Source organism: Oncorhynchus mykiss, chromosome 11 (genome assembly GCF_013265735.2).
Source record: "Oncorhynchus mykiss isolate Arlee chromosome 11, USDA_OmykA_1.1, whole genome shotgun sequence".
Taxonomy (NCBI): Eukaryota; Metazoa; Chordata; class Actinopteri; order Salmoniformes; family Salmonidae; genus Oncorhynchus; species Oncorhynchus mykiss.
In genome coordinates, this window is record NC_048575.1 from 31,751,006 (window position 1) to 31,823,094 (window position 72,089).

Below are 72,089 nucleotides of genomic sequence, written 5' to 3' on the forward strand. Positions count from 1 at the left end.
ACCCAACACCTTTCATCACCCCGAGAACATCATCCCCACAGTGAGGCATGATGGTGGCAGCATCATGGTGTGGGAAGTTTTTCATCGGCAGGGACTGGGAAACTGGTCAGAATTGAAGGTATGAGGGATGGTGCCAAATACAGGGACATTTTTGAGGGAAACCTGTTTCAGTCTTCCAGAGATTTGAGACTGGGACGGAGGTTCACATTCCAGCAGGACAATGACCCTAAGCATACTGCTAAAGCAACACTTTAGTAGTTTATGGGAAACATTTACATGTCTTGGAATGGCCTAGTCAAAGCCTAGACCTCCATCCAATTGAGAATCTGTGGTATGACTAAAAGATTGCTGTACACCAGCGGAATCCATCAAACTTGAAGAAGCTGGAGCAGTTTTGCCTTGAAGAATGGGCAAACATCCCAGTGGCTAGATGTGCCAAGCTTATAGAGACCTACCCCAAGAGATTCGCAGCTGTAATTGCAGCAAAAGGTGGTTCTACATAGTATTGACTTTTGGGGAGGGGGGGGTGTGAATAGTTATGCACGTTCCATTTCTGTTTTTTTGTCTTATTTCTTGTTTATTTCACAATAAAAAATGGGAGTTATGTTGTGTAAATCAAATGAAACAAATCCCCCCAAAATCCATTTTAATTCCAGGTTGTAAGGCAACAAAATAGGAAAAATGCCAAGGGGGGTGAATGCATCCGCAAGCCGATGTATATGGCTAGGGTGTCATTTGGGACACAACCAGGTAGTATTTATATCTGGTACATTGGAAATGACCATGCTGTACACAACTCTACTCCACTTTCATAAATAGACACATAAATCTGATCTGCCGTGCTAGGAGTCACCACGTCCTCTTATAATTTCCCTTTGTTTTTATCTACAGTATACGTGGAGGAAGACATGCTAAGCTTTATCTGAGCACCTCAAAGACATGAGGGATCACTTTGTAGTCTACTTTTTGTAGTCTGTGCCACTTTTAATCTTGGGCAGAAAAAAGTGTCTCCTCCTTTCTTTCGTCTCTCATCTCAGTCAGACGACATGGAGGATTTTCTCTCTCTCTACCTCTTATTTTTTTCTGATATCTTTCTCTCTTTCACTTCTACCGTTTCATGACCAATTTGTTAATGTAACTACCAGGTGATGGGAACAAGTTGTTGTTGCTTCCTCCCTTTTGGCCAATCGACAACTCGTTAGAAGGGGTGGATTTTATCCTGGAAGCTTTACAACACACCATGTCTCTATTACATGATGCATATCACACCAGAAAGCGCTGCTCAATGAGGTGGAATGTCACCCTGTCAAACCACGCCCCTCTCCCCCGATTGCACCCCGCCCTGACAAAGCGGGAACGAGAGGGACCGAGAAGGGCCGAGACCCCCTGTCTTTTCTGGGGGCTCAGTCAAGCTTTGTCTGACAGATTGGCTGAAGCACTAACCAGTCAGGTCTTCAGAGAAGAAAAGAGGTCGGGGACACAGGGAAAAGAAGAATGGGCTGGCAAATGAGAAAGAGACATATTGAAAGGGACAAGAGTGGAAAAGAAGGAGGGAAGGAGAAAAAAACATATTGAACTTGATGGAGAGAGTAACCTTTTGTCCATATGTGCTGTGGGGGACGACAACAGCCGTCATCTGTGTTTTCTGTACCATACAACAGACTGAATTACTCTGTCAGGAAGATGAGAGGCTGGAAAGGCTTGGAGAGGAAAAAAGAGCTTTCTGTTCTCAGAGAAAAGATATCACGAGAGAAGGAAAGAAATATGGGGAATATGGGTTATGTTTGGAGTACTGTAGTTATATCACTTTTACAATAACAAAATAGCTTGGAACAGTTGATAAAAAGAGCCACTGGTCACATAATGATAGTCTACTAATGAAATATTAATGATAAAGCATTTTATTTGGTATAGCACATTTCACAAACCCAGAGTGCTTGCAAAATGTAATGAAACAAAACCGACACCATGTCACACTGACTTCCTCTAATATATTTTAATTTACTATCTAAGCATGGTTGAATAATTCCTGCAATGTTCTCTCTCCTAGTTTATTTAGTGGAAAGAAGTAAGGAAGAAAAATCATGCACAAAGATTTTATCCCAAATGGCATCCTATTCCCTATATAGTGCTTTACTTTTGATACACTGTGTAGGGAATAGGATGCCATTTGGGACCTTGTCAAAAACACTCAACTTTACCATATTAATTTCATGATTGCCCTAAATGAAACATTGGTTTTTCCTCCTGCTCCTCCCTGTTTACGGATGATAATTTATCTATTCTAAACAGGGATCAGATTTTCCGTGACCATGTTTAATGCTTTGTGTGTATTGGCATGCATCTAATTTTCTACAGTCTTTACGCAAATTTGGTAAATAAATTGCTTTGTCTCTCGTTGGGCATTGCAGTGATATATAATGTAGTTTTAAGTTTGAACTTTAATGTTATAAATCCCTGTACAGATCCATCCGTCCGTGTACGACATGCTCTCATTAAAATGCATAAGGGTGGAAGAGAAGAAAAAAAATGTCTCCTTCCCCTTCCTTTCCTCTCTCTCCCTCGTTCTCTGTTTTCCACTTCACCGCTCAAGGAAATAAGGGAATGAGTGCACGCCCTTCTCTCGCGCACTCCCCCCGCCACACACACAAGGCACTTCATTCACTTGCAAATACAGAAAGATAAAATAAGTGCCATTTGTGGCACAAGAACCCGCCCCTCACCCCGCCCCTCACCCTGCTCCCCTCTCTCTCTCTCTCTCTCTCTCTTTCTCTCTCTCTCTTTCCTCCCCTCCTCCCTTTCTCTGCTCTTCGCAGAATTCCTGTCCCCTGCTTCAGGTTGCAGATTGCTGGATTACGATGGATCAAGAGGGCTGACCCCTGATTGTGCACAGCAGAAAATTGTCCTTTAGTCTGATTGGCTCCTGGGGGGATGACACTGTGGATGAGAGTGTGGAGATGGAATGAGAGAGCGAGTGGAAAGTAAAAGGGAGAGAGGAAGAAGAGTGCGTAGAGAGCGAGAGAGAGAGAGGGAGAGAGAGAGGGAGAGAGAGAGAAGTAGAAACTTTTCAAAGAATGACAGCCAGTATAGTTGAGAGGGAGCATGGACCCAAGGTGACTCTATAGGGAACTGATGCACTGCAGGCAGTTACTTCCACAACTTTTACAAGGGGAATTTAGTGAGCTTTGAGAGAAAAGAAGAAGAGACAGATAAGAGAAGAAGAGCAAAAACTGTCTGAAAAGGACAGAGAAAAAATAAATAAGGAAAAATAGAAGGTAAGGTGTGGAATTTTAATTGATTCTGACTCCACGCTAGAATGCTTTTCTACATGATCATCAATGAGAGATTTCAATTAAACGCTTGACTGGGTGTTACAGTTTTTCGTTTGACTGAATATTTTGAATATTCAGAAACGGAAAGAGAAACCTGTGAAAAATGTGACTGGCAGAGATGATGCCAGTGTGGGAAAACTAGCTAACTGAAGCTGTAACCTGTTTTTCAGTATAGAGAATCGGTCTGTAAGAATGCTTGTCTTATACAGCAGGATATTTGGCTGTCAAGAGATGACCAGAGTATTACGAGTGAGTTTTGGTCTGTGAGAATGCTTGTGTCAAAGTACAAACTTGTATAACTTCAATATGAATCGGAGTTCAAACTGTATAGGCTCATTCTGTACACGTCCAGCCTTGTCGGCAGTTCAAACACACTGTATTATTAGGTCTGCTTTTAGGGACTTTAGTTTAGCATTCAAACCTCACTCCTCACTCACAGTGAAGGCTTACATTTTTCAACATGAAAAGGAGGTCTTATTTTTTTTAAACTCTTCTCCAAAACCATTAAGCTGTCTCCTGTCTTGTAAATTGAAGCGGGGTAACACGCCAGTGGATTGACAGCTGTGCTCAGACACAGCTAGAGGCACAAAGGATATTGTGATTATTATCTGTGTCAAAAGTGGGGACGATTAATGCTCATTCATGGAACTGAGTGACGCACATCATGCTGATGTGTTGCTGTGTTTTCTCTATAATAACTAACAACTGCTTCCCAGGGATCCTGGATGATCCCAGGCGATGTCCTAAATGACACCGTTTTCCCTATGGTCAGAAGTAGTGCACTATGCAGGGAACTGGATGCCTTTGAGACACAACCCAGCTAGGACTCAACCCAGTTAATTTGTGGTGAAATGACACTGATTGCAAACTTTCCCGATGACACTCATGCTCCATGACATCATTTCCATGCACCAGTGATCGGGATGAATGCCAGTTTGTATGATTTAATATCTCCATAAATGACAAGGTTTTCACCCCACTCTGAATGAATGGACGTGCAGAGAGAGAGAGAGAGAGAGAGAGAGTGCCATAACAAATGAAATAATTTTTATATTGTTGTAGAAAAGCATAGGACAAAGCAGAAAGGTGTGAAACATTCAACAATTTTTTTTACCCCCTCTTATGACACTGAGGTTGCTAGTCCACTGATGCAGCAGACAGACAAAGCCACACAACTGGGTTCAGAGTACAAAAATCCTATAATTGAAGAGGCTCACATGTGGCCCCCAGAACACATAGAGACAGGAAGGAGAGGGATTATGTTTATTCATTTGGTTGACTATCTGTTTTCATGAACCAACCATGTTTATGCCTTGTGTTTTTTTCAGTCTAACATGGGTGGGAATCTGGTCTCCCATACCAGGATTTTACCTTTCAATCCTGCTGCCCTAAAGAACCCACATACATTCATCCTTCTCTGGGGACAAAGATTTGAAGTGCCCCGATAGTGTCTACTTCCTCAACTTTCTCCACCATGCTAAATCAATTGTGGTTAACAAATTAGCCATGACGTATCTTCCTGTGGTTCCCCACAAGGGGTTTTACTATGTTGGGAGCCCAAAATTGGCCTTCTTTCACGGTGACTCCCTCTTTAACTGGTCCATTTATGGACCAAGGGTCCTCCTAGAGAGGGGTGAACGGAGGATACGGACATGCCCACTGTGAAATCAAGCCTTATTGATGAATTGGAGGACCTGGATCTACATGGTATATAGGACCAGACTGTCGCGCCACACACAAAGTTGGGAGAAAGTATAAACGTTATCTCTTCAATAGGTATTTTGTTACGTACAGGTTGTTCCATGAAATTAATGCCCTTTGCCTACCTTTGATATAAAAGCCTGTTATATTAAATGAAGTGCACTTTAATATACACTGAATACACCCCCTTCTTGGCACAAACTGCGGTTTTGCATGTCAGCAATCACATTTTCAAGATATATAACTATCAAAATACAGAAATATTTTGCATTTTGATGCTGCGTTTTGCATTTCTGTTTTTTGAATGTTATATATCTTCAAAATGTGATTGCTGACATGTGAAACATTTTGGGACTATATCAACAATGGACTAAAGAAACAAATACCAGAAGATCATTTTTGGGTGGAATTGTCCTTTAAATAAAATACAAATAAAAACATTTACAAAAACTTAAACCAGGTAGAAAGCGTGTAAAAATTATAATGAAATTATTTGTAAATTATGTCATGTCAGATTTCATTTATTTACAGTATTTTCAATATAGAGCTATTAGCAGCAGAATTTTGGTTGATTTTGTGGTCTCAAACCAGTAAGGTTATTAACATTCTTCATCAAGAATATGGGCAAAATGTTATTATTGATTAATGAAAGAGGTGGGAATGTTTGCCCCTTGTCATATAATTGCTACATTTACTATGAAAAAGCATTCAAAATAGTTTACCAGATTTGTCTCAATGCAAATACTGAGACAACCTGGTTCAATTTGGATCCCTAGGCAAATCCATTTAAGAACCACTGCTACAGACCACATGGAACATTATAAGAATCTGATTTCTAATATGAATAAAGACCTGCTGTGCCAAAATTCTGCATTTTGGCGTGTCCCTCTGTGCACCCTCTATGACTTCTAGGAAGATTTTAACCCTCCATTGTAAGTTTTCACCACCATTGTAAGGCCCTAAATATTGTGTTGCTTTGACAAAGTAATGTCTGCAGATGATTTAATTCATGTGATTAGTGATTGATTTACATTTGTCCCTCATTTTAAGGTCAACCCTGTTATGTGAACTGAACTATTGTTTTAATAAGTTGGAACTGTTCGTTTTTAAATATATATATATATAAAAATTGGAACATCTTATAGTCAAACCCTAGTATAAAAGGTGGTCAGCTTTTTGGCCATTTTCTGGTGTTTTGTAGTGGAAAACTGACCTGGTCGAGGATAACACATCAATTTCATAATTTTTTGTGAAGCTAGCATTCAATTGCCCCCCCGTTGCACTCAACAAGCTTCCATTCCCCCTGTCACAAGGGGATACGTGGCTGATTTAACCCTGTTACGGTCAACACTTAGAACTTAATAGGCACTTACTATAGTAATTTATTTACTATTTTAATTTATTTTACCTCTTAAGATTCAAAAACATGTTGAACAAGTTGAACATGTGCTCTTTATGACAATGTTAAAATTTGATTAAAAAAAATTAAATCACCAAGTTACACTACTCAAAAGGCAAGCAATTGGTAGAATGACCCCATCTCTTCAATTCCACTGTAACGATGACGCCGTGAGTCGAGAAGCAGGTGCAGGTAAAATGTTTAATGAAAACAACAAACATGAAACAAGACAGCGTAACAGAAATGAGGTAACATGAACACATTCATACAAAATAGAGTCAACAGAGATGGTCGCCTTGCTTCAAGTTCTGAGGAAACTATGCAGTGTTTTGTTTTTATGTATTATTTCTTACATTGTTACCCCAGGACAAACTAAGTCTTATTACATACAGCCGGAAAGAACTATTGGACATAAGAGCAACATCAACTTACCAACATTACAACCAGGAATACAACTTTCCCGAAGAGGATCCTCTGTTCGGACCACAACCCAGGACAATGGATCTAATCCCAGTAGCCGACCCAAAACAACAGCACCGCAGAAGGGGCAGACGGAGCGGCCTTCTGGTCAGGCTCCGTAGACGTGCACATTGTATACTACTCGCCAATATCCAGTCCCTTGACAACAAGGTAGACTAAATTCGAGCAAGTTTCCTTCCAGAGAGACATCAGAGATTGCAACATTCTCTGTTTCACGGAAACATGGCTCTCTCGGGATATGATGTCAGAATTGGTTCAGCCTTCGGGCTTCTCCAAGCATCGCGCCGAAAGGAATAAACACCTTTCTGGGAAGAGGAAGGGCGGGGGTGTAGTATGCTTTATGATTAACGACTCATGGTGTAATCATAACAACATACAGGATCTCAAGTCCTTCTGCTCACCCAACCTAGAATTCCTTACAATCAAATGCCGGCCATTTTACCTACCAAGATAATTCTCGGCAGTTATAGTCACAACTGTGTACATTCCCTCTCAAGCAAACACCAAGACGGCCCTCAAGAAACTTCACTGGACTGTTGCTGTGCACTGTTGTAATGTTGCTAAACATGAATCACTAACTCAGAGAGGCTGCTGCCTACATAGAGACCCAATCACTGGACTCTTCAATAAATGGATCACTAGTCCCTTTAAGCCAGTTTAAATAATGGCACTTTAACAATGTTTACAAAATCTTACATTACTCATATCGCATGCATTATTTTATACTATACTATTATACTATTATTTCATACTATCTATTGCACCTTGCCTATTAAACTCAGCCATCGCTCTCCCATGTACTTATATGTACATATTCTCATTCAGCCCTTTATATATGTGTGTATCAGGTAGTTTTTGGGGAATTTGTTAGATTTCTTGTCAGATATTACTGCACGGTCAGAACTAGATGCACAAGGATTTCACTACACTCACATTAACATCTGCTAACCATGTGTATGTGACCAATAAAATGTGATGTGATTTGATGCAGTACCAACTGAGGAATGAACAAAAGGAAGGGACTTAGAAAGGGGAGGTAATGAGGTCCAGGTGTGAATCCTAACAATGAGTCCCAGGTGCGCGTAATGATGAGTTCCAGAACCGGTGATTAGTATTCCAGAGATGTCTTGTGCCGGAGGGTAGGAGCAGGAGTAGACATGACAGTACACCCCCCACCCCTCTGACGCGCAGCTCCTCGTAATGATGAGTTCCAGGACTGGTGGTTAGTATTCCGGCGACGTCGCACGCCGCCGTAGGGGAGGAGCAGAATTAGACATGACAACCACACTGTCGCGCCACACATGAAGTTATTCTGTATCTGTGTGACAGTTCTGTGGTTGACCACACTGTTGTTACCACACACGAAGTTTGGAGAAAGTCTGAATTTATCTCTTCAAAATGTGCATTGTTGATGTGTTGAAAAGTTGTTGAGAGTTCAAAAGCAGAGTGTATAAGTCTGTTTTGGACAAGTACACCCCTGCTCTTGAGATGGAAGTGCTCTATCGATAGGAAGTAGGCCACAATCATACGAGATTGACTTGTAAAATTGTATAAATCCTTTTCATACGATCTGCAGCAGAGCACTTAAGTCAGGCTGCATTCACAGAGTCTGAGTGACTAAAGTCAGAGAGTTTTTGATTGTTAGTTGGGATTCCAACTGGGGTAACTGGGGTAATTTTCTGTAGTTGGCCTAAGGGAAGGGAAAAAGAAAATTGGTGGTCAGCTACAAACATCTTTTAAAGGTATTTTGCCACCAAATAGTAGTTCATGGTCATGCTGACAAGCTAAATCTGCATCCCAAATGGCACACTATTCCTTACAAAGTGAAATACTTTTGACCAGGGTAGTGCACTATACAGGGAATAAGGTGTAATGCTGACAGACTGACTGAGATTTTGATGACTCAACAATATGGTCCTTCAATTGCCAACAGCAGCAACTACTGCTGTTGATTGTTACAACCCCTGCTTGAGTTACACACTTACAAACTTACACGCACACAGGTCGTGCAACATGATTCTACATCTCTCAGTTCTCCTTGAAAGCTTTTACCATTGTCTTTTACCATTTCCGTAGAATATGTAATTGTGGTGGGAAAATACCCGCTCTCTTCTTATGTTTGGTAAAGCTTTCACATCTGATGCCTCCTCGACCCTCCCCCCTCCATCCATCCCTCCCTCCCTTCATTCCTCTGCTCAGGACAGGGGGCAACTTGTGTGGCAGGTCGTAAAGGCAGGAGCAGCAAGAACAGCTGCTTTTTCTTTTTTCTTTAATAAGTGAAAAGCCATCAGATTAGTCTGAGGGAGATGTGTGGAGTGTTGAGCCAGCACAATTATGTAGCATGTCACCTCATTACACACAACAAAATAGAGGCCGATTGTAACGGGTGCAAGTCCTGACCTTTGACGGAGATGGGGGCTGGGGAGGTGAAGGGGTGTGTGGAAATTTTTGCGAGGTGCTAATTTGACTTCATAATGAACAACAGAGCCACTTGAATGGAAATAATGGAGACAGAATACAGACAGAGCAGAGACCAAGAGGGGCCCATGGAGGTCATGGCTCACCCAGCCTGTCAGGGGCCCTCGTGGGGCTTTGGGTCCCAGGTTGGGTGTGTCCCAAATGGCACCCCATTCCATATAAATTACATTACTTTTGACCAGGGCCCGTAGTTAATTGGGGGACATTTGGGACAGATCCCCTGAGTTGAAGGGCCAGGGGGGCTAGGAGCCAGATACCCCGTCCTGTCAGGGCCTTTATAGCAAAAGCACCCCGCCCAGCACCCTTCCCTAGCCACCAGTCTTTTTGTGACTATTCAATAATGATTAACTGTTTGGAGATTCCGAGAGTGTCCACTATGGCACAATGAGCTCTCTCTCTTACACAATATAATAGAGCTCAACACAGTCTCTCTTTCTCTATTCTCTCTTTCTCGCCCCCTACTTTCCATTTCTCTCTCCACGCCCCCTGCTAGCATTCTTTTCTTCCACTTTTCTCTTTTCTCTTTCCCCCCTTTTCACTATAGATCTATCAGTTTTTCCCCCGTGCAGCTTGTTAATTAAAGAGCGGGAATAGATTGTGGTGGAGGCAAACAGATGTGACCAGCTCACTGATAAAAGGAAAGAAAATCAAGCGAGTGTCATAAAGGCACAGTTTGAGTAGAAAAAATACATTGATTAAATGTAAAACAATACTTGCAATCAATAGAAAACTTTTTTTATTTTTTATCTACAGCACCATAAAGTAACAATTTACTTTGTTTTTTCGGGTTAATGTGGGCTGTCCGAGTGCAAAATAAAATGTAAATAATAAAAATAAGTTATCAAGTCTATTCCAAATGGTGGAAACAAAACATCTTGCAGAACTCTACACACCCTCAGTGGAAAGCACCACTAGTTGTTTGTTGTCCTGTTAGGCAGCAGCGTGTAGCTTGTAGTTAGTTACAGGAGGTTGATGGCACCTTAACAAATGAGGAACAGTGCAAAAATCAACTCTTCTACAACAGCCAGGGGAAGCGAGGAAAGAAAGGAAGAGAGGGGAGAGGGGAGAGGAAGCAGGGGAGATTGGGGGAGAGGGAGAGAGAGATGCCGGGAGAAACAGCACCGCCTCCTCTACACTCTCAGAAAAAAAGCAAATGCACACTGAGAGACTGTTAGCAAGAGAGAAATGAGAGAAGTTACCGCTGTTCCTATAGAAACTGAAAAGAGAAGGTGAAGCACCAGCACAGAAAGACAGAAAAGAGAAAGATGGGGGGGGTTGAGGAAAGGAGTTTTGAAGATGGTTTCTGTTGCCTAAGCACAACAGTAAATGGGAGAGTGTGAAAGGGAGAAAGAGCACAGGGGCTTAGGGCTCAAGAAGGTATCATGCGTGGCTCCTCTCAGACTAACCCTCAGCCCCAAGAGGAGTAACCTCTCCCCTGTCTCTCTCCCATAATTTCCCCATCTCTCCCCGTCTCTCCCCTCTCCTCCTCTACATGTATTTAGAACGCAGTGTGAGGCCCCACTCATTGAGTTTTAATGCAGCTATCTATTTCTAACACACACAAACACACATGGACACTCACGCATGCACGTGCACACAAACACACACACAAAAACAGACACACACAGAGGGTTCATTATCATTCAACAAAGGACAGAAGAGAGAAGCAGATTAATCTGTGTTTCTACGCAGTAGACTGGGATCAGTGTCATCTCTACATCCTTCTATCCTTTAATCCAGCCATCCTTTAATCCAGCCATACGTTCCTCAATAGTTTCAGTGAAGGAAAGAAAGAAATAAGGAAACAGAGAAGGAGCTTATAGGCCAAGGACGATAGTGTCAGTGTCCAATAATGACATCTACATTTGGAGGATTTGAAACTCATCTTTCCCTCCTTTCTTTTCTTTTTTCACTTTCCACAAAGCAGGAAAAGGAGAAAGTAGCCATTTGAAGACACAAGAAAGAAACAAGAAACAAACGCCTGTCATCAGTGGGTCATCGTATCACCAAAGAAAACACAAAACCCCATTTTATTTTATTTGCTGTTGAGTATCCATCATGGGAGATCGACATCACCACCATCCTGGGGGTGGTAGGCCTGTCTACACCCTCCTACTCAGCATAGGTCTGGCCTTGCTGGCCCTGCTGTCTAAGGCCCAGGGCCGTATGGATAGAGCCAAGACAGAAGAGGAGAGTGGAGCAGGGCTGCTGACGAGGGTGAAGAGAGGCTGGGTATGGAACCAGTTCTTTGTGCTGGAGGAGTACACTGGACTGGAGCCACTGTACATAGGAAAGGCAAGTCCACACACAAACACACACACACACACACACACAAAGAGAATATGTGTGAACTGCATGTCACTTTCGATTAAAGCATTTGCTAAATGTCCACCATCATTATTATTGAACTGTTCGATGACAGCTCTCAACTTTTCAATCAATATCGTCGCTGTCGGCTGAACGCTACCTCCGACGACCACAGGGTCTATCATCATTGATCAAGTGTTCAAGCCACTTTAACACCTGAGTGGTCAAAGTATCCTTTTTTGCCAATGATCTTTGTGCTTGCATCCCAAATGTCATCCTATTACCTATAAAGTGCACTACTTTTGGCTAAGGCCCATAGGGCTGTGGTCAAAAGTAGAGCACTATGTAGGGAATAGGGTGCCATTTTGGATACAACCTCTTCCCCACTGTGTATTGTATGGAGAGTTAGAGTGTGGATGAGTATCTGGGGCAGTTCTCCTGACAAAGCAGAGGAGACCTTCTCTGTGTGAAAGGTGTATAGCTAGGGGTTAAGTTTAGATGTTGGAACTGTCCATTTTTTTTCTTATTTTTTTTTACAGAATTTTTTGAACCACCACCTTGTAAAGTGAAGTAGTGAAATGTCACTGATTCAGTGAAGTCAGAATGATATTCAGTCTGTCCCAAATTGCACCCTATTCCACATAGTGCACTACTTTTGACCAGGGCCAATAAGGGTAAAGCAGGGTGCTTATTGAGAATCTACACTAACCGTGTGTGTGTGTGTGTGTGTGTGTGTGTGTGTGTGTGTGTGTGTGTGTGTGTGTGTGTGTGTGTGTGTGTGTGTTTGTGTGTTTGTTTGTGTGTGTGTGTGTGTGTGTGTGTGTCGTCTCTTGACCTGGGTTCAAATAGAAGATTGTGGGAGCTGTACTGTTAGATTTCAGTGCAGCCTTTGATATTAGTGACCATAACCTGTTGTTGAAAAAAACATATGTGTTGTGGTTTTTTAACCTCTGCCATATCATGGATTCAGAGTTATCTATCTAATAGAACTCAAAGGGTTTTCTTTAATGGAAGCTTCTTTAATGTCAAACATGTAAAGTGTGGTGTACCACAGGGCAGCTCTCTAGGCCCTCTACTCTTTTCTATTTTTACCAATGACCTGCCACTGGCATTAAACAAAGCATGCGTGTCCATGTATGCTGATGATTCAACCATATATACGCAACAGCAACCACAGCTAATGAAGTCACTGAAATCTTTAACAAAGAGTTGCATTCTGTTTTGGAATTGGTGGCCAAACTGGTCCTGGACATCTCTAAAACTAAGAGCATTGTATTTGGTACAAATCATTCCTTAAAATCTAGACCTCAGCTGAATCTGGTAATGAATGGTGTGGCTTTTGAACAAACAAATGGAGAAGACTAAATTACTTGGGGTTATCTTATATTGTAAACTGTCATGGTCAAAACATATAGATTAAATGGTTGTAAAGATGGGGAGAGGTCTGGTCATAATAAAGAGATGCTCTGCTTTTTTGACACCACACTCCAAAAAGCAAGTTCTGTAGGCTTTAGTTTTGTCTAATCTTGATTATTGTCCAGTCGTGTGGTCCAGTGCTGCAAGGAAAGACCTAGTTAAGATGCAGCTGACCCAGAACAGAGAGGCACATTCTGCTGAGTGCGGATATAAATACTATGCAAGCCATTCTCTCTTTGCTAAGAGTTGAGGAGAGACTGACTGCATCACTTCTTCTTTTATAAGAAACATTAAAGTGTTGAAAATACCAAATTGTTTGCATAGTCAACTTACACACAGCTCTGACACACACACTTATCCCACCAGACATGCCACCAGGGGTCTTTTCGCAGTCCCCAAATCCTGAACAAATTCAGGAAAGCATACAGTTTTATATAGAGCCCTTATATAGAGCCCTTATTGCTCAAATAAACAGCAAACTTTGTTTAGAAAAAACTGATGAAGCAACACCTCACATCACAATTTCTCCCCCCTATTTGACCTAGATAGTTTGTGTGTATGCATCGGTATGTAGGCATGGTGTGCGTTTAAAAAAAAAAATGTAGTTCTGTCCTTGAGCTGTTCTTGTCTATTGATGTTCTGTATTTTGTAATTCTGTATTATGTCATGTTTTGTGTGGACCCCAGTAAGAGTAGCTGCTGCTTTTGCAACAGCTAATGGGGATCCTAATAAAATACCAAATACCAAAATTACATTTTCACATGTGAAAACGTTCACAAGTCAAAATCAAACTCTCATGTGTGGACATGTATTTTTACATTTAATAAATATTCTAATTTGCAGTTTTACAGGTTGGTGTATAGTTTCATGGTATAACATGTAGAATTTTTGCATCCCCATATTGTCACATTAACTTCACATAAGATCACATGATGACATGTGATCACATGAGATGACATGTGAAACGTGATCACATGCCAAATGTATGTGTTTTTTTTGCAAAAGGGTAGTGTAAAACATAATATTAAGTTTGTGATATTTCAGCAGCCGGAGGTAAAAGGATTAACTTTTTATCTTGAAAAGAAAGTGTTATTATAATGTTAGCGGGCGGTAGCCGTTTGTGTGGTGTGCATGCTGAGCTGTGTATGTGGCTGTGTGTGTACAGATTGGGGTTGTGATTGCATCAATAGGCTCAACAGGCTGGTATTTGCACTAAGAGACCAACAATGGTCTTTGGCAATCTATTCCCTATGTAGTGCACTACTTTTGACCAAAGCCCTATGGGTCCATTTGGGATATGTCTGTAGCTCCCATAAGAACCACTAGCACCGCTGATCAGGAGAGCTGGACATGATTACTGTTCTTCTTCTGATGACCAACCAACCGTGATTAAAGCTGTACCTAATAATATTGTTCTATCTCAGATAGCACCCTATTCCATATATAGTGCACTACTTTTGAACAGGGCCCATAGGCACCCTATGTATTTGGGACGCAAATTGTGTAATCAGAAGACTATTGTGGGTCAAATAGCAGCCTGGTGAGCCTGTTGATGCTTGGTGCATTTGGGACGTACACTATACCATTCGTCTCAGGGGAGAGCCCAGAGAAACAGCATTATAATGACCATGTATACAGTGGTCCTTGACCTCTAATGAACCAGACCAGACCTGGGTAGAATTCAGTATCCGGAATACTTTCAAGTACTGTACTTGAGCTGTGCTTGATTTAGTTAGCATGCTACTATAACGCCACTAATCAAATAGTCCCAATAAATGTAAACGCCATGCTAAATCAAGCCCAAACACCTACATTACTATAAAGTACATTCTAACACAGGGGTGGGCAATTCCAGTCCTTGGGGGCCTGATTGGTGTCACAGTTTTACCCCAGCCCCAGCTAACACACCTGACTCCAATAATCACCTAATCATGTTCTTCAGTTCAGAATGCAATTTGATGAATTAGCTGTGTTTGCTAGGGATGGCGAAAAAGTGTGCCCCCAATAACATACAATTACATATAGAACATGAGCATGGTGCATTCAATGCCAGAATTGTGGATTTGATTCTTGCTAGGGCCAACCATGTGTAAAATGTATGCACATATGACTGTACGTTGCGTTGGATAAAAGCGTCTGCTTAATGGCATATATAGTATTACTATTTTAGTATTATTATTATATTATAGGATATCTGGCTCCTAAGCTGTCTTGACTCCTAACCTCTGACCTGTGACCCCCACAGCTCCACTCAGACATGGACCTAGGGGACGGCTCCATCAAGTACATCCTGTCAGGCGATGGTGCGGGCACCACCTTCACCATTGACGACAGTACAGGCGACATCCATGCTATCAAGAGGCTGGACCGTGAGGTGCAGGCCCAGTACCTTCTGCGAGCCCAGGCCTGGAACAGACAGACAGACCGACCCCTGGAGCCTGAGTCTGAGTTTATCGTCAAAATCCAGGATATCAATGATAATGAACCTAAGTTCCTGGAAGGGCCCTACCAGGCCACCATACCTGAGATGTCAACCATTGGTCAGTCAAGGGAGATTGTGGTCAGAGACAAAGCCCTGATTCCCCATTCTTCTCTGAAAGTGTGCACTTGCACTCTGTCTCGCATCAATTTTAAAATAGTAGAAAACTCCTTCAAGCCAATGATTACACCCATTTAAAAAAAAATCCATGACAGGAAGTGTGCAAGTGCACACTTTGGAAGAACTGTGGACAATTGGGATATAGCCATAGTGTGTATCCAAAATGGCACCCAATTCCCTACATTGTGCACAACTTTTGACCAGGGCCATTTCAGACCAAACTGGAGAGTGTGTAGTGTAGCTGGACATTGTGCTGCTGCTTCTGAACTTTCCATTCAACCATTCATTCAGTTAGCAAACTCTGTTTAACATTCTCTCTATAAAAGTTGTTTTGGTTAATCACAGCAGTGTGTTTATGTAGTGTAGGATGGTAAGGAGATGAGGATGTTTCAGTTTGTGAGCATAATAGGAAAGGTATTGATGGCTCTGCAATATCATCACTATGCCATCAAATGATGTCTCTGCTTACACACTGCACTAGTGAGAAACAATATTTATAAATCCAACAGTGAGTGCAGGTACAGACACAGTTACCTTTATAGCCTATACCATTCGCCAACATTGAAGTTTTATGTAGATGGACAGGCCATTTTTTAAACAGGCCTTGTTGAAATAACCATACAAATGGATTGAGTCATTCCAATTGTGTGGAAATAACATTGCTCACCATGTCACTCTCTTCTTCTCCTCCCTCCCTCCTTCCTTTCCTAGGCACTGAGGTGATTCGGATGACAGCCACAGATGCAGATGACCCTACATATGGTAACAGTGCCAGGGTGGTCTACAGCATCCTACAGGGACAGCCATACTTCTCTGTAGAGCCTAAGACTGGTATGTGAGCACAGGGGAAGTTTTAAAAAAAATAATTGGACCTACATTAACAATAGCAATTACAACACTTGTGTTTTAGTTATATTAGTAGATTGCCATGTTTTGGCAAAGAGCTGAGGCACTTACGTTTGCTCCTCCCAGAAGTACACACATACAAACTGAGCGTAAAACAACAGATTTTAAATGTATCAACTTGGTTGAGAATGCCCTCTTGTGGCTACCAATGGTAACAACTGGCAAATCAATGAAGACACCTGTGCATCCCAAATGGCACCCTATTTCCTCCATAGTGCACTTAGGGCTCTGGTCCAAAAAAAGTGCAAAAGGGGGCCATTTGAGTTATACTGTCCAAGACACATCCCTAATCTGCTTGACGACTGCACTGCTGACCCTCCCAATCATACTGTTTCTAATTGAGACCTCTCGTTCCTCTTGTCCCCCCCCCCCCCCCACTCTCTTTCCTCTTGTCCCCCCCCCCCCTCTCTCCCATGTTTCTCTCTGTCCCCCAGGTGTGGTGCAAGTGTCTCTGGCGGGCATGGACCGCGAGGTCAGGGAGAACTACTCTGTCATCATCCAGGCTAAGGACATGGGAGGCCAGCTAGGGGGTCTGGCCGGAACCACAGTGGTTAACATCACCCTCAGTGACGTCAATGATAACCCACCCATGTTTGATCAGAGTAAGATCCAGAGACTCCTCTCCTCATGTGCCGTATTTGTTTATTTTAATTCCCTTCAATTTATGCTCAAGACTGTTGACTTCCTTATCTTCATTCTTGTTAACCCTTTCCTCCTTCCCTCTTACATTTTAGTCATTTAGCAGATGCTCTTATCCAGAGCGACTTACAGTAGTGAGTGCATACATTTTAATTAATTTTTCGTACTCTCCTCTTGCTCTTTCTTTCCTTCCCCCTCCTCTTGCTCTTTCTCTCCTGAACTCTCATCTTCCTCTTATGTCCTCTTATCTTCCTCTCCTTTCCTCTTCTCTTGCTCTTTCTCTCCAGCCCTCTCCTCCACTTCATCCACAGTGTATCTCCTCGCTTGTCCATCTCCTTCAGATTCTGCTCTCTCTCGCCTCCCGCATCCTAATTTTCTTTGGCCACCAGTCAGTCACCAGCACATTAACCCTTCCCCTCTCTGTCATTACTTTTTATGTCATCATCATCCATCCATCCAGTCCCCCAGCCTCTCGCTGATCTCCAACCCTCTCCTCTCTTTCTCCCTCTCCCTCAATTTATTAAGGGCTTTATTGGCATGGGAAACATGTTAACATTGACAAAGAAAGTGAAGTAGATAATAAACAAAAGTGAAATTAACAGTAAAAATTATCAGTAAACATTACACTCACAAAAGTTCCGAAAGAATAAAGACATTTCAAATGTCATATTGTGTGCAAATAGTTAAAGTACAAAAGGGAAGATAAAGAAACATAGACATGGGTTGTATTTACAATGTTCTTCACTGGTTGCCCTTTTCTTGTGGCAAAAGGTCACAAATCTTGCTGCTGTGGCATACCGTGGTATTTCACCCAATAGATATGTGAGATTATCGAAATTGTTTTTTATTTTTTTATTCTTTGTGAGTCTGTGTATTCTGAGGGAAATATGTGTCTCTAATATGGTCAGACATTTGGCAGGAGGTTAAGAAGTCCACTTCATTTTGTGGGCAGTGTGCACATAGCCTGTCTTCTCTTGAGAGCCAGGTCTGCCTACGGCGGCCTTTCTCAATAGCAAGGCTCTGCTCACTAACTCTGTGCATCGTCAAAGCTTTTCTTCAGTTTGGGTCAGTCACAGTGGTCAGGTATTCTGCCACTGTGTACTCTCTGTTTATGGCCAAATAGAATTCTAGTTTGCTCTGTTTGTTTGTTAATTCTTTCCAATGTGTCAAGTAAGTTTCTCTCTCGTTACCCGGCAACCAGTCCGATTCCAGACCCATGCTGTCTCTTTGATTGGCCCCATTCCTGCTCTCCTCATTAACATCCTCATCAGGTCATCTGTCTATCCCTCTCTCAATCTCTTATCTAGCTATCCTCGGCAGCAAGACATCCCCTAGCTGTCTGCCTGACTGGTGGTCTCGTCTCCTCCTTGGAACCCCACCGCCACCCCTTATTTCTCTCTCTCTTCCCTCTCGTCCCCCTTCCCTCTCTTCTCTCCAATTAGTGCCATCACTTAAGTGAGACTATAATACATTGTAAGATAATATGGGGGGGGGGGCACTTGTCTGACAACCATAATGTGTGACCGCTTCAGTTCGGACAGTAAGGAGCACCTCAAATTGGGAACCACTTTCACCCGTTTTTGAAAAGAGATTAAATTGTTTAAATAAAATTCTCGTTGACCCATATGACAATACACCCCAATTTACGAACCGGCTCTGTGTGAACCAATTTGTGCTCCACAGTCTAAGTGCTCTAGGTTCAGGTCCTCTTAATGTCTTGGTGTAATTTAAGAGGTTTGGTGCCCTCTAGAGGAAGAATGGCCAAACACGTTCTAAAACTGCTTTATTGACTAAAACTTGATTTGTCACTGTCTACCTTTTGCTGACATGGTACCCAAACTGACACACAACAATAGATATTCACCAAACAATTCCCTCAAACGCACAGTTGTTATTGATATTCAGGGATAAAAACATTAGAACATCAACCAGCAAACATGAGTATAAATGAAACAACCCATGTTTTGTTATGGAAATTTAAGGCCACACAGCTCTGTGGTTGAATTGGACACCACCTCAAAATAAAACATCTGTTTTTCTAATTACTACATTTATTTGGAATGTGAATCCATTTCTAAATATGGGGAGGATAGAAGACATAAGAGCTGACCAAATATCCGTTGAAATGATTTGAACCTGGATTAACCTGTCGTTCGTTTTCTCTCTCTTTCACCCTTCCTCCCTTCTTCACCTTCTCAGAGCTGTACCAGATGAGTGTTCCAGAGTCGGCTCCGGTGTCATCTGTTGTGGGTCGTATCCGGGCGAAGGACCGTGACATTGGCATCAATGCAGAGATGAGGTACAGCATCATCGACGGAGACGGGAGGGACACCTTCGACATCAACACAGACCCAACCAACCTGTTTGGCATCATCACCATCAAAAAGGTACAGAGGGTAGACATCAATGAAAGGTCATGACAAGCTTCCAGGGCCACTGGCAGGAGTCGACACAGCAGTTATGAGTCACATTGACCTCAGTTTAGTCCAGAGAACAAGTTTAGAATCATTATTTGATTGATAAACAGCAGATTTTCTCTTAATGGATTCTTTCTCAACATACCTGTAAACCTCTGCTTGTTTAGTGAAGGTGTCTTGGGGCCTGATTCAGACTCGAGATAGACTTAAGTCTACATCTTAAATCTTTACTTGAGTATTTATATGATTGATACCTACCTATGATACACCATATCTACTAACGCTGTCAGCATGTCTCTCATCTAGCCTCTGAACTTTGAGACCAAGGCGAGCTACACGCTGAAGATAGAAGGAGCCAACACACACGTTGACCACCGTTTTCCGGATAAGGGCCCGTTCAGCCATGTCACCATCGTCCACGTCAGCATAGAGGATGTGGACGAGCCCCCAGAGTTTAGCTCGGCTGCCTACTACATAGCGGTCCCTGAGGACACAGAGATCAGCACAATGTTTATGACGGTCTCCGCTAGAGACCCTGATGCTGCCAACACCTCCATCAGGTGAGGATGGGGTTAAAACCACAACAAAATAACACCCAATATGTTCTGATTAACCAACACTGTCAATGTAATGCAATCGTGTGGCCAAAAGGGGGCAGTATGATACCAGATGTGGGCAGTATGATATTGGATTCTACAAGGCTGTGTTCAAAAGCCATTGAGCTGATGTGACAGCTCTGAGTGAAAGAGACAGCAGGCTATGTGATTTCAGTTAATTGGATGAGGATGGTGGTAATGATGATGACCTGTCGAGGACCCTAATCAGTCAAAGCTTACTGCCATTGTGTGGTTTTAGGGAACTTTCCCACTATTTTCAATGTGTTTACCTCACTCTCAGAGCAGAGGTTGAGTTGGAGGGGAGCTGTGCACCCCTAATGTTACCCTATTCCCTGTATACTGCATTACTTTTGACCAGAGCCATACGGGCCCAAATAGGGTGCCTTTTGAGACACAGCATCCTCACTCTCCAGACCGTACCTCTAATTGATTAAACGTTCAGCCTGCTGCACAGACCCTATGGATGCTCTACTCTAGAGCATCTGGTTAAATTGTGCTTCGGAGCAGTATTTTAAATCTCTAAATGGTTAAATATATGATTTTTTTTTAAATCTGTGTTTGCTTTATTTATTGTCATCCTAAATTAAGATATTTAATTATTTTGACATATCTAATTAACTTCTTGCGACTAGCAATCCCGGATCCGGGGTCGTAATCATAGCCTCAAACGAATTAGCATAACGCAGCGGACATACATACCCCTAGAAACTTTTCCTGTTCATGAAAATCACAAATGAAATGAATGAAATATATTCAAACACAAGCTTAGCCTTTTGTTAATCACACTGTCATCTCAGATTTTCAAAATATGCGTTACAGCCAACGCTAGACAAGCATTTGTGTAAGTTTATCATGGCATAATGCTATGCTAGGCTCTGCTGGCAGCAGGCAACATTTTCACGAAAATAAGAAAAGCAACCAAATTAAATAATTTACCTTTGAAGAACTTCGGATGCTTTCACTCAGGAGACTCCCAGTTAGATAGCAAATGTTCCTTTTTTCCAAAAATATTATTTTTGTAGGCGAAATAGCTCCCATTTGTTCATCATGCTTGGCTGAGAAATCGACCGGAAAATGCTACCACTACAACGCCAAACTTTTTTCAAAATTAGCTCCATAATATCGATAGAAACACGGCAAACGTTGTTTAGGATCCATCCTCAAGGTGTTTTTAACATATATAGTCGATAATATATCCGTCGAGGCAATTGGTTTCTCATAAGAAGCGATTGGAAAAATGGCTACCTCAGTATTTTACGCAAGATTTTCTGCGGGAGACACCATGTGACCACTTGCTATATATGGTCCCTTACGGCTATTCTTCAATGGAAATGCGTAAAAAGACCTCACAATGCTGTAGACACCTTGGGGAATACGTGGAAAACGTAAGCTCATTCGTAGCTCATTCACAGCCATATAAGGAATCATTGGCATGAGGCGGTTTCAAAAAATGCGGCACTTCCTGGTTGGATTTTTATCTGGGTTTCGCCTGTAACATCAGTTCTGTTGCACAATATCTTTGCAGTTTTGGAAACGTCAGTGTTTTCTATCCAAAGCTGTCAATTGTATGCATAGTCAAGCATCTTTTCGTGACAAAAAATCTTGTTTAAAACGGGAACGTTTTTCATCCAAATTATTTTATAGCGCCCCCTAATGCTTAACAACTTTCCATGATGTGGACAATACAGTGTGTGTTACTACATTACCAAGCTCACATTTTTGACCCCCATTGAAACGGTGGGAATTACACATCCTTTTTTATTTCACATTGGTGATGTTTAGTGTAAAAGTTCAAAGTCAACACGTTGACATAAGAACAATTGCTTAAAATAGATCAATATCTTCAGTTTTGTATTGTTGAGTTTGTCAAACACAGCTATAATTTTTTTTATTTTATCTATCATATCAGCTATCGTAATTCTTGGCGGTCTCTATAAAAGGCACCAGCCATTCACCAATACAACGGATTTGAAAGTCAAACTATCACTTCAAAGTGCTTTTTCCTCTCATGGCTGAATACCAGGAAGTTTGAAAAGACAGGCTGAATGGTCGGGGAGCTTATATTCAAGTGCTCGCCTTGACTGACAGCTCTTTGAAATGCCTTTGTCATGAAAGTTGGATGCAGTGAGCAGTGTTGCAATGAAATCAACAGTAACATTTCTAGTGTTGATTAAGTTGTTAAATTAACAGCCATTGGTATAAAATAACTATTATAACCAGTAAACCAAAATGGCAACCATTATAACCAGTAAACCAAAACGACACCCATCATTATCATATTTCCCAGCATAATCTTTTGCAGTTTGATTTTCAGAATTGGTCGTTTTAATATCTATGTTGTTACATGTCGATTGATGAATTAATATTATGCTTATGTAAATAACATACATTTTTCTAAGCTAATTCAATCTGTTATATGGACTTATTGCACCCCTTACTGAAATAGTTGTGCCAATTTATATGCTTAAGGTAGAATCATACCTTAGTCATGAATAAAAATTCAACATTTTAGATAGCCCCACTCTGGCTGGATTCCAATAGGAATTACACATAATTGTGTGACTTGCAGTCTGTATTTTGCCTGTAAACCATGAGTCTCAGGCCACTTTATTATGGTAAACATAGGCCCTCAAAATAAGGCCTTATGTGTTCTATTGTGTTGTAGAAGATTAAAATGGTAATGATAACATATTCACATAGGAGCTCACTTGGTGAAGGGCACGGGACTGAACCTAGATGAATGCAACAACCATGTCTTTGACACTGACAAGTACAGTCATGGGTTGTAACAATTCACATGACAAGCAAGGCACTCTTGGAAATATGCAAATAAGGCTTTACACTAAGCAGTGTGTTAATTTAACACTGAAAAGTGTGGACATGTACAGAAACTGGACCCGTTTTAAATATAACACTTTCACTGTTCATTTAACACTGGAAAATGTGCTTCAAAGGTATTAGTGAATGCCGTAACAGTGAGTTAGTGTAAAATTGTAATGCCACTGGTGCTGGAAATGATCGGTGTTAAAAGGGTAACACTTAGAAAAGGGTAAATTCAACACTTTCTGGTGATCCTCATAAACACTTCAAAAGTGTGTAATTGAACACCCACAATGTGCCTCTACTAGTTCTCATCTAACCAACCTCTGAATCAGAGAGGTGCGGGGGGCTTCCTTAATTGACATCCACGTCTTCGGTGCCCAGGAAACAGAGGGTTAACTGCCTTACTCAGGGGCAGAACAACATATATTTAGAGAGGGAGAGAGAGAAGAGGTCTCTATGCACAGAAAACATACGTGGTCTTTCAGGTCTTTCCAATGTAGGAAACCTGGATAGACTTTAGACACATAAAGTGACTCCGACAGAGGTGGCTGATGAGAGGAGCTATAGGAGGACAGACACATTTTTATGGCCTTTAATGGAATTAATAGAATGGCATAACAGCCATTACAATGAGCCCGTCCTCCTATAGCTCCTTCCACCAGCCTCCTCTGGTCTCAGAGTAGGATCAGACCCCCTTGTCCTTGTAACGTTATTCATTTTTATATAAAAGGCTAAACTGATCCTAGATGAGCACTCCTTCTTTGAGAAACTATGAATATGGGCTTAAACTGTGTCATGAAGTAGTGCTCCCCTCCATTCAGCTGGCTTCTTCTTCTTCTCTTTCTGTCTGTCTACAAATTATTGCATGGAGTTCTCTGAGGAGCGCTTTTGGAAAGAGATGTTGTGGCAGGAGATGAGTCAGACTGTGCAGCACAGCCAATCCCAGCGCAGGCACACACCCACCCCAGCTCTGTACTGCAGGCCTGTGTGTCTCTACATTAATTTGGCAGAGATATCTCTGATTAGACCTTATCACAACTGGGACGGTTTGAGGGAGTTTGTCATACCTCCAACCTTTGCCACAACACTTTATCACTCTAACACATACGTGTATTAATCCGCACTCGTGTATGCTCACACACACACACACGCACACACACGCACACTAAGCTCAGCAATAGATAAAGATATGTACATAAATACCAGATGAGTGTTACTCAACATTGGTTACCCTTGTTTCCCTCGGTCACCAGGTATTCCATAGAGAGGAACACTGACCTGGGGAAATACTTCTACATTGACATCACTTCCGGGGCATTGATGACAGTGCTTCCTTTGGACAGAGAGGAGTTCTCCTGGCATAACATCACCGTCCTGGCCATGGAGATGAGTAAGTCCAAAAAAAGTGCACTGCATAGTGAACATGGTGCCATTTGGGATGAAGCCACATACAGTACATACACACCTCTGGTTTGTTTTGAATGACATTACCATATTACGTTGTGTGACCATTTAAAATCAGACCTCTACACAGCTGGTGTTCAGAACCCAGGAGAGTCACCTTCAGTCCTCTTGTTTTGTTTGTGTTTATTTGGAACGCACACTAACGATAGGAATTACTTTAATTAATTACTTAATTGAATAAACTACACCTCAATGTTGTATCTTTCCCATTATGGCGTCTGTGAGTGCACAGGCAGCTCCATTGAGGACATCTCCATTTTGAACTAGTCAATTTTCTTTTTCTACTACTTCTATCAGTTGGTAAACAAACTGAAGTTGTGCATGCTGCCACCTGGAGTGTGTTATTTGAACAAGTATAAAGTCAAGGTTACTGCCATCTGCAGCTCTGGAATGTTTGCTCACAAGGATAATTCATTGGCTGATCCCTCCTCATGACCTGGATGGAATTATGTGATTTTTCCTTAACCCATAGTAAGTCCCACCCAGTTGACTGCTTAAAAGTGGTGGAAGTCCTCAATAGTGCTGCCCATGCTAAAACTGGCTTTTGGGCACCATAGTTCTCTATACATCTCTATGATAGAGAACAATGGGTGAGGGAGAAAGAAAATGAGACAAAATTAGAGAGAAGAGGAATGGGAACGAGTGCCTTCTGAGTCTACAGCAAGCGTGCTGGGAGGGCTGCGTTGTAACTAGTAAGGCCACATTGTGAGATGGAGAGAGAGATCATTTTTACTGGGGTCTACACACACACACACAAACACACTGAGAGGCAGCACAGAACCCTTTACCCTTAGCCAGCCAGTGCCAAAGTCAAGCTATTGAGTGATTGATCGTTTGATGAAACCGGAGAAAGTAGTTACTGCCTGCTAATTGCATTTCCATTGCCAATTACAAAGCTGATTAAGGCATGCAAATGGCCATTGGTATAATGGAGAATAACTGAATTGTAATCTTATTCTGAGCCACCTAATGTGCCCCAGGCCCAGTGTACTGTAAGAGGAGGCATGATAAAGAAAGAGGAAATAAGGCAGAGTTGACTGCTCAGCAAGATTCGCTGCAGTGTTCATTTTGCAAGTCTTTTTTATTTCTTATTTAGTCTAGTCTTAGTCTTTTTGACTAAAATATCATGAAATCATATTTGTCGTTAGAATAATGTTTTAGTCTATTGTGAAGAAAAAAAACGTGCCATTTTAGTCACCTAAATGCCCTTTGTATTGCCTCATTAACCTATAGTAAACATAAATCCCTGCCATTTGCACTAATATATACAGACTTGTCCTACCAACATATCATAAAATCCCATTCCCTTCCCAACAGCAGAAATATGACAAACATATATATATATATATATATATATATATATATATATATATATATATAAGAATTGTAATATATATATATATATATATATATATATATATATATATATATATATATATATATATATATATATATATACACTGCTCAAAAAAATAAAGGGAACACTAAAATAACACATCCTAGATCTGAATGACTGAAATATTCTTATTAAATACTTTTTTCTTTACATAGTTGAATGTGCTGACAACAAAATCACACAAAAAAATATGAATGGAAATCAAATGTATCAACCCATGGAGGTCTGGATTTGGAGTGACACTCAAAAATAAAGTGGAAAACCACACTACAGGCTGACCCAACTTTGATGTAATGTCCTTAAAACAAGTCAAAATGAGGCTCAGTGTGTGTGGCCTCCACGTGCCTGTGTGACGTCCCTACAACACCTGGGCATGCTCCTAATGAGGTGGCGGATGGTCTCCTGAGGGATCTCCTCCCAGACCTGGACTAAAGCATCCGCCAACTCCTGGACAGTCTGTGGTGCAACGTGGCGTTGGTGGATGGAGCGAGACATGATGTCCCAGATTTGCTCAATTGGATTCAGGTCTGGGGAACGGGCAGGCCAGTCCATAGCATCAATGCCTTCCTCTTGCAGGAACTGCTGACACACTCCAGCCACATGAGGTCTAGCATTGTCTTGCATTAGGAGGAACCCAGGGCCAACCGCACCAGCACATGGTCTCACAAGGGGTTTGAGGATCTCATCTTGGTACCTAATGGCAGTCAGGCTACCTCTGGCGAGCACATGGAGGTGCGGCCCCCCAAAGAAATGCCACCCCACCCCACACCATGACTGACCCACCGCCAAACCGGTCATGCTGGAGGATGTTGCAGGCAGCAGAAAGTTCTCCACAGCGTCTCCAGACTCCAGTGTGAACCTGCTTTCCTCTGTGAAGAGCACAGGGCGCCAGTGGCGAATTTGCCAATCTTGGTGTTCTCTGGCAAATGCCAAACGTCCTGCAAGGTGTTGGGCTGTAAGCACAACCCCCACCTGTGGACGTCGGGCCCTCATACCACCCTCATAGGAGTTTGTTTCTGACCGTTTGAGCAGACACATGCACATTTGTGGCCTGCTGGAGGTCATTTTTCAGGGCTCTGGCAGTGCTCCTCCTGCGCCTCCTTGCACAAAGGCTTACATTCTTGTTAATCTAACTGCATTGTCTCATTTACAATAGGCTTTACAGCGAAAGCATGCCATACGATTGTTTGAGGATGGCACCCCACAACATTTTTCAACCAGCAAAGGCTTCATAAAATCACAAATAGCGATTAAATAATTACTTCTTTTTGAAAATCTTCCTCTGGTTTGCAATCCAAAGGGTCCCAGCTACAACATGCATGGTCGTTTTGTTAGATAAAATCATTCTTTATTTCCAAAAAGTCTGTTTAGTTGGCGCATTCGACTTGATTTCAACATGCAGACAAAGGAATCCAAAAAGCTACCGCTAAACTTTGTTAAAACAAGTCAAACTACATTTCTATCTAATCCTCAGGTACCCTAAAATGTAATTAAACTATAATATTTCATACGGAAAGAAGTATGTTCAATAGAAAAGTAAAATTAGCAAGTCCTCTTCGTCGCGAGCCCACAGACTGATTTCCAACTGTGACTCCCAGTACCAAAACTCAAAATTCTTCCTCGTTTTGGAAGAAACAAGCCTGAAACCTTGAACAAAGACAGTTGACATCTAGTGGAAGCCATAGGATATGCAATCTGGGAGATGGAATTGCATAGGACCCATAGCTTTCCATTGTAAGGGCATGGGATCTCAAAAAAAAAAAAATTCTGTTTGGTTTTTCTTTGGATTTTCTCCTACCATATCATTTGTGTTATAGTCTCATATATTATTTTAACATGTATTCAATTATATGCATATCCTGGCTTTTGGGCCTGAGTAACAGGCAGTTTACTTTTTGCACGTCAGTCTGGCAGAAATTTTGATAAAAGAACCCTAGCCTTAAGTAATTCCATTGAAGGGAAATGTTAATGGTACAGCATACAATGACATTCTAGATGATTCTGTGCTTCCAGCTTTGTGGCAACAGCTTGGGGAAGGTGTTTCCTGTTTCAGCATGACAATGCCCCGGTTCACAAAGCAAGGTCCATACAGAAATTGTTTGTTGAGATTGGTGTGGAAGAACTTGACTGGCCTGCACAGAGCCCTGTTCTCAACCCCATCGAACAACTTTGGAATGAATTGGAAAGCTGACTGCAAGCCAGGCCTAATCGCCCGACCTCACTAATGCTCTTGTGGCTGAATGGAAGTCCCCACAGCAATGTTCCAACATCTAGTGGAAAGCCTTCCCAGAAGTGGAGGCTGTTATAGCAGCAAAGGGGGTACCAACTCTATATTAATACCCATGATTTTTGAATGAGAAGTTCAACCAGCAGGTGTCCACATACTTTAGGTCACATAGTGTATTTAACAATTCCGAATTCAGCTTCATAAAGTAGATATTACACATTACATGAGCGCGAGATGCACCTCCGTCACTCGGTCGAGCCATTTCCTTTGTTATCAACACTCCACAGACGCAGATACTTCAGCCATGTTGGTGTCCAAAAGTTGAACCGGGGATGATGACTGAACGGGAGCTGAAGACTGTTTTGCCCAGTGATGTAGTCGAGTCACATTGCAGATAGAAATTCCACGAATAGAGCCAACGTTATTCCTTACTCAACATGTCAGAGAGACATGTTTGTTCCACATATCTGAATGTTCCAAAGCATTGTGTCCTGCTGAACACGTTCCAAAACGATGTGTCTTGCTGAACACATCCCAGGTTGTTAGCTATAGCCAGCTAATGAGGTAACATGATTGAACAAGGTTTTTAATTTTTTTTTATTTAACCTAACCAAATGAGTTACGGTCCGGTCCACAAGTAGCCTAGTTTTAGAACAGTTGGTGATATGCTTAATGAATGTAAATCATGGCCCGCCAACACATGATAAAAAGAAGAAAAAAACGTAGCACCGGCATTATGGGTCATATCTTTAGAATGGTAAGGGAAACAATCAAGACGTTTTCGCTGAGAAAAAGATGTAGGCTTGGCTAAATTGGCTCCAGAACCTGGCTATGAAATGCAGTGGGGAAAGTGGGAGGGTTGAGCGAGACTACAAATTCAGGCAACTTTTCTATGCTGAAGGGAGAGAAACAAAGCTAGACTGTTTTTTACTATTAAACTCAATGCTGCTGTTGCTTTTAATTTCGTAAAGCAGCTTGTGTTTCTCAACCAGGCAAGGGGTAGCTAACTAAAATGCTGGTGGTGATTGGTTAGCTACGGGGAAGCAAGAGAGTCGGCTTTCTGCCCACACTCATCGCCCCCTAGCAGCTCACCAGCTGATGTAGGCTGTGTGTACTGGGTGGGTGGGGGAAATATTTTTTTGTCATCTTAACTTTAAATCTATTAGTTGATGTGACTTCTCATTTAGTTTTGAGTCAGAACCACATACACATTTTAAGTAATAATGACTCTTCATTGACTTTGAGTTGAACTTACAGGAAGTATTTGAGCAAAAAACTCAGTGTGTCTTATACAGTAAAGTGTGTGTGTGTGCATGCGTGCGAGTGTGAGTGCATGCTTGTCTTATACAGTATTGTGTGTGCATGTTATATTCCAGATAACCCCAGGATGATCGGGAGTGTGTCTGTAGCCGTGAAGATTCTGGACGTGAATGATAACCCTCCGTTGCTGACACAGTACTTTGAATCCTTTGTCTGTGAGAGTGCCAATGCCGGACAGGTACAGAGGCGCGCACACACACACACACTTTCATACATGCACACACACACGCGTAAATACACAGGTAGAACCTGGACAGAGGCAGACCAGTAACCATTATTTGCAGACCTGTAATATTATCATATGAAGAATTACTCAAAATGATGACATACTGCAGCAAAATATGTGCATAAGCATAAATATTAATTAATAAATGCATAATTTGAATTTCTGTGCTATGTCAGTTTTACTCACATCCTGTCTCAGGGTTACTGACCTGACTGCCTCTCTCGCCCCTCCCCTGGCTGTTGTCTGATTGTCTGGTGACCTCAGCTGATTCAGACAGTGACGGCAGTAGACGCAGATGATCCTCTGGGAGGTCATCACTTCTACTACAGCCTGGCCCTAGAGGCAGCTAACAACCCCAACTTCACCCTTAGAGACAACCAAGGTAAATGAATCTTTTTTTTATACAGCAGTAAACCCACATGACTTCCTGGACACAGATTTTTGCACGATGTATCACTTTTTTTGTGGGTATTATTTGTCGTCAACTGCTAAGCCAATTCAGCAATATTTATCTAACTCAGTCATTTGCGGCTATAATTACAGCTACCTTGTTGTATGTGTGGCAGATCTCTCTGCTTTATATAACAGGGGGTTCTCAAAGTGGGATCTGCAGACCAGATAAAAAAACATTTATATACAGTACCAATCAAAAGTTTGGACACACCTACTCATTCAAGGATTTTTCTTTATTATTTTACTATTTTATACTTTGCAGAAAAGTAGTGTAGACATCAAAACCATGAAATAACACGTGGCATTATGTAGTAACCAAAAAGTGTTAAACATATCAAAATATATTATTATATATTTTGGATTCTTCAAAGTACCCACCATTTGCCTTGATGACAGCTTTGCACACTTGGCATTCTCTCAACCAGCTTCACCTGGAATGCTTTCCCAACAGTCTTGAAGGAGTTCCCACATATGCTGATCACTTGTTGGCTGTTTTTCCTTCACTCTGGGGTCCAACTCATCTCAAACCATCTCAATTGGGTTGAGGTCAGGGGATTGTGGAGGCCAGGTCATCTAATGCAGCATTCCATCACTCTCCTTCTTGGTCAAATAACACTTACACAGCCTGGAGGTGGGATGGCTCAAACCAGATGGGATGGCATATCACTGCAAAATGCTGTCGTAGCCATGCTGGTCAAGCATACCTTGAATTATAAATAAATCACAGACCGTGTCAAGAGCAAAGCACCATCACACCACCTCCTCCATGCTTCACGGTGGAACCACAAATGCGGAGATCATCCATTCACCTACTCTGCGTCTCACAAAGACACAGTGGTTTGAACCAAAAATCTCAAATGTGGACTCATCAGACCAAAGAACAGATTTCCACCGGTCTAATGTCCATTGCTTGTGTTTCTTGGCCCAAGCAAGTCTCTTCTTATTATTGGTGTCCTTCAGTAGCCTCCACTTCTGGCCTGATTCACACAGTTGATGTTGAGATGTGTATGTTCCTTGTGACAGCATTTATTTGGGCAGCAATATGAGGTGCAGTTAACTCTAATGAGTCTTCATTTCCTGTGGCGGTCCTCATGAGAGCCAGTTTCATCATAGCGCTTGATGGTTTTTGTGACTGCACTTGAAGAAACTTTCAAAGTTCTTGACATTTTCCAGATTGACTGACGTTCATGTCTTAAAGTAATGATGGACTGTCATTTCTCCAGCCTTATTTGAGCTGTTCTTGCCATAATATGGACTTGGTCTTTTACCAAATAGGGCTATCGTCTGTACACCACCCCTATCTTGTCACAACAACTGATCGGCTCAAATGCATTAAGCAGTAAAGAAATTCCACAAATTAACTTTTAAAAAGGCACATCTATTAATTTAAATGCATTCCAGGAAACTACCTCATGAAGCTGGTTGAGAGAATGCCACAAGTGTGCAAAGCTGTCATCAATGCAACTTTGAAGAATCTCAAACTCAACTTTTTTATTTTACATGATTCCATATGTGCTTTTTCATAGTTTTGATATCTTCACTATTATTCTACAATGTAGAAAATAGTCAAAATAAAGAAAAACCCTGAAATGAGTAGGTGTGTCCAAACTTTTGACTGGTACTGTATATATACTTTGTTATTGTTTCAATTAAGGACTATAGCTTTAAACAGAGTTTTCTCTCTGCCCCATGACAAAATGTGTAGACTTCCAGGAAATTTGCTTCAAAACCTCAAAATGTTCTCTCCGATGCCAAGACGTTGGCCTTTAAAATGTTCCTTCCCAGGGCCCGAGACTTGCACTGCAAAAACATAGTAAAACTCTGTGTATGCTATGTTTATCTCACTCAAGTTATAAGGGTGTCCCTGATGAATATGCTTTGACAAAAGGGATCCCCGGTTTGAGAACCCCTGTTCTGCAGTGCCTATTCACAGCTCTTGACTTTTCCCACATTTTGTTGTATTTAAAATTGATTAAACTGAGATGTCTTTGTCACAGGCCTGCACACAATACCACATAACTGCATTCATGTTTTGGTTTATTTCAAATTAATAAAAAATGAAAAGCTGAAATGTCTTAATAATTATTCAACCCCTTTGTTATTGCAAGCCTAAAATATGCTTAACAAGTCACACAAAAAGTTGCATGGACTCACTCTGTGTGCAGTAAAGGTATAGCAACTGCTCGGCCCCCAACCGCAAGGCACTACAGAGGGTAGTGCGTACGGCCCAGTACATTACTGGGGCCAAGCTTCCTTCCATCCAGGACGTATATACCAGGCTGTGTCAGAGGAAGCCCTAAAAATGGCCAAAGACTCCAGCCACCATAGTAATAAACTATTCTCTCTGCTTCCACACGGCAAGCGGTACCGGAGTGCCAAGTCTAGGTCCAAAAGGCTTCTCAACAGCTTCTACCCCCAAGCCATAAGACTTCTGAACAGTTAATCAAATGGCTACCCATACTATTTGCATTGTCCTCCCCCCCTTTAAACTGCTGCTAATCTCTGTTTATTATCTATGCATAGTCACTTTAACTCTACCTACATGTGCATATTACCTCAGTTACCTCGACTAACCAGTGCCCCCACACATCGACTCTGTATCGGTGCCCCCTGTATATAGCCTCGCTATTGTTATTTTACTGCTGCTCTTTAAATAATTGTTACTTTTAATTCATATGTTTTACTCATCTATTTTTACTTAATAAATATTCTTCAGGCTAGGGTCTACTTTTCTCAATTTCCACCTGACTGACATGCCCAAAGTAAACTGGCTGTTGCTCAGGCCCTGAATCCAGGATATGCATAATTGGCACCATTGGAAAGAAAACACTCTGAAGTTTGTAGAAATGTTAAAATAATGTAGGAGACTATAACACAATAGATATGGTAGGAGAAAAACCAACCAGATTTTTTGTTGTTGTTGAGAGCCCATGTCCTTCCAATGGAACATATAGGGGAAAAATTTAATCTATCTTCCAGTATGCAATTCCTATGGCTTCAACTGTGTGTCAGTAGTCTTTGATCAAGGTTTCAGGCTTGTTTCTTCCAAATTGAGTAAGAAATATGAGTTTTACCACATGGACACAGACTTGGAAATTTGTGTATGCGCGCCTGACAAAGAAGACACGCACCTGCTAATATCGTTTTCCTATTGAACATACTTTCTGTATGAAATATTATAGTTTAATTACATTTTAGGGTAGCTGAGGATTGTTTTAACAAAGTTTAGCGGTAGCTTGTTGGATTCCTTTCTCTGCAAATTGAACGATTGGATTACTCAAATCGATGGCGCCAACTAAACTGACTTTTTGGGATATAAAGAAGGATTGTATCTAACAAAATGACACTACATGTTGTAGCTGGGACACTTTGGATGACAAATCAGAGGAAGATTTTCAGAAAGTAAGTGAATATTTAACCGCTATTTGGGAATTTTTGAAACCTGTGCAGGTGGAAAACTATTTTGATGTGGGACGCCGTCCTCAAACAATTGCATGGCATGCTTTCGCTTTAACCGTTTGCGTGTAGGGGGCAGTATTTTAGTTTTTGGCTAAAGAAAAGTACCCATTTGAAATGGCCTATTTCTTAGCCCCAGAAACGAGAATATGCATATAATTGTCAGATTAGGATAGAAAACACTAAAGTTTCCAAAACTGTAAAAATATTGAATGTGAGTATAACAGAACTGATATTGCAGGCGAAAACCTGAGTAAAATCCAATCAGGAAGTGCCTCTTATTTTGAAACCTCTCTGTTCCTATGCATGCCTATCCTCCATTTAAAGGGATATCAACCAGATTACTTTTTCTATGGCTTCCCTAAGGTGTCAACAGTCTTTAGACATAGTTTCAGGCTTTTATTAGTGAGTTTTGCGCTACAGAGTAAAGCGGCCATTGATTCTCCCGGTGTTATTGAAAAACCTACACACCCGGGTCGATATATTATCGAATATATATTTTAAAAACAACCAGAGGATTGATTATAAAAAACATTTGACATGTTGGATATTATTTGGAATATACGTCTGCGTTGTCGTGACCACTCTTTCCTGTGGATTACTGAACACAACACGACAAACAAACAAAGGTATTTTGGGTATAAAAATAATCTTTATGGAACTAAAGGAACATTTGTTGTGTAACTGGGAGTCTCGTGAGTGAAAACATCCGAAGATCAAAGGTAAACTGCATTTTCTGATTTGTGACCTAGCTACTTAATGCTTAGTGTACATAATGTTATGCTGTGCTATCGATAAACTTACACAAACACTTGGATTGCTTTCGCTGTAAAGCATAATTTCAAAATATGAGACGACAGGTAGATTAACAAAAGGCTAAGCTGCGTTTTGCAATATTGCACTTGTGATTTCATGAATATGAATATTTTTTGGTAATATTATTTGACTGTGGCGCTATGCTATTCAGCGGTTGCTAACGAAAATGATCCCGCTAACGGGATGGGTAGCGTCAAGAAGTTAAAGCCTATTGTAAATCGGACAGTGCAGTTAGATTAAGAAGAATTTAAGCTTTGAAACGATATAAGACACTTGTATGTACCTAAATGTTTAATATCCATATTTTTTTTATGATTATTTATTTGAATTGCTTGCCCTCCAGTTTCATCGGAAGTTGTCCCGCTAGTGGGACGCCTAGCCTTAATTAACACATATTTTTCTTAAAACTGCATTGTTGGTTAAGGGCTTGAAGGTATGCATTTCACTGTAAGGTCTACACATTTTGTATTCGGCACATGTGAAAAATAAAATTTGATAAGTGTTTAACAGATTTTTTTGAATCTATCTCATCTCTGTATCCAACACATACAATTATCTCTATTGTCCCCCAGTCGAGCAGTGATTTTCAAACACAGATTCAACCACAAAGACCAGGGAGGTTTTCCAATGCCTCACAAAGTAGGGCACATATGGATAAAAAAAATACATTTTGACATTGAATATCTTTTTGAGCATGGTGAAGTTAATACACTTTTGATTGTGTATCAATACACTCAGTCACTATAAAGATAGAGACTTTCTTCCTAACTCAGTTGCCGGAGAGGAAGAAAACCGCTCAGGGATTTCACCATTAGGCCAATTAAAAGAGAGAGTTTAACGGCTGTGATAGAAGAAACCAACTGAGGATGGCTCAACAACATTTTAGTTACTCCACAACACTTGACTAATTGACTGAGTGAAAAGAAGGAAGCCTGTACAGAATAAAATCATTCCAAAATATGCATCCTGTTTGCAACAAGGCACTAAAATAATGCGGCAAAAAAATTGCCAAAGCAATTCACTTGTTGTCCTGAATACAAAGTTATTTTGGGGAAAATCCAATACAGCCCATTATCGAATACCACTCTTCATATTTTCAGGCATAGCGGTGGCTGCATCAAGTTATGGGCGTGCTTGTAATCTTTAAGGATTTTTCAGGATAAAAAAATGTACGGAATGGAGCTAAGCACAGGCAGAATCCTAGAGGAAAACCTGGTTCAGTCTGATTTCCACCAGACCCTTGGAGATGAATTCACCTTTCAGCAGAACAATAATCTAAAACAAAAGGCCAAATCTACATTGGAGTTGCTTTACCAAGAAGACAGTGAATGTTCCTGAGTGACCGAGTTTTAGTTTTGACTTAAATCTACTTAAGTCTATGGTAAAACCTGAAAATGATTGTCTGGCAATGATTAACAACACATTTGACAGAGTTTGAAGAATTTTGAAAAGAATAATGGGCAAATATTGCACAAACCAGGTGTGGAAAACTCTTAGAGACATACCCAGAAAGACTCACAGCTGTAATCACTGTCACAGTTGCTTCTAAAAAGTATTTACATATGTAAATGAGAGAGTTCTGTATTTTAATTTAAATAAATTTGCAACAATTTTTTAAAACATTTTTTCACTTCGTCATTATGTGGTATTGTGTGTAGATGAGTGCGAAAAAAATATTTAATGCATTTTGAATTTAGACTAACACAACAAAATGTGGAAAAAGTCAAGGGGTATGAATCATTTTTGAAGGCACTGTATAAGACACTTAACCAGGCCCCGCTTTCTCTGTCCTTTGCAGACAACACCTGGATATTAATAATGATGTATCATATGACATACTGTATCAAACCAGGCTTCTCTCTCTCTCTCTGTCCCTGATTTAGACAACACAGCATGGATCCTGACGCGTCGCGGGGGCTGGTCTCAGCAGGATCAGTCAGTCTACTACCTTCCTATCTTCATCTCAGATGGAGAGCAGCCGGTTCAGACCAGCACCAGCACCCTGACCATCCGTGTGTGTAGCTGCGATGTGGAGGGCAACGTTATGTCCTGTAATGCTGAGGCCTACCACCTCCCGGCTAGTCTGAGCAGAGGGGCACTCATCGCCATACTGGCATGTATCTTTGTCCTGCTCGGTAAGTCATGATCTGGTTCTTGTTCTTCTTCTATGGAATGATTTTCTACACTGTTGATCTGCTTTATACTTACTTCATAAGCTACTGTATATTCATATTGTATTTATATACAGAACATCAGATTCCAATTTAGACAAACTCTTGTACCGTATCTATGCTTCTTCTTTTGAATGTCTTAGTCCGGTTAACCAATTCACTAAAGCAACCATTAATAATCTCCCATAGTTTCGGTTTCTGTTGTATCTGACCATGTCTCTTTTCTCTCCTCTAGTGATGGTCCTGCTCATGTTGTCCCTCCAGAGCCACCATAAGAAGCCCTACCTGCACGATGAGGAAGACAACGTCCACGAGAACATTGTCCGCTACGATGACGAGGGGGGCGGAGAAGAGGACACCGAGGCCTTCGACATCGCTGCCATGTGGAACCCACGCGAGGCCCACCTAGTGGGGAAGCAACGTCAGGACATGCTGCCTGAGATTGAGAGCCTGTCGCGTTACGTTCCCTTAGCATCAGTAGGTGGGCCGGGTTGTGGTGGTGGAGACAGCAACGTCCAGGGGTATGTGCTAGCCAAGCTCCTGGAGACGGATCTGAACCCCTGCGCCCCACCTTACGACTCCCTGCAGACTTACGCCTACGAGGGGGAGGGATCGGTGGCCGAGTCCCTGAGCTCGCTGCAGTCTGGGTGCTCCAATACTGATCATGAGTACGACTATCTCAATGACTGGGGGCCCAGATTTAAGAAACTGGCAGAGATGTATGGGGTTCTAGAGATGAACAACCCTCCCATGTGGTAGAGGGGAGGAAGGAACTAGAGACTCCCCCCTACATACACACACCTTAGAGAAAGAGTGTAAACAGCGTCATAGAGAGACAATGACTGGAACAGTGACAAACACAGAGGCTGAAACAGAGAGATAGACACAGGACTAGAGAGAGAGAAATAGAGAGTTTGAAAGGTGTGCTCTTCATATAACTGTAGCACTTGCGAATGCACAGCTAAGCATCGCCTGTTCTCCACAGTTTGAGCCATGTAGCTTCCTAGCTACCATCACAATCCCTCCCCATCCACAGGAAGAGTCTTTAGAGGAGCCTGGACTGACTGACTGACAGACAGCTAGCACAACGAGACCCTCAAAGCAAAGGGCTTCAAAGCACACGTTAGTTAACTCCTGTGGCCAACCCAGGCCCTAGCCACAGGCGCCAGCAGCTCTTTGGTTCAAAGGGTCCGATTCCCCTCAGAAGAACACAAGATAGGGGAGCGAAGGGCAAATGTGGAACTCAGAATACATTACCTGCCGATACACATGCATGCAGGAGACAAACAAACTCTGAAACGCTGACTTATTTTGGCAGTTTGTTTTGCCGATTTTAAAAATAAAAATAACGTTTGTTTTCTCTTCTTTTGGTCAAGCTTTAGTTTAAAAAAATTTAAGCCACTATGTGACTATTTTTTTAAGGTGAATGATTTGATGAAAAGTGTTTTGTTATTTTTGCAGCCATTTTGATTTGAGAACTGCTATTTATTCCCAGTAGCTCCATTATGTGGCCGTATCTTACTAATTAATTAATATTTTAATATGCTGTCCTTATATTTAGTATAACTTATTTTTGAGGAATCAAACAAACACTGGACTTGTGTTGGATGTTATCCCAAGGTTGTGGGATTGGCATAAAATATGTTCAAATATGTTCGAGCGTTATCATGTAACATAAATATTTCAATGGCGTCTAATTGCATTTATGTTGTGTGTGTTTCTGTGTCTTGTTTCAGACAGAGTAAGGGAGATGTAAACTCAGTAATCCTGTTTGGATTTTAAAGTTAATTTGTTTAATGTGTCCATCCATATTTTGTTAGTATGAACACTTTGTTGTTTTGCTGCTGGTTAGGAGCATGAAGCATGATCATGCATTCAACAGGATATTATGTGTGTCCCAAATGTTACCATATTTCCTACATGGGCCCTGGTCAAAAATGGTGCAGTATTTCTTATATTTAACTAGGCAAGTCAGTTAAGAACAAATTCTCAATTACAATGACGGCCCTTGCCAAACCCTACCCTAACCTGGATGACGCTAGGCCAATTGTGTGCCGCCCTATGGGACTCCTGATCATGAACGGTTGTGATACAGCCCGGGATTGAATCCGGGTCTGTAGTGACGCCTCTAGACCACTGCGCCACACGGGAGGTCCACTATATAGGAAAATCGGGTTCCATTTGTGATGCAGGAACAATCTTAAGCTCTTGTTTTGAGATATACTGTCCATGATACCACAGCAGGACTGGGGGACATTACAGTAACTGATTTGATTTGAGGATGCTAAATTACCATCAACTTCTCAGTCAACATCACAAACATACCTGAATGAACACAAACAGGAGATTTATGAAATAACCATTTCATCAGGGTATCGGCCATGAACAGGGGTGGAAATGGGGGGAGGGGTCTGAGACCAAAACAACAGAGACGATGGTTCATCTGTCCTTTTGGAGAAACCAAATTGTCCACCACATCATCTCGGCCTACTCCTCCACATTTTGTGGCTTAATCTCAACCCTCACATTCCGACCAGTGGACTTTGATAACTTTGATAATCTGCTTCTTTATGTGCCAAATGTAAAGAAGAAGTAAAAAAAAAATACTTCAGAACGCCAAAAAGAAAAAAAACGAGTGAAATTATATTTTGATAATTTCTGATTGGGTGGAATCTACTTGAAATATGTGTGGTGTCAGTTATGCTACAGTATGTGGTATTTGAATGTAAATGTGTTTTGTATACTTGGTAATAAAATACAAAAATAAAACCTTCTGTGGTCGACATTCGTTTTCATGGTAAACACTGCCGATGCTGGCTGAAGTGAAAATTACCTTTTAAATGTTAAGCCCGTGTACTTGATTGATTCCCGGGTTTTGAGTGCTAAATAAAGTTGTTTCATTACTTTTATGCCTTTTAGGTATTTTGGCATTAATTGGAGGAGCTTGCTGCAAGCAAGAACAACTTTAGATATCCAACATACTTATTAGTCTCCTTCTGCTGCCACCTGTAGAGCCAAACTGTAAAAGCTACCAACATCAAAATAACTTTAAAACATGCAGGCTGACTGACTTCAGGTTGATAAAAAAAGGTTTGATACTACTAAGACATTTCAAACGACAACCACTTTTGCATCAAACCCAATGCATTTGATTAATGTCAATAGAAATATTCTGGTCACTACTAGTCTTCCACCATTTAAGATAGTGTCACGACTTCCACCCAAGTCGGTTCCTCTCCTTGTTCGGTCGGCGTCACCGGTCTTCTAGCCATCGTCGATCCACTTTTCATTCTCCATTTGTTTTGTCTTGTTTTCCTACACACCTGGTTTTAATTTCCCTCATTAATTGTTGTGTATTTAACCCTCTGTTCCCCCCCATGTCTTTGTGTAGAATTTTTTGCTGTAAGTGCTTGTGCACATGTTGACTGGTGCGTGACGGGTTTTGTACCCAAGTTCTGTTATTCTTTATGCCGTTGATTTTGCAATTAAACTGCTCCGGCTATTACCTAGTTCTGCTCTCCTGCGTCTGACTTCCCTGCCACCAGTTACGCACCCCTTACAGATAGAAACACTATTAAAATTTGACAATGTGCAGACTGGTCTGGAATAGGTTGTTTGTCAAAAGAGAGTATCAACAATGTGTACTTTTTATAAATTGAACTTCAAAGGCAAAATGTGGGTTAGCCACTCCTCTTGATCCATTTCAGTTACAACAACCAACTCAACGTTGACATGTGCAGGCTGACTCTACTTAGATGGTAGCAAAAAGCTCTGTTGATACAATTTATACTTCATCAACTACCATTCGTTCTTCACATGTATTTCAATGGCGGATGCAGGCTTTAACATTCTAAACTAAAATCACTGCCACAATACTTTTACCTGTTCAAACTAAAGCTTGAATAAACACATTCTATGGCTTATGATGCTATAGTACTCACTCTAGCCTACTATACTAGCCAACCATAATAACTCTCCACCTAGAAACCACCCCAAAATAGGTCACTATCTCTAACCTATAGCCTATGAAAACCCTAATTAACTACCATTACTAATACATGTCACAACCATAAACACTAGCAAGCACACAACACATTTACTCCAGAAAATGCAGTTTTCTAGTTTTGGAGAGGGAGCATACTTTTGAATAATAAATGACTTCTCTCCCCTTGTAAGGAACATTAGGCATTTCCCTGAAGCATGACAGAAGTGTAAGCCTTTCAAAAGATAAAGCAGCTATTTAAATGTGCAATCATATGCTAAATTGTTCTCCAAAGTGTTATTGCAGAATACTTCATTTTCATTACAGTTCCCTCTTAAAGAACTTAATTTGCTTGACTTATTTTGTTTGGAGGCAAACAAATACCTGTGCCTAAAGCTTAAGAGACAACTGAGGAAGGCAAGCAATTCCATTATTTTTACAACACCTATACAGACCATCTTCCCAGGTAAAACTCTTACTGAAAATCCATTTCAACCATAATTGTGTAAATATGAAACAAAGAGTTCATTTTAATTTCTGTTTAAATTATGTTTTCTAATTAATGTCCCTTGTTAGAAGTAAAATATATTTAAAAACTAACCGTTGACGTATGGTGTCTGTGTCTAACGGTTCAACAGACCAGAGGAGGCTGGTGGTTTCAATGTGTCTGATACCATTTCAGGTATTCCGTTCCATCTATTACAATGAACCCCTCCTCTGGTACACAGTATCTGCCCACCAGTCACCCCTGCAACAAACAGACTTAGCCTTCCGGCAGACAATGATACACTATGTACTGTGACGCTCCCGCTTGAAATTACCTCAATGCATTTATGATATCCTTGTCAAAGGAAAGGAGAGGAGCTTGTAATCCAAAAAGGATTCCCAACATTTTCTACTCCTTGTTATTCATAGCAATTGAGAAGGAAAATTAAGTGCAAAAAAGAAAATAAATAACTGCAATTAACAAATGAGCCGGTGGCTTTTGCTCACCTACTGGGTGGCATTCAAGAGTGAAATTACACAGACAATGGGCCAAATATTCCTAAAACTTAAGCCACTACCTATACTGTACCCTACATACTGTATATGTCAGTGAAAAACTCCAATTACACACCAATGGTTTTGTTTTGTCTGTACTTTCAGCTCTATTTTATGATAACAGGTGCAGCCATTCATGCATTATAAGCATCCATATTACCACTCTGAAAGTGTGGTACCTTAAATATCGTTTCTGGGTGAAGTTTTCCTTTTGGTATTTGTTTCATTAGTCCATTGTTGACATAGTCCCAAAATGTTTTGCTTGTCAGCGATCAGGTTTTCAAGATATGTAACTTTCAAAATACAAAAATCATCACATGACGCAAAACGCACAATCATATGATTTGATATAACACCAGAGAATTTGCTATGTATCTTTTTCAGCGTCTGATACATGTTAACAAGAAAGGAAAAGGAAAACGTGGAAGTTTCATGGATCATGGAAGATAAGTTTGAAGCAACTAGTAACATACAGTGCACCCTATTGATGGGTAAGATGATGTCACAAAAAAGATGTGCATGCTTCAATGGGGCAGAAGTCCATGAGTTGTTGTGATTCTGGTTGGCCAGATAGCTACCAACAATGACAAGAACCTCCATGTGGGAAGTGACTTGTTTCAGCTAGTTTCATCTTGTTCGTGATACGGTGATTTGTTCTGAGGTGTTTTGACTGATTCCATGCCAATGCATATATGGTTAAAATTCGCTAGCTTCCATCAAATTGAACGATGTATTTGAGAGACAAAAAACATTAAAGAGGAAACATAGTTTACATGTTGTCAACATTCTTAACCAACCCTGTCTATTTTACCCCATAGTTGTGCACGCATCGGTTGTATTGCTAAACAACCAACCCGTCTAAATAATTCATCAGGTAATGTAAGCATTATGCAAATTGTCAACCATTTTAAAACGAGAAGTGGTTACGACTGATAAAAAAACGCAGGTATTACTACTCAAAAAGTTAACTTCAAATTGCACCTTAATCCTCTCTTTTCTATATGACTTAAATTATAATGATGTGTTATGATTAACCTCCTTATTAATCATTCTTGCAATAAATCCATTATCAAGAGCATATAAAGCATAAATCACTGCATTAAACCCCTGTCTCAAGCATCTTCCGAATGCCGTTTACTGTGGTTTCCCTGCTCCTTCTTACCCCTCCATCACTGCTGCCACCGCCTCTAGCACACACACACACACACACACACACGTCCCAGTGTTATCCAGAGTCGTCAGGGGTAATTTGTCTTAAGCCTCAGTACTCTGTCTCCCATAAGAGGGTTTCAAACTGCAGCACAAGTTATTAAGAAGCCTGCTGGCTCCCTTCACTAATCCTGCCCAGGGTAAACTCACCAACAGCAGAGCAGAACACACTGAATCATCCTCTAATACCATGCTGTAGAAAAAGGCACTCACTCTCTCACTCGGCTGCAACTGGAGGCAAGGCAAACTAACTCGCCCCAGAGAGAGAGAGAGAGCAAGGGAGAGCAAGAGAGTGTGTGTAAGAGAGAGCGAAAAAGAGTGACAGAGACAGAGAGACAGAGTGGGGGGAGCAGCTCCAACACATTTGACATGTTGGAGTTTAAAGCAGAGCAGAACAGTACAGACTCACACGACTGATGCCCGACAGATCCTTTCTTTATCGTTCTCTCCCTTCTTCCTCCCCTGCTTCTCTCTCGCTCTCCCTCCCTGTCCTTTAACTGTCCTGTGTGCTGTGCACTCTCTTCGTTTAACTGTGCAGTGCACTCTTTGATAAATTGCACAGTGTGCCCTCTCTGTTTAACTGTTTAGTGTGCTCTCTCTCCATTTGACTGTCCTATGTGCTCTCTCTTTTGAACTCTGCTGTGTGCTCTCTGTGTACCCAGAATAACCCCAAACAGTTAACGTAACACGCCAATGTAAAATAAGATTTTTGGATATAAATATGAACTTTACAGAACAAAACATACATGTATTGTGTAACATGACGTCCTATGAGTGTCATCTGATGAAGATCATGAAAAGGTTGGTGATTAATTTTATGTTTTTGTGCTTTTTTGTGACTCCTCTCTTTGGCTGGAAAAATGGCTGGGTTTTTTTGTGAGTTGGTGGTGACCTAACATAATCGTTTGTGGAGCTTTCGCTGTAAAGCATTTATTAAATCAGACTGTGGCTGGATTAACGAGAATTTTATCTTTAAAATGGTGCCTAATACTTGTATGTCTGAGAAATTTGATTTATGAGATTTCTGTTGATTTATATTTGGCGCCCTTCAATTTCATTGGCTGTTGGCGAGGGGTTCCGCTAGAAAAGAGAGGTTGGAATCAAGTATGATGCCAAGGTACTTAAAACAGATACCACCATCAGATACCACCTGGAGCTTCTCCCCTTACACATAGACATCTGGCTCAGTAGCATATGTTGTCCTCTTTGTGAAGAACATGCAAACAGTTTTTTTCACATTGAGATACAAACACGAGTCACTGAGACACTTTAACCTGGACCATTACAGTAGTGAGTTCTTGTGCAGCTTGTTGTTTGCTCTTTGCATGCACATATATCATTGTATCATCTGCATACATTTGAACTTCAGACCCAGTACAGACAGAAGGCAGATCATTAATGTACAGGCTGAACAGGAGGGGCCCCAGTATTGACCCTTGGGGCACGCCCACATCATAGCTAAGAGTGGGCGACAGCTCATTGCTCACTCTGACACACTGAATTCTGCCTTCAAGGTATGATTTCATCTATATCAAGGCAGCGGAGGAAAAGTTGAACTTGGACAATTTTGTGATGAGAATCTCATGGTTAACAGTATCAAAAGCCTTCCTTAGGTCCAGAAACACAGCCCCAACAACGCCCCCTTTGTCCATCTTGGACTTCACATTTTCCAGAAGGAAGCAGTTTCTGTGGAGTGTTTTGCTCTGAAGCCAAACTGCATGGAGTTTAATGTGAAGGGGCTGTTGTTAAGGTGGGCAATCAGCTGTTCTGCTACACACTTTTCAACAACCTTTGACACCACAGGTAGTATACTAATGGGCCTGTAGTTAATCACGTCAGCAGGGTTGCCTGATTTAAAGATGGCCGTTATTATGGCCGACTTCCATACCCTTGGAAACACCCCCAAACCAATAGATGTGTTGGTGGCCTTAGTAATGGGGCCAATGAGTGACTCTGTAGTTTTTAAGTAAGGTAGAGTCCAGCCCAAACACATCTTTGGCTTTAGAGTTCTTTTGTGAGCTAATCACCTTGTTCACCTTTGACTCAGAAACCTCACTTATGAAGACTGGTTGAGCGTCATTCACTAGCACTGAGCCCAAGAAACCAGTGGAGGGGGTTCTGTGTCAGTACCCTGACAGAGTCAATAAAGGAGGAATTGAAGGAGATTGCTATTTTGACTGCATCCTGTGTTAGATTAGAAATCATGGTGAATAACAGTCTTTTTACAGTGTTACTATGGTCGTCCCTGTTAACTTTTTTAGATTCTCCCAGATCAATTTATAATATCCCTTTGCTTCACCAATTATGTTAATAAAAAAGTTTGCCTTGGCCTGTCTGATTTCTTTCATCACCTTATATATCTACATGGTAAACCTACGTCTGTCATGCTCTAATTTGGATATTAGGGCTATCTTTAGAGCATAATCTCGTTCTTTCACCAATTTCCAGATTTCTCCATTTAGCCAAGGAAGAGTGCTCTTTTGGCCAGGTTTGGATGTGATTTTCTTTAGGAAACCATTTATTGTAGTCTGGATTGTGGATAGAAAAACCTGACTATTAGCTTCCACATCTGTATAGGACAAGAGATCATTCCAGTTAATTCCCTTAATTGCTTTTTCAAAATAGTTTAATTCACTCTTAGGTATTCTTAGTTGATCCGGCTTTCTAACAGTAGAAAGGTTAAACCTGCTCATAGACAGCTTTCTGGCTATAAGTGTCAGATTATGGTCAGATAGCCCAGTAACCATATTGAATGATTCAGTCACTCTCTGGTTTAATAATGAACACCAAATCAATCTGTGTTTTAGAGCAACAAGTCAGCCTGGTCGGCCCTTTAACTAGCTGTGTAAGGTCAAAGGTATTAGTAATCCGTTTGAGGGTTTTCCTACAAGACTTGTCTTCATAATTAATATTAAAATCTCCCATTAAGATGACCTCTTTCCCAAAATCACATTCCCTAAGCATGTTATTAAACTGATCAAAAATCACACTATTGGTGGAAGGTGGCCTATACATTCCAATAAAGGTAAAAGACATTTGGGGAGACAGTGTAACGTTCAGGCCAATACATTCTAGTTCATTATCACATGACCACTCAATTTGTTTGCATTGGATATGTTCTTTAATGTATATCATCACACCCCCTCCTCTTCCTTCAATCCTGTCTCTCCTGAAAACATTGTAGCCAGGCACAATCAAAGCAGCATACGGAGAGGTTTTATGGAGCCATGTCTCTGAGAGGCAGAGGAAGTCAAGGTTGGAGTCTGTGAGTAGATGTTGAATTTGATCACTTTTTGGATGGGTGGAGGGGTGGAGGCTCACTTTTATTTTTTTTTCCCTTGCATACTTTATTTTCTTTTTGATTCTGTAATTTGATTATAATGATAAATACGTATATCCAAGTACCCCCCAACAAAAAAAGAATACATGGATAATTGAATATGTACCTTCCCTGTTCTACAGGGACGATCTCCTACTGTAGTAATGGCTGTACAAGAGAACACATTTTCCTCTTCTGTACCCCAGACTTTAACCCAATGAAAGCTTTCTCTTTGCATTCATATGAATTACTTCCCAACAATCACAACAAACAAGCCTATCAGCTACACTACAGTGCCTTTGGAAAGTATTCAGTTTTTCCACATTGTTACGTTAAAGCCTTATTAAAAAAAAAAAAAAATCCTAGCCACGTGCTTCTTCATCTGCATTGCTTGCTGTTTGGGGTTTTAGGCTGGGTTTCTGTACAGCACTTTGAAACATCGGCTGATGTAAAACGGGCTTTATAAATACATTTGATTGACTGATATATAATTCTCAGTAATCAACACACAATACCCCATAATGAAAAAACAAAAATTGTTTTTTAGAAATGTTTACATACATAAGTAGTCAGACCCTTTGCTATGAGACTTGAAATTGAGCTCAGGTGCATCCTGTTCCCATTGATCATCCATGAGATATTTCTACAACTTGAATGGAGTCCAGCTGTGGTAAATTCAATTGATTGGACATGATTAGGAAAGGCACATACCTATTTATATAAGGTCCCACAGTTGACAGTGCATGTCAGAGCAAAAACCAAGCTGTGAGGTCGCAGGAATTGTCTATTGAGCTACGAGACAGGATTGTGTTGAGGCACAGATCTGGGGAAGAGTACCAAACAATGTCTGCAGCATTGAAGGACCCAAAGAACACAGTGGCCTCCATAAATCTAAAATGGAAGACGTTTGGAACCACCAAGACTCTTCCTGGAGCTGGCCGCCTGGCAAAACTGAGCAATCGGGGAAGAAGGGCCTTGGTCAGGGACGTGACCAAGAACCCGACGGTCACTCTGACAGAGCTCTAAAGTTCCTCTGTGGAGATGGGAGAACCTTCAGGAAGGACAACCATCTCTGCAGCACTCCACCAATCAGGCCTTTATGGTAGAGTGGCCAGATGGAAGCCACTCCTCTGTAAAAAGCACAACAGCATGCTTGGCGTTTGACAAAAAGCATCTAAAGATTCTCTGGTCTGATGAAACCAAGATTGAACTCTTTGGCCTGAATGCCATGCGTCACATCTGGAGGAAACCTGGCACCATCCCTACAGTGAAGCATGGTGGTGGCAGCATCATGCTGTGGGGATTTTTGTCAGTGTCGGGGACTGGGAGACCAGTCAGGATCAGGGCAAGGATGATCGGATTAATTTATGAGATTCTTGATGATAACCAGCTCCCGAGCGCTGAGGACCTCAGACTGGGGCTAAGGTTCACCTTCCAACAGGACAACAACCCAAAACACAAAGCCAAGACAACTCAGGAGTGGCTTCAGGAAAAGTCTCTGAATGACCCTGAGTGGCCCATCCAGAGCCCGGACTTGAACCCAAACATACATTTCTGGAGAGACCTGAAAATAGCTGTGCTGCAGCGCTCCCCATCCAAATCAAATCAAACGTTATATGTCACATGCACAAAATATTACAGGTGTAGACCTTACCATGAAATGCTTACTTTCAAGCCCTTAACCAAATAATGCAGTTCAAGAAATAGAGTTAAGAATGTATTTTCTAAATAAACTAAAGTAAAAAATAAAATAAAAAGGTACACAGTAAAATAACCATAATGAGGCTATATAGAGGGGGTATCACGTTTCAGGTAAGGCAGAGCGGTCAGGTAGATGGGTTCAGAGTCAGGACAGGTAAGGGTCAAAACCAGGAGTGTGAGAAAAAGAGACACTAGGGAAAAGCAGGAGCTGAGACAAAACACCGGTTGACTTGACAAAACAAGACAAACTGGAAAGAGACAAACAGAACACAGGTATAAGAACCCAGGGGATAATGGGGAAGATGGGCGACACGTGGAGGGGGTGGAGACAAGCGCAAGGATAGGTGAAACAGATTAGGGCGTGACGGTACCGAGTCAATGTGCGGGGGTACAGGTTAGTTGAGGTAATTTGTACATGTAGGTAGGGGTAAAGTGACTATACATAGATAATAAACAACGATTAGCAGCAGTGTAAAATAAAAGGGGGTCGGGGGTCAATGTAAATTGTCTGGGTGGCAATTTGATTAATTGTTCAGCAGTCTAATGGCTTGGGGGTAGAAGCTGTTAATCTTCCCATCATGTCCGATTTAAAAAAATGCTTTACAGTGAAAGCACAACAAATGATTATGTTAGGTCATAGCCAAGTCAAAAAAACACACAGACATTTTTCCAGCCAAAGATAGGAGTCACAAAAAGCAGAAATATAGATCAAATTAATCACTAACCTTTGATGATCTTCATCAGATGACACGCATAGGACATCATGTTACACAATACATGTATGTTTTGTTCGATAATGTGCATATTTATATATCCAAAGATCTCAGTTTACATTGGCACCTTACGTGCAGTAATGTTTTGATTCCAAAACATCTGGTGATTTTGCAGAAATACTCATAATAAACATTGATAAAAGATACAAGTGTTATTCACAGAATTAAAGATAGACTTCTCCTTAATTCAACCGCTGTGTCAGATTTCAAATAAACTTTACGGAAAAAGCCTAATCTGAGAACGGCGCTCAGAGCCCAATCCAGCCAAAGAAATATCCGCCATGTTGGAGTCAACAGAAGTTAGAAATAACACTATAAATATTCACTTACCCTTGATGATCTTCATCAGAAGGCACTTCCAGGAATCCCAGTTCGACAATAAATGACTGATTTGTTCCATAAAGTCCCATGAAGTCCACAATTTATGTCCAAATAGCCATTTGTTGTTAGCGTGTTCAGCCCAGTAATCCATCTCCATGAGGCGTGAGCACTTCGACAAGACAAAAACTGAAAAAGTTCCATTACAGGTCGTAGAAAAAAATCTAACGATGTATGGAATCAATCTTTAGGATGTTAACTGAAATCGTCAATAAGGTTCCAACCAGAGAATTTCATTGTCTGAAGAAAAGCACTGGAACGAGAGCTAACTCTGTCGGGAGCAAGCGTCACGAGCCTGAGACACTACCAGACCCATGACTCATTCAGCTCCATTCCCCCTCCTTTATAGCAGAAGCCTGAAACAAGTTCCTAAAGATGGCTTATATCTAGTGGAAGCCGTAGGAAGTGCAACTTGACTCCATAGACACTGTGTATTCGGTAGGCCAAGCTTTGAAAAACTACAAACCTCAGATTCCTGGTTGGATTTTCCTCAGGTTTTCACCTGCCATATGAGTTATGGTATACTCACAGACATCATTCAAACAGTTTTAGAAACTTCAGAGTGTTTTCTCTCCAATACTAATAATAACATGCATATATTAGCATCTGGGACAGATCAGGAGGCAGTTCCCTCTGGGCACGCTATTAATCTAAAAGTGAAAATGCTGCCCCCTATCCCAAAAAGGCTAAGTGGGAAAGGGCAGTGTGGAATGTTATTGAGATTACATCATCTGTGGATCTGTGGGGGTGGTATGTGAATTGGAGTGGGTCTTGGGTTTCTGGGATGATGTGCGCCATGACCAGCCTTTCAAAGCGCTTCATGACTACCGACGTGAGTGCTACAAGGTGGAAGTCATTTAGGCAGGTTGCCTTGACTTTCTTGGGCACAGCGACTATGGTGGTCTGCTTGAAATATGTACTGTAGGTATTACAGACTCGGTCAGGGAGAGGTTGAAAATGTCAGTGAAAACACTTGACAGTTGGTCCGCGCATGCTCTGTGTACATGTCCTGGTAATCCATCTGGCCCCACCCAGATGAATGTTGCCCTATTTAATTAGCGATAGGCGTCCTGCTGGCGGGACACAAGCCAACAACATCTGGTGAAACTGGACAAACGATTCTGGGTTTCATGAATGCCAGGAGAACACTACCTGCTCCATTGCATAGTGACAACTGTAAGGTTTGATGGAGGAGGAATAATGGTCTGGGGTTGTTTTTCATGGTTCGGACTAGGCCCGTTAATGCTATAGGATACAATGACATTCTACAAGATTCTTTGGTTCCAACTTTGTGGCAACAGGTTGGGGAAGGCCCTTTCCTGTTTCAGCATGACAATGCCCACGTGCACAAAGCGAGATCCAGTCAGAAATGGTTTATCGAGATCGGTGTGGAAGAACTTGACTTGCCTGCACAGAGCCCTGACCTCAACCCCATCGAACACCTTTGAGATAATTTGGAACACCAGGCCTAATCGCCCAACATCAGTGAATGATGTCACTAATGCTCTTGTGGCTGAATGGAGGCAAGTCCCTGCGGCAATGTTCCAACATCTCGTGGAAAGCCTTCCCAGAAGAGTGGAGGATGTACCAGTACCAGTTCTGCACTTTGAATACTAATGCTGTTCACATACACCTTTATCTTGCTGCCACATAAGTGCATGGAAAGGATGAGTGGAAAAGAAGAGAAGAGAAGAGGAATAGAAGGGGAGAAAGAGAGATCTGTGGGGCGTTAACTGCATTTGGCACTAAATTAAACAGATACTGTATCTAACTGCCCTCTGACCCTCCTCTACCACTCCCTCCACCTCTCCATCCCCTCCACCTCTCCAAAATGACACATTTTTGTTGCTAGTGTCAATCAAACCACCGATACACCCAGAGCTGCTCTCTGATGTCAGAATCTGAAAAATATCCCACTCCCCCAACGACTGAATGCTACTTCCATGTAAATAGAAAAGCAGTGGAGGAAAACTGCAACAAATGGAGAAATCTGTGGCTGTGGGAGTGTTTCTTCTATGAGTTATACGTTGTATGAGTTACAGTGTGTTAGATTAGGATATGGCTCAGTGTTCAGCTTTGGGTATGTATGCAGCGCACACCGAATAATGTTTTTATTGAGCTGCCAATCTCATAAAGCCCTCTGCCAGAAGAAGCATTTGTTTTGTTGGTGCTTCTTGATTTTGTCAGTCCGTCCGTGGCAGCGGCAGGGGTTTGTGTTGGTGGGCCTGGATGTATTTCTGTCTGATGGTTATCTGGAAGAGTGAAATAAACCTGTCCGTCTCAGTGAGGCTGTTATTACGAGCTCCTCTCCGCTCTTCTCTCCTCTGTCCCTTCCTCTCCTCTTATCCTCTCATGTCTGTTTACCAGAAAAATCAATTGCTCCCGTTCCTCCTGAGGCAATTTTCCGATATCGGCTGGAGTTATGGAAACATCTTGCTTCTTCTGTCCTCACATACTCCTTAGCAATAGGATGTCTGTCTGTGATTGTGCAGGAAGTGGAAGATTGCGTGACAATGTTTTTTCCTGTTAGCACTGGCAATGTTTGGCATTCTACAGAATCAATATTTTTGTCTCCTACAAAAACACCTACAGACAAAACAAAACCCAAACATTCATTACACTGTAAGACCAAATGTTTAGGATCGGAAACACTTTTCTCTAACGCTTTTTTAAATAGATCAAGGTATTTAAAATGGCAATGAAAAGGCGTCACAGTGATTAGACTGTAAACAACAGAACGTGTTTATTCTCTGTAACACTTTGTAAACACATTAACACGTGGGTTGTTGTTTTAACAGGGTGTAAAGCTGTATTTGCATATTTCCTAGAATGCCTTTCGAGTGAAAGTACTGTTTGCAGAGACATGGTTTCTGAATTTAATAACTTCTATTCCTGATTCCTTCACCAAGTGACTTCCTAATAATTAATTAATTAATAATAATAATGTAATTATTAAATAAATAAATACATAATAAATAATAATGTTTTATTAAACCTTCATTTAACTAGGCAAGTCAGTTAAGAACACATTTTTACTTAAGTGAATGTGTTTCAATTAAAAGTAAACCCTTTATTAACTATAAATTTCTTGTTGTGGGAAAACGACTTCAGCAAAATACCATGATGTGTTAATGTCATAATTCCACTCTCCGGCATCCCATAAACTTCATCATTGACACTATTTTCCCATGCTACTATTTGGTTTGAAAAACATTTGGGGGTTGTATACACCTACTTGTCTGCCTCCACGACCTGTGCAATAATGTATAATTTTACACATGCCAGTAAGCTGGCTAGCACAAGAATGAACATTAAACAAATAATTCCCCATAAACACTCAGAATTTCATTCATTCATTAACCAGCACAGTGTGGCTACTAACCTACAAAAAAAACTCTTTAGAGAGACATGGATTTTAATGAGTGGTGGGAACAGGATATGGGAGGGGGCTACAATCCCAAAAATAACCAGCCAACACACAGGTGCAGGAAAACACCCTGGACTCCCTGTAAAAGAGTCGTAATGAAGCCTACACAGTTAAACAGACTAACTGGGCAGTGAAATGTTTCTCTTTTGAGTCTGAGACAATGAAAAAGGAAGGGTTAAGTGCTGTCCTACAGGAGTATTATGGGAGTGTAAGGAATGCTAAGGGTGAAGTGTACGTTCTGATTAGCTTCATGGGTCTCCGTGCCGGGTTGAACCCTTACATCAACATCCCTCCTTTCAGCCTTTCAAATCAAAAGCAAATCAAATCAAATTTATTTATATAGCCCTTCGTACATCAGCTGATATCTCAAAGTGCTGTACAGAAACCCAGCCTAAAACCCCAAACAGCAAGCAATACAGGTGTAGAAGCACGGTGGCTAGGAAAAACTCCCTAGAAAGGCCAAAACCTAGGAAGAAACCTAGAGAGGAACCAGGCTATGTGGGGTGGCCAGTCCTCTTCTGGCTGTGCCGGGTGGAGATTATAACAGAACATGGTCAAGATGTTCAAATGTTCATAAATGACCAGCATGGTCGAATAATAATAAGGCAGAACAGTTGAAACTGGAGCAGCAGCACAGTCAGGTGGACTGGGGACAGCAAGGAGTCATCATGTCAGGTATTCCTGGGGCATGGTCCTAGGGCTCAGGTCAGTTGAAACTGGAGCAGCAGCACGGCCAGGTGGACTGGGGACAGCAAGGAGTCATCATGTCAGGTAGTCCTGCGGCATGGTCCTAGGGCTCAGGTCCTCTGAGAGAGAGAAAGAGAGAAGGAGAGAATTAGAGAACGCACACTTAGATTCACACAGGACACCGAATAGGACAGGAGAAGTACTCCAGATATAACAAACTGACCCAAGCCCCCCGACACATAAACTACTGCAGCATAAATACTGGAGGCTGAGACAGGAGGGGTCAGGAGACACTGTGGCTCCATCTGAGGACACCCCCAGACAGGGCCAAACAGGAAGGATATAACCCCACCCACTTTGCCAAAGCACAGCCCCCACACCACTAGAGGGATATCTTCAACCACCAACTTACCATCCTGAGACAAGGCTGAGTATAGCCCACAAAGACCTCCGCCACGGCACAACCCAAAGGGGGGGGGGGGGGGTGCCAACCCAGACAGGATGACCACATCAGTGAATCAATTTCCTGGTGTCTTATGAAAGACTCTGGGTTCACAACGTCCAACAATGTCTTTGTGGGCAAAGTCAAACAGATGTGGCAACAGGGGAAGGACAAAGCACAACATCATGCATACATCAGTCAGCAGGACTATAAGAAGATCAAGAATTCCAGTGCAGTAGACCCAGACACATCTGCGGGGCTAGACAAAAAAGTGTGGTTTGATATCCAACTCCACTTTGGGTGAAAAGGCAATGAGGGAAGCAAAGATTTAAAGCACAACTCATTCTGCATGAAAATAAATTAAAACTATATGAAGTGTGCTACAAGAACCACAAAGACCCCAACGAGAAGAACAAGGAGAGTGGGCAGGGGTTAATGTTTGAGCAGTCCAGAGATCGCTTCTGTCCCGTCGCACCGCTGGAAAGTACCTAATCCTTCACCAGCACCAGGACCATGGACAGTTCTTACGCTATTCTAAACATCAACCTGCAACAAAGAATGCTGGGAAATATGACAATGAGGCCACTCCCAGGTCTTTTTCACTCTAAGAGAGTTAACAGAAACAAAGTCGAGTAACAACAACCACCACGTGATTGGAACGATTTCTTGAACCAAATGTCATTTTCAGGTGTGTAGGCAAGGTGACAGACATTCCTAACACTGATCTGTATAAAAGGCATGGAAAGTAAAAACAATTTCTAATGACTAAATGCACTCTAAACAGGACGATGGGAAAGTTAACACCCGTGTTTAAAATCTGAACACTTAGGAGATATAGGTGTTCTCCTGTTTGGAAACAGACTGGAAAAAGCTGATTATCATGTTTAATCTTCATTCTAAATGCCTAAATTGAGAACGCATTGACAAATCTAAATGCCTAATGTTTAAGTTTGGAACACTGATGTTTAGGTTATAACCGTTTTGAATGTTTTATGTTTTTACAGTACATGACATTGAAGTAGAAAAAAAACTCTTCCATTCACTTCTCCTCTCCTCTATATATCATTCAACACACTGTAGTAGCTTTACTGTTCTGCTAATCTTCCTTAAATGTGTCAGAATTAGTAAGTCAGGTCAAGATGATGTTCACGACTGGGATTTTCTCTATTGGTGGGGGGGGGGCACTCCCTGCGTCCCAAATGGCATCCTATTCCCAATATTGTGCACTACTTTTGAGGGGAGGGGAGGTCAGGGAGGAGGTGAGGAAGGGTAAGGGGGAGGTCGGAGCAGAGGGCTCACCCCAGGCTCAGAAGGCACTGAGGCGTGTGAGAGACTTGTCATGATGACTCCAGGATTGTTTCTGAGAAAGCATGGCCTGAACTCAACACATCACTGCAGCCCAGAAATATCATGTCAGCACACGTGACAGGGCTCATCCAATAAGAGACAGCATAAGAGAGACCATAAATATAATCATATTTCAGTTATCAGTGTGTAAATCTATGTTATTTTAGGCAATGTTTTTATACTTTACTCTTTTGTTCTTGAATTGACAGTTATTAGATATTATTCTACTCTCTCTCTCTCTCGCTCTGTGAAACAAGTGAAGTGATCCATCTCGCATCACATCCCTGACATTATACCCTACATACGTACACCCCTGGGTACAACCTGACACACACTCGTGCACTCACACACTCTCCTGGGTCAGCTGTGAGTCGTGGTCAGTGATGGTGGGTTGTGTCATGTCACACCTCTCATGTGGCCTGTCTCTAAGGTTTCGGACTCAAATGGGCAGAAAAGGACAATTACTGCACTTCTGCACAGAAATGAACAAATACCCAGGTGGACAAACTGGAGGAAATGACGTCATTCCGATGACAGTAGTATAGCTTCCTCATTCACAGTGGGCTATGACTGGTTTAGGTGTTTTTAGCTCTTAAAAACAGTAGGCTTTAACTACTGCTCTGTATGTGATAGATACTTTCTTATTCACTAACTGGCTATAAGTCATTAAATCAACATCATTATACAGAGTGTGTTGAAGGCTTGTTTTGGCTATGAAAAAAAACGAATTTAATAAAAGATTGAGAGTAGAAAAACAAGTTAATTATACATTTTCCCCTTTTTACCCTCAGGTGTTGTCTGTTCTATAATCTTGTGTTGAGTTCTTATCAGACGACAAGTCACAGTGTGCAGCCATTGTGTACACACAGCGTATAATTGGCAATTAATGAATATAATAGCCACACTTTATCAAGGTGAATTACCTCGCCAGACTATTCCAATAAACAGCTTTTATCTGGAGTTTCAGAGCTGAACACTGACATTTAGGCCCAGATAGAATCACTTTTTGGCTAAACGTAACAGGTGAGAAGAGCTGCACACACATGCACGCATGCACACACACAGCGTTTAAGATAGAGCATCCTGTCAGGGCCGAGTACACAGAGCAGCACAATGTGTATTCCCAGGATTAGGTGCATTTGTTATGAGCGTGACCTCCTTTAATCCAGCCTGTCACCCCCAGCTCCCACAGCCTCCCCTGTGCATGGCTCACAGCCCCAGTCTCCCCTGTGCATTCATTAATGCTCCGTTCTGAAGGCATAAACAGATCGATGGCCATCCATTGGCACAGGTAGAAATAGACACAGCAAACATGGTGGCCAACAGGGTCAAGTGCATCTCATATTGCAAAAAGAGACAACAAATCTAATAGAGAAAAAACACTAATCTGATAGAGAAACAACAATACTGATGTGGAAGGCTGACACCTACTTTTTCATGCATTTTCAAGCATTCTCTAGCCTTCTTAAGTCCTCTCTGTTTCTCTCTTTCAGATTCTGTCCCTCATATACAACACCAGGCCGTTAGTCCATGTGGGCCATACCATAGAGATATACTGTATCATATAGAATATAGTATACAGAGCCATCTAGGTGCTAGTCAGGCCAAAGCTGTATGGGCCCACCTGGGAACATGTTAGATGTAACAGCGCAGGGGAGGAATGGCATGAGATGCAACTGCCATGAACTGACATTCACCACATGTTCATGTTCACCAGCTGTGCATCTCTCACGCACGACAGGGCAGCAGGATGCACACATAAGGACAGTACTCATATGCTTGCATGCAGGCCAACCCCCCCATACCCACACACACAGACACACACACACGCACACATTATTCTTGGTGCCCTGCCATGACTTGCGCGCCATCGCCAATGCTCTGTTGTCTGCCTTGTGTTACATGTTCCTGATTGTGTTTTCAGAACAGAGAGTAACTAGGGATGTGGTTGACCAGGCCTGGAATAGAGGTATGTTCCCTTGTGTGTTTTGTAAACAATGAGACAGGAAACTGGTAAACACGCCACACTATTTCCTACTACAAGCGCGGACACGCACACACACACACACACACACACACACACACACACACACACACACACACACACACACACACACACACACACACACACACACACACACACACACACGCACATGCACACGCACGCACACTACTTCCTGCATTCCAAGAGAGAGGGCAGCGATGGCCTACGCCTATCAACCAATGCTGTGCCCACAGTTATGATGTTCTCTTTCACAAACTTATACTTAAACAGACACACACACACCTACAGTGCATTCGGAAAATATTCAGACCCCTTGACTTTTTCCTAATTTTGTTACGTTACAGTCTTATTTTTCTCATCAATCTACACACAATACCACATAATGACAAAGCAACATTTTTTAGAACCTTTACTCAATACTTTGTTGAAGCACCTTTGGCAGTAATTACAGCCTTGAATCTTGTTGGGTATTTGGCAGCAATTACAGCATTGAGTCATCTTGGGTAAGACGCTACAAGCTTGGCAAACCTGTATTTGGGGAGTTTCTCCCATTCTTCTCTGCAGATCCTCTCAAGCTCTGTCAGGTTAGATGGGGAGCGTCGCTGCACAGCTATTTTCAGGTCTCTCCAGAGATGTTCAATCGGGTTCAATTCCTGGCTCTGGCTGGGCCACTCAAGAAAGTTCAGAGACTTGTCCCGAAGCCACTCCTGCGTTGTCTTGGCTGTGTGCTTAGGATCGTTGTCCTGTTGGAAGGTGAACCTTCGCCCCAGTCTGAGGTTCTGAGCACTCTGGACAAGGTTTTCATCAAGGATCTCTCTGTACTTCAGTCTCCCACTCCATGCCGCTGAAAAACATCCTCACAGCATGATGCTGCCACCACCATGCTTCACTGTAGGGATGGTGGCACCTTTCCTCCAGATGTGACGCATGTCATTCAGGCCAAAGAGTTCCATCTTGGTTTCATCATACCAGATAATCTTGTTTCTCATGGTCTGAGAGTCTTTTAGGTGCCTTTTGGCAAACTCCAAGTGGGCTGTCATGTGACTTTTACTGAGTGGTCACTCTACCATAAAGGCCTGATTGGTGGAGTGCTGCAAAGGTGGTTGTCCTTCTGGAAGGTTGTTCCATTCGCCACAGAGGAACACACATCAGTACACCCCATTCCTCATGTAAACTAGGTAAATTTACCCTAGTGCCCAAGCCTCAACATTCATACAAACCAGGAATGGAAAATGTATGTGTTTTTTTTCAGCTCATGAAACATGGGACCAACACTTTACATGTTGCACTCATATTTTTGTTTAATGTAAAAATTTAAATAGAGTACAATACTGTGAAATGTTTTACAGCATACTGTATACAGTGGGGCAAATCAGTTTATCAGAAGCTTCTAAAGCCATGACATAATTCTGGAATTTTCCAAGCTGTTTAAAGGCATTATCCAGCAAATGTTTACAGACAGATTATTTCACTTATAATCTTAGTGTATGTAAACTTATGACCCATTGGAATTGTGATACAGTGATTTATAAGTGAAATAATCTTTCTGTAAACAAGTGCTGGATAATGACTTGTGTCATGCACAAAGTAGATGTCCTAACCGACTTGCCAAAACTATAGTTTGTTAACATGAAATTTGTGGAGTGGTTGAAGAACTAGTTTTAATGACTCCAACCTTAGTATATGTCAACTTCAGACTTCAACTGTATAAATATATGGATGAGCAATGACCGAGCGGAATAGGCAAGATGCAATAGATGGTATAAAATACAATATGTATATATGGGATGGGTAATACAAGATATGTAAACATCATTATTAAAGTGGTATTAATAAAGTGACTAGTGATCCATTTGTTACAGTGGCATCTGAACCGTTTTGGCAACAAACTAATATCACTATGGTGTTCTCCACTTTGCACTACAACCCCCACAGGTGCCACGGGACTCTTCTGAATGTAAACCGGTACTGGTTAAAAAAAACAAAAATGGAAGTATTGAGGTAGTTTTGTGGTTCCAAAAAACTAAAAAATTTCCTGAGGTTTCTTATATCTCCTAGATATAGGACAGATACTTCAAAACCTTATTACTTATGATTTATTTTTTGACTGTCTGTTTTGCTATTTATGAATGTGTTTTTCAATGTGTTTCTTCTTGTGTGTCTATGGGCTATAGTAGTAAAGGTCAAATTCAATATATAATAATATAAACATTTTTGGGGGGGATACCTGCAGGGGTCCTAAAATTCAAACTCAAATAGCTAAATGATCCACGGTATGACAATCTCAAAACAATTCTATATGTTAGCTTACACTTTTAGAGGCAGCCAACCTGCTTGCACCAATCCCTTCCCAAAATACTGTGAAATGCAAACCCCTTCCCTCACTGAATTTCATTCATTCATTCTGATTATGATAGCATAACATTTTTTTTGCAGTATAATAGAGTCAATTTTACGATATTGTACTGAGTGTCATTACACAGTACTTGCTTTGACGTCGTATTTACATTGCCTTTAGAAAGTATTCATAGCGCTTGATTTATGCCACCGTTTGTTGTGTTACAGTCTGAATTCAAAATGGATTAAATAGATTTTTTTTCTCACCCATGCTTCAGAGTGTAAACGACCTTAGACTAGGGGTAAAGATTTAGGTTCCAACAGGACAATGACCCTAAGCATACAGCCAAAGCAATGCTGGAAGGGCTTCAGAACAAGAATGTGAACGTCCTTGAGTGGCCCAGCCAAGGGCCCAGACTTGAATCCCCACTTAAAATCTGTGGAAAGACTTAAAGGTTGCTTTTCACTGCCGCTCCCCATCTAATTTAGCAGAGGTTGAGGAAATCTGCAAGGAAGATTTGAAGAAAATCCCCAAATCCAGATGTGCAAATCTGATACAGCCAAAGGTGCTTCTACAAAGTATCGACTCAGGGGTGTGAATAGTCAGTGGTGGAAAACGTATCCAATTGTCACACTTGTGTAAAAGTAAAGATATTTTAATAGAAATTGACTCAAGTAAAAGTGAAAGTCATCCAGTAAAATACTACTTGAGTAAAAGTCTAAAAGTGTTTGTTTTTAAATATATTTAATTATCAAAAGTAAAAGTATAAATCATTTCAAATTCCTTATATTAAGAAAACCAGACACATTTATTTTTTTATTTATTTATTTACTGATAGCCAGGGGCACACTCCAACACAATACACAATCTAGAAACAAAACTTGTGTTTAGTGAGTCTGCCAGATCAGAGGCAGTAGGGATGACCAGGGATGTTCTCTTGATAAGTGCATGAATTTGAAAAATGTTCTGTCCTGCTAAGCATTGAAAATGTAATGAGTACTTTTGGGTGTCAGTGAAAATGTATTGAGTAAAAATTACATTATTTTCTTCGGGAATGTAGCAAAGTAAAAGTAAAAGTTGTAAAAAATATATATTGTAAAGTAAAGTACAGATACACTTTAAAGTATTTTTACATAATTAAGTACTTTACACAACTGTGAATACTTAGGTAAATGAGATATTTCTGTATAAAATGTTCTATCAATTTGCCAACATTTCAAAAAACATGTTTTCACTTTGTCATTATGGGGTATTGTGTGTAATGTCAAAAAGACACAAATGTAATACTTTTTCATTTCAGGCTGTCACACGATAAAGAAGGAATAATTAAAGTGGTAACGAATACTTTCTAAAGGCACTGTATATTACAATAGGTGTGCTGTAATATGAAATACAGAATTTTACTTGTCACTGAGCTACCTGAAAGCTATCATCAAATTCACGGTAACCCCTTTACAGTGTTTTTTCAATATAAAAAAATAAAATAAATATGGATTACATTTTAGGCTTACAAATGGCATAAAATGTGGATTGTTGCATGTCTGGGAAAAAAATTGGGAACAAATGGATTAATGTAAATAACATGTTAATACAATGAAAAATGTCAGCTGATTGCACCTAAGAACACATTTTTCCCTTAGGAAGTCATTTTGCCACATCAGATTTTAATGAAGAAATAATCTAATTAGGATTAGGTTTGTTGGTTTCATCTTGTTAAATTCATTTAGACAATCCACTAGGGACTGAGTAGCAGACAATCAATATTGTCCTTCTTGTACTGGCAATTCACTTCTGTATTCAGAAGGTGGACAAAATAAAATGTGACACCACATCTTTGTAAAATGGGTCTAGGATGAACATTCAAGGCTTTGAACAGAAAGATAATCAAGCATTGCAGGTGTACGGATGTAGGATCTTAATTCAGCCACCCTGTTGTTGCTGGACATTTCCTGTACAGCAGGAAATGCAAACTTGTAGAGTATTCAAGGTTTAAAAAGGTTTCCAAAGTTTGTAATTTCCACTACAATTTTTTTAACTCACATGTCCTGCTGCTGCGGGATTATTTTCCTGCTTTGAGAAACTGGTCAAATCAAGATTAAACAACTGTAAATGTAAAACAGGGAGGATTTATCAAGCCTGTCAGTTGACAAAGACTGCCATGTAGTGTATTGTCGTTGGGCACTCAAAGAGACCAGTATCACTATCTAGTGATAGGCGAGGGGGAGGGAAGGAGGGACAGAGAAATCAAGAGGTGACATTTGTGAGACAATTGAGGCCATGGGCGTGTGTGGTGACATTCAGTTGTGGATGGGAAGTGAAGAGGACAAGTCAGTGTGACTGAGGGCCATCAGGAGAGGGTGTTGAAGGACTGAAGCTTGACAAGGACCAGACTTAGACTGTGTCACAAATGGTAGTCAAATCTAGATCAAGGGTGTGAATAGATCGATACACTTGACAGTTGACTGTTTAAGTTGTTAAATTGGGAAAAAACATTGTCAATAAATAAAGAAAGGCATCTGTTTAAACAACAACAGTTTTAACAATGCTGTGTTGAAAGTAACTACTGTATTTTTGCGGGGGAACAAATAGTTACTTTGGAGGCGACTACAACAATTGGAATACAAATGTCAAAAAATGACTAGGTTTTAAAACTATTTGAATACAGATCTCAGAACGTGACTACTTTTCAAAACTATTTGAATATAGATATCAGAAAGTGAATACTTTTCTGGAACTATTTGTTTGGCTGCCTTCAACTGATAGCAGGGCTGTATCTATAACTGCATTAAATAGAATGAAGAGCGCACATAGAAGCTCATGTACTATTCCAATCTGACAGTCATATTTGATCTACACAATACATTTTATCGGAACATTCTGTAAATGTCCATTGCTCCAGGTGTAGATAATAGTCACCAATTAACCAATGATACTTTGTACATAAGTATAAATAAGTTGTGACGTACTACTACTACTGTATGACTCTTTCAACATGCCACTGAAAAGGTTGAAAGCTGCAATTAAATACCTGATAATACTGCAGAGTAATTCAAAGCCAATTGCAAACATTGCAAACAGCAAGTTGGATGCCTACACAACAAATTATACAGTGTTAATAAATAAATAAATAAATAACAGGGTGCTAAATCAATAACAAAAATGTGGAGTCTGTGGACCCATATAGACACTGAAACAGTGTTAAATCAACACACTGCTTAGTGTCAAGTCTTATTTAAATATTTCCCAGAGTGCCTTGCCTTTTGAGTAAATTGTGGCGTTTACCATCCATGACTCTATTTGTTGGTGATAAAGACATGATTGTTACATTCATCCAAATTTGGACCTCTGGACTTTACTGAATGAGATTCCTAGCAATTATGTAAAAAAATAATAATAAAAAAATAATAATATACATTTAACATAATACTGCATTTAAAAAAAAGACTGGGTTAAGAACAACCTAGCACTGGGTAAATAGTACTGATATTACATTTGAAACCGGAGGCATGTGTCAAAAACGCTAAGCAGTTTACACTCAAAGCAGTGTGCTGATGCCTGTATCACTTTATCAGATGCACGTCATCAACGAGGTCCAAAGCTTTGTTTCGTCAATTGTTTTGGTATTGGTTTTGGTAGAAGTCAAAAAGGCTACCCTGCGCGCGCTATCATCTATTGTATAATAATTTTTCTGCTCTAAATTATGTTGACCAGCAGGTGCCATTGGTGTACACTGTGTTGATCAAACCCTTGAGTGATGAAACTATTTTCAGCACAATTGGCTGGAAAGCATTAATGCTTCAGAAAGATTTGTTTCCCCATGACTAGTAAATAGTGGACAGAACACTAAATAACTAGAGTTATTTTGACCCAGCCAGTTCAATCAGATCAAACATTAACCAGCGATAGCAGACACCCGCTTAATGGATGTTTTGGAGGTGTCGAAGGTGGAACTGCGTTGGAGCATCCAGTCAGCGAGCAGCTGATCTTGTGATCATTATCACGAAACCACACCCGCCCCACTCATGTTAGAATGAGAAAGTGTAGGCTATATGCTCGAATGGCAAAATGATCATCAGTTTAATCGAGGTGTAGATTACGTCTCACATTCCAGTGTTTGAACTTGAAAGCAAGGCTGAATGGGATTTCTCTTAATGCATGCCAATGGTCATGTCAGCTCTAAATTTGTTCCACTCCGACACTGTGAAAACACCAGATATGCGGATGTCAGCTAAAGTGGATCGGATTGAATATGGCCCTTAGTTGGGTTGTTTTCTTTGAAGACTGGAGGTGTGGCTTAGTAGGGGTGTGGTGTTCAGATTGTTATTTTTGGCCACCTGTGTACGTCATTCCTGTACGTCTGTTCTGTTGTATTGTCCTCATGTTAAGCTTGATCACTGACACTTCTGTAGCTTTAATACTCTTACACAAGAGCATGAGTCCATCAACTGCCTATGCATATTCCAATGTTGGTTTAGTTATCACTTTATGTTATTCAAATTATGTTAAGTAATTTAATGAGTTAAAATACTTGAAGGAAAATGTAAATGTGCAGTGCACAAACTTAATGACATTTACTCTCACGTGGCCAAAAATAACTATTTGAAAGCCATGCCCTCAATAACCAGATTACCCAAACATGGGATAATACAATTTTAATATAATTTGTAGGTTATTTTCAGAAGCCGTGGCCTATTGGGGGTCTTTAATATAGCTTTTTTGTTTGCCACCCATGAGAGTAAATGACATTCCTGTTCATTTTTCTACCCAGCAAATTCTTTATATTCTTTTCAATATTCAATATCAGACATTACATATTTAAATATAAATGTAATAACATTATAACAAATATGTTATAACAAAGTGGTAACTCTCCCAAAAATTGGATATGCACTTGAGGAACTCATACTCTTGTGTAAGCCCCGTAAAAGCTACAAAACACAACTATTTTCTGCCCAGGTCTACTCAGTTCTCACTCAAGCTTCTACACCTCATTGTACAACGCAATGGATATTCACACATTTTGTTGTGATGTGAATGAGATCTCTGCAAGATCAGGACAAACAAGTACTATAGATGCTGGTTTGTTCTGTTTGTTGGAAATAGTTAACTGTCTCTTGGACTGCGTCACAAATGATCCACTGGGCACACACTGGTTAAATCAGCGCAGTTTCCATGTCATTTCAATGAAATTACGTAGGACACCCTATTCCCTATATACAGTAGTCCACTAATATACAGTAGTCCACTAACCAGGGGCCCTAGTTCTATGTAGTGCACTAATAAGGTGCAATTTGGGACACAGCCCGTCTCTGGTAATGGAATAATTCAGGCAGGTCAAAATGGAAATGAAAACGACCATCCTTCCTGGTAATGCATATGTCCTCATTTAGTGGCCACAATTCTTGTTCTGTCCAAAGTGCTTATTATTTACTATCTGTATTAACATTCAAACGCCAGACTGCAGTAATGCAATTCTGAACCAATGAAACATGAGCACTCAGTCAAAGAGAGAGACCCCTCTTATTGACAGCGGTCAGGCTGAAAACAGACACTCGGCTCTTCTCTCTGCCACAGCAAATTGGCCTGTGTTGATTTTTCATTGTACATTTTCTCGTGTTGCAATTAACACACAGTGATATAAAAGAACCTCCAGTGCTGGTGTTAATAACCATAGTTATTGTGTTACACTGTGGAGAGTAAAACAGTCCCATCAAAACCATGCCCATCGTGATCATGTTTCCCAGCATGCTCTACTGCTGGTTGATTTCATTAGGATTGTTTTTAAAATCCGTGTTTTTGTAAGCTACATAAAGGTAAATAGCATTTTTCATTTTTCTAAACGAATCCAATCAGTTAGTTAGATGTATCGCAAGCGTTACCTTGTTGCATGCCTTTTCCTCTCCCTCTCTTATGTCTCTCTTCTCCACTCCACTCCTATCCATCCATCCATCCATCCATTGAGTCGAGTCGGAGTGGAAAACAATAGTGGATGAGCTCAATGGTATGTGCTAAGCTTCACAAGAACAATGCCCAAGTCAAGGTGCTGAGGATATGAGTGGATGAGATTAATTTTTTGTGAACTACTAACAGAAAAAAATTGAAGCAAGGAGGGTAGTGAAGAGTCATGTGTCCGAGTTTAGAGCAACTCTAAACAACCATACCAATATAAAAGTTCAGCGTCTGCTCTGCCCTGAGCCAAAGAAAAAATATGTCTGAGCAGGAGGGATGCCATGTGCCATGCCTAAAATCAGACAGCACACAAAATCAGTTTGTGTGTGTGTAGACAGACAATAACCTGGTAGAGGACAAGAGGAAAATGGTGACAGTCCAAGTCAATGCCGATGATATAAAAAGGAGAGACTACAGAAGCCCTGAAGTCCCCCCCCCCCCCCCCTTCCAATCATTTTTTGAAATAAATTGTGCGGACAGAGGGATTGCAATCTTTAAAGAACAGTTTCAGGTGCAATGTGCATATGAATTAGTAGTTAAAATGTGTTGCAGTTGTGCGTCCTGATATTCATGCAGATTTGCTCCAATATGTATTTATTTGTATATATTTTTTTGAAATGAAGTTTATTGCACCATACTTGCCTAATCATTTTCTGTCTTCCAAATTAAAAAAAAATAAAGTGCACAATTAGACCCTAATAAATATCAGTATTTTGGAGAAATAGCATCCATACACAGCGGCGGCTTCACCTTAAAGTATTTTTCAACTTGAGGCTTTTCAAATATATTCCATTCTCCTTTCTCTTGTTTAAATTATGGCTATATTCCCACTAACATTCCTTTATGTAATTACACTTTTACATGTTACATGTTCTGTCTTTATTATTATAATAAACATTATAATAATAATAATATTTCATTTCCCATGCTCCATGCACGTGAAGCTTGTTGGTGCTTGCTTCTGTGCTCAAATAATTTGACCGCTGCAGTTTGAGATGATTTGTTCCCTTTTATTTATGAAAAGAAGCTGATACTGGTCTTTATTATTTACAATTTATCTCAGATATTTGACCTTAATTAAATTGTTTAATATTATGTTGTTTCTATTCCAAGAAAAACAAAATACATTTTACAGTATTTATTGCCTACTGAAACAACCATTACTACACTTCAAAATAATAACAACACATCCTAATGTTAGAAAGTGGAATATAAACTAGATATAGGCTACTGTGGGTGGATATGCTTAATACTTACAACGAAATAGCCCTAATTAAATGCATGCACAGAGCATGTGGCTGAGAAGTACCAGAGCGAAATTGTAGCTGGAGAGAAGGCTGACACCATTTTTTAATCCCATCTAATTACGCTCTGCTCCTCAATTCACACTCGCCCATTTACATGCTTTGGCATTGAAAAGCAGTACTGCTTTAGGCTATCAAAGAACTGTCAACTAATAATCTTATTAATGGATGGAATCAATGAATGAATGGCTGCAGCAACCATTACACGGTCTGACAAGGTGCATAACACATTAGGCCTAATTAGACAAAATGACAATTAAGTCGTTCAAACGAGATAATTAATTCAAACAATTTAGTATCTTGTTTGAGCAACTTAGTATCTCATTTTAATGACTTTTTTTACATCGTCATTCAAACTAGATACTAAGTCGTTCAAGCGTGATACTAAGATATCGATTTTTATTTTGTTACCTTGGGCTTCAGGGCTTCCGTAGAGAGACAGAGACAGACCTAAAGAGAAACACAGGTAAATCAAACCACACACACACACACACACACACACACACACACACACACACACACACACACACACACACACACACACACACACACACACACACACACACGCGCGCGCGCGCGCGCGCGCGCGCGCGCAAGACACAGAAGGTATGGAGTATCAATAGTATTTGGGACTGACTAGGTTCAAAGCCATACCTATTTCTACGCCAAACTCACCACTGGTGTGTGTGGCCGAAGAGCTCTATTTTAATGTCATTGAACAAATGCCAACGCCTGGTGTTTGCTAAATGTCTTTGGCACTTGGACTGGAACCGGTGCTATGGTCAGATGAAATTAAAATAGAGCCCTTTGGCCAACCACACTAGTGGTGGTTTTGGCATAGAAATAAGGATGCATAAGCGGAAAATAACTCCATACCTACTGTCAAACATGGTGGTGGATCTTCAACTCGTCACGGGGACCTTGTGAAAGTCACCAGTGCCACTTTACATAGTACCAGGACATTTTAGCCAAAAAAACTGGTTGCCTCTGCCAGGGGGCTGAAACTTGTCTGCAAGTGGATCATCCAGCAAGACAATAACCGCAAGCACACATCAAAATTCACAAAGAAAGGGTCCAAATATCACAAAAATCAACATTTTGGTCTGGCCATCTCAGTCTCTGGACTTGAACCCCGTTGAAAACCTGTGGTTGGAATTGAAGATGGCAGTCTATAAGCGCAGACAAAGAATATCAAGGATCTGGAAAGATTCTCTATGGAGGAATGTTGTAAGATCCCATGCAATGTGTTCTTCTAATCTCATATATATGTTTGTTCTGACTGTATGCTGTTATTTAAAGAAAGCAGCATTTGTTTGATTTCAAGGACAATAACGTTAGCAGCTGGGTACCATTGCACCATTGCACGTACACTTTTAGTCAGCTAAGCCCATCCATCACTACGCTCTTAGAAAATATGTGTTATTTCTTACACGTGTGTCTAGTAAGGGACAATACATGTTGTGTTACTTTAAACACAATAACTGGCGCCGATGGAGAGGCTGCCTCGCTTCTAAACCTTAGGAATCTTTGCAGTATTTCATTTTTTATAATGTATTTCTTACATTCTTAGCCTATAAAATCTCAAGTGTTATTACATAGAGCCGGGAAGAACTATTGGATACCAGAGCGACGTCAATTTACCAGCACTACGACCAGGAATACGACTTTCCGGAAGTGGATCCTTTGTCCGAACCACCCAGGTCATTTGAACTGATTTCAGAGGCTGACCCAAAACAACGCTGAAGGAGAAGTTGAGGTGCGCACACCACCCACCACTTCTGAGTATATTACTCGCTAATGTCCAGTCTCTAGAAAACAAGGTGGATGAAATTAGGGCATGGGTTGCTTTCCAGAGAGACAACAGGGATTGTAACATACTCTGTTTCACGGAAACATGGTTCTTTCGGGATATCCTGTCGGAGTCGGTACAGCCACCTGATTCTTTGACAGGAATAAACATCTCTCCGGGAAGAAGATGGGCAGGGGTGTATGTTTCATGATTAACGTCTCATTTGGTATTGGTATTTTATTAGGATCTCCATTAGCTGTTGCAAAAGCAGCAGCTACTCTTCCTGTGGTCCACAAAAACAGGAAACATAATACAGAATGACATAATACAGAACTACATACATTTAAAAAAAGTTATAAGTGTGTGTGTCAAAGCTGTGTGTAAGTTGACTTTGCAAACCATTTGGGATTTTCAACACAATGTTTCTAATATAAAGAAGAAGTGATGCAGTCAGTCTCTCCTCAACTCTTAGCCAAGAGAGACTGGCATGCATAGAATTAATATAATCCCTCTGATTACAATTAAGAGCAAAATGTGCCGCTTTGTTCTGGGCCAGCTGCAGCTTAAAAGGATATGGCAGACATACGCCCCCTTTGGAGAGATTGGGTACCCCTAGTAAACTGGAAAAAAAATCTGTCAAAAATTGCTAATATATGCAAATAAAATTATTTATTTATTATTTATTATTATTATTATTGGATAGAAAACACTCTAAAGATTCTAAAACCGTTGGAATTATGTCTGTAAGTATAGCAGAACTCACAGGGCAGGCATTCTTCCAAACTAGTTTTTGTGGCCATGAAAGTTGGAGCAACTTTGACGTCATGGCCCCCACCCTTCCCAACGAGCTATGATTCTGGGGACACTTTCTTTCTCTTCCACTAGATGTCCTCTTTCATTAGAGCTTCAAATCGTTCAAATCCCGCGAGAATTGACCCTATGGGAGTGAAATTAGTGCGTGCCACGAGAGAATAGGCTGTGCGTATGGGAGCGAATTGGTCCCAGCCATTCCTTTGTTTCCAGCACTCAAGAGAAGGGCAGACGATGGCCGATTGAATTGAAGTTTGTTTTGCATGTCTAAAACATCATAAAGCTTGCTTCTGCACTTAGTTTGACCTGTTTAGTCGACATATAATGTGTAATTTTGAAGTTTTGATGCGCAACTTATCCGGACCAGAGGACGTTTTGGGTGCATTTCAGCTGATGTTATTAGCAGTAGCTAATACAAAGACGCAAGACTTGAAACCAAACGATGTATTGGGTAAGTATGAAGCCTTCCAGAACATTCTGAACGAAGACCATCGAAGGTAAGGGAATATTTATGCTTAAATCTGTGTTTCTGTTGACTCCAACATTACGTGGAAATGTAGCTTGGAACTGAGCGCTGTCTCAGCATATGGAATAGTGTGCGATTTCTGTAACGTTAAAAATAAATCTAACACAGCGGTTGCATAAAGAAGCAGTGTATCTTTCTAACTATATGTAGAACATGTATATTTAGTCAAAGTTTATGATGTCTATTTACGTTATCTTGCCTCGCTACATAGATTTCCTGCGGGCATTTTTGAGTCATTTCTGAAGGTGAACTCACTGTAAATGGACATTTATGGATATAAATGGCATATTATTGAAAAAAAAAAATATGTACTGTGTAATATGTCATATTACTGTCATCTGATGAAGATTTTCAAAAGGTTAGTGAGCGATTTATTTTTTAATCCTGCGTTTGTTGATTGCATGTTTTGGCTATTGAAATGAGCTGTGTCTGGTGGTGGTTTTACATATATATGTGCTATGTTTTCGCCGTAAAACATTTTAGAAATCTGACTTGCTGGCTAGATGAACAAGGTGTTTATCTTTCATTTGGACTTGTTAATGTGTGGAGGTTAAATATTTTTAAGAATATTTTTGCGTTCCATGCGCCACCGTTTCAGCTGAACGTGGGAGGGTTGATCCCCAATTGGGAACCAGTATCGTAGACAGGTTAACTACTGTAGGTCTTTCCTTGCAGCACTGGTGCAATTGGTGTAAATGTAACAACATACAGGAACTCAAGTCATTTTGTTCACCTGACCTAGAATTCCTCACATTCAAATGTTATTGTCACAGCCTTGTAGAGTATATCCCCCCTCAAGACTATACCGTGACGGCCCTCAAGGAACTTCACTGGACTTTACGCAAACCGGAAAGATTATATCCTGAGGCTGAATTTATTGTAGGTGGGGATTTAAAAAAAAGCAAATTTGAGAACAAGGCTATCTAAATTCTATCAGCATATTGACCTGAGCACTCGCTTTTGTAAAACACTGGATCACCGCTACTCTAACTTCTGCGATGTATACAGGGCTCTCCGCTTTCGGCAAATCTGACCACAACTCCATTTTACTCCTGCCTTCCTATAGGCAGAAACTCAAACATGATGTACCTTTGCTAAGGTCTATTCAACGCTGGTCTGACAAATCGGAATCCATGTTTCAAGACTGTTTTGATAACGCAGACTGGGATTGGTAGCCTCTGAGAATAATATCGATGTAGAGTATATGCTGATTCGGTGAGTGAGTTTATAAGGAAGTGCAACGGAGATGTTGTACCTACTGTGACTACTAAAACCTACCCGAACCACCTTCTTTGCCCGCTTTGAGGATAATACATTGCAACCGACGCGGCCCGCTACCAAGGACTGTGGGTTCTCCTTCTAGGTGGCTGATGTGGGTAAGACATTTAAACGTGTTAACCCTCGCAAGGCTGCCGGCCCAGACAGTATCCATAACCAAGTCCACAGAGCATGCGCAGACCAGCTTGCGGGTGTGTTTACGGACATATTCAATCTCTCCCTATCCCAGTCTGCTGTCCCCACATGCTTCAGATGGCTACCATTGTTCCTGTACCCAAGAAGGCACAGGCAACTGAACTAAATATAACTACAGCCCCGTAGCACTCACTTCTGTCATCATGAAGTGCTTTGAGAGACTAGTTAAGGATCATATCACCTCAACGTTACCTGTCACGCAAGACCCACTTCAATTTGCTTACTGGCCCAATAGGTCCACAAACGATGCAATTGCCATCACACTGCCCTATCTGGACAAGAGTAAAACCTATGTAAAAATGCTGTTTATTGACTACAGCTCAGCATTCAACACCAAAGTACCCTCCAAGCTCATCATTAAGGCTGAGGATCAGGGTCTGAACCCCGGGTGTGCAAATGGGTCCTGGACTTCCTGACGGGCTGCCCCCAGGTGGTGAAGGTAGGAAACAACACCTCCACTTCGCTGATCCTCAACACTGGGGCCCCTCAGGGTGCGTGCTCAGTCCCTTCCTGTATTCCCTGTTCACCCATGACTGCGTGGCCATGCATCCCTCCAACTCAATTATCAAGTTAACAAGTAGTGGGTTTGATTACCAACAACGATGAGACCACCTACAGAGAGGAGTGAGGGCACTTGTGTGTCAACAAAACAACCTCAACAAAACAACCTCTCACTCAATATCAACAAAACAAAGGATTTGATCGTGGACAGGAAAGAGTAGAGGGAGCACTTCAACAGACAGGACAGCAGTGAGGAAGGTGGAAAGTTTTAATTTCCTCGGTGTACACATCACGGAAAAATTAATGGTCCACACACACAACAGCGCCTGCTCAACCTCAGGAGACTGAAGGAATGTGTCTTGTCACCTAAAACCCTCACAAACATTTCCAGATTCACAATTGAGACCATCCTATCGGGCTGTATCACCGCCTGTATCACGGCCCA

At 41.0% G+C, this 72,089-nt stretch overlaps 1 protein-coding gene across 3 annotated transcripts; it reads left to right on the forward strand.

The window, feature by feature from the left end:
* Window positions 1–2,863: 2,863 nt before the first annotated feature.
* Window positions 2,864–38,345, forward strand: LOC110535570 (cadherin-20). Of its 3 annotated transcripts, none has more exons than XM_021620636.2 (12): window positions 2,864–3,275; window positions 11,315–11,685; window positions 15,359–15,653; window positions 16,424–16,543; window positions 17,053–17,220; window positions 19,457–19,644; window positions 19,981–20,234; window positions 24,368–24,504; window positions 29,578–29,699; window positions 30,012–30,129; window positions 36,356–36,607; window positions 36,879–38,345. In XM_021620636.2, the coding sequence occupies exons 2-12, from the start codon at window positions 11,449–11,451 to the stop codon at window positions 37,400–37,402; spliced, it is 2,415 nt and encodes an 804-aa protein (XP_021476311.2). In that variant the 5' UTR covers window positions 2,864–3,275; window positions 11,315–11,448; the 3' UTR covers window positions 37,403–38,345. The 3 variants fall into 3 exon arrangements, with proteins under 3 accessions (XP_021476311.2, XP_021476312.2, XP_036791195.1); XM_021620637.2 differs by having other exon boundaries at window positions 11,318–11,685; XM_036935300.1 differs by lacking the exons at window positions 2,864–3,275; window positions 11,315–11,685 and adding an exon at window positions 15,095–15,209.
* Window positions 38,346–72,089: the final 33,744 nt, after the last annotated feature.

Bases quoted from the DNA above. Each gene is read 5' to 3' on its own strand.
- LOC110535570 (XM_021620636.2), top strand. From the start codon at position 11,449: ATGGGAGATCGACATCACCACCATCCTGGGGGTGGTAGGCCTGTCTAC. The intron at 11,686-15,358 runs GCAAGTCCACAC...TGACCCCCACAG, and splicing joins AGCCACTGTACATAGGAAAG to CTCCACTCAGACATGGACCT. The intron at 24,505-29,577 runs GTAAGTCCAAAA...GTTATATTCCAG, and splicing joins CGTCCTGGCCATGGAGATGA to ATAACCCCAGGATGATCGGG.